General features: G+C 46.2%; 1 protein-coding gene and 1 long non-coding RNA gene across 2 annotated transcripts; one reads left to right on the forward strand and one right to left on the reverse strand.

Moving 5' to 3' along the window:
* The first annotated feature begins 7,177 nt into the window (after positions 1 to 7,177).
* Positions 7,178 to 56,300, forward strand: SMS (spermine synthase). The gene is made up of 11 exons (XM_008272445.5): positions 7,178 to 7,523; positions 29,847 to 29,967; positions 32,101 to 32,194; positions 33,049 to 33,113; positions 38,373 to 38,548; positions 39,137 to 39,291; positions 41,499 to 41,588; positions 48,191 to 48,305; positions 49,533 to 49,612; positions 54,666 to 54,781; positions 55,788 to 56,300. The coding sequence occupies exons 1-11, from the start codon at positions 7,475 to 7,477 to the stop codon at positions 55,825 to 55,827; spliced, it is 1,101 nt and encodes a 366-aa protein (XP_008270667.2). The 5' UTR covers positions 7,178 to 7,474; the 3' UTR covers positions 55,828 to 56,300.
* Positions 14,820 to 21,521, reverse strand: LOC149119543 (uncharacterized). The gene is made up of 2 exons (XR_016228254.1): positions 21,420 to 21,521; positions 14,820 to 15,061 (listed from the first exon to the last, which is right to left on the reverse strand). It is a non-coding gene; the product is annotated as an uncharacterized LOC149119543 (long non-coding RNA).
* Positions 56,301 to 70,796: the final 14,496 nt, after the last annotated feature.

Here is a 70,796-nt window from a genome sequence, read left to right on the forward strand (position 1 = left end):
AAGACAACTCACGCCCTCTTCATCATGGCTACCTACCATTTGCTGACTACTTGCCTTGGCAGACACCGCCTTCAGTGCTTGTCATGGGTTTGTTTCTTTAATCCTCACAACAACTCTCTGAGGTGTGTGCTATTATTAGCTGCGTTCTTGAGAAGGGGAAAGAGGCACAGAGAGGCTGGTGAACCTGTCAACTCTCATCTCCAGCTACAAAGCAACAGAGTAGGAATTTCACCCCGGAAACTGTTGGGTGGAGTTAAGCAAACAATTCCTGCCTCCCCTGATGGGGAAGGAGTAGCAACTGGGGGAGGCAGATTGAGTCACACAGCGGGGGTTTGAGAAGTCACCAAAAAGGGGGACACCTGGACAACTGAGCCAGGACTATCAGAGGCAGCACAGCAAGAGGGTGAAGAGCCTGACTCCCGAGCCATCTGCCTGGGTTCGAATCATGGCTTTACCACGCTCTAGCTGGCTAAGCTTTCTGTGTTGCCGTGAAATGGGGATAACCGCATGGAACCTCTCAGGGCTACTGTAAGGATGAAGCCATGTCCCATTTGAAGCTGAAGAAGCTTTCGAAGCAGACAGGTGTTAGGGGAGGCGACCCTGCAGTCCTGGGGGCATTTCATGGGCTACACTCCTCTTGGGCCCTAAAATATTTCAAACTTTGGGGACGTGCATTTAGACTAGCAGTTACATCTCTGGTTAGGACAGTTGCACGCCAAATGAGAGTACTGGTTCAACAGCCAGTTCTGGCTCCTGACTCCAGCTCCCCGCTAACGCACACCCTGGGAGGCAGTGGATGATGGCTCAGGTCTTTGGGTGGCTGACACACAGGTGAGAGACCTGGATTGTGTTCCCAGCGCCTGGCTCTTGCAGGAATCTGAGGAGTGAACCAGCAGATGGGAACTCTGTGCCTCTCTGCCTCTCAGATAAATAAATAACATCTTTAGAATTTTTTGACTTAAGAAACTTTTCTGTTAATAAGCAGGAGGATGTGAAGTCAGAGGTGGCCTTTGGGTTAAGACAGAGAAGAATATTTGTGCTTTGAGGGCTGTTTGCTTAAGGGGCTACAGGATTCCCCATTTTCTTATCTCAGGCATGAGGACAGTTTCCCAGCAGCCTTCATTTTCCTCTCTATTTTGTAAACATCTCACTTTAGCTCCCTCTCATCAGGCATTTACTGTACTTTTAAAAAATGATTTATTTATTTGAAAGTGTTACAGAGAGAGAGAGAGGGAAGAGACATCTTCCATCTGCTGGTTCAAACCCAGATGGCTTCAACAGCCAGGACTGGGCCAGAGTCAGGAGCCAAGAGCTTGTTCTGAGTCTCTGGTGTGGGTGCAGGGCCCCAAGCACTTGTGCCATCCTCTGCTGCTTTCTCAGGCACATTAGCAGGGAGCTGGATTAGAAGTGGAGCAGCTGGGACTCGAGGCAGCACCCATATGGGGTGCCAGGGCCACAGGTGATGGGTGATGTCTTTACCCACAATGCCACAGTGCTGGTCTCCATTTACTTGAAATGTGCTTGGGGTGATTTCTGTGCAGTTTTACCTTACTGACTTAGTGATGCTGTGCTGTAGTGTGGATGTGGTTTCTCCCTGTCAAAGTTCATGTTGCTGCTTGATCCCCAGTGCCACTGTTTCGAGGGCTGGTGGATTTTAAGAAGTAATTGGGGGTGGCCAGCACTGTGGCATAGTGATTTAAGCCACCCCCTGCAACATCACCATCCCATATGGGTGCTGTTCCTGTCCTGTCTGCTTCACTTCTGATCCAGTTCCCTGCTAATGTGCCTGAGAAACCAGCAGAGGATGGCCCAAGTGCTTTGTCTCCTGCCACCAATGAGAGTGACCTGGACGAAGCTCTCTCTATCTCTCTGTCGCTCTCTGTAACTCTGCCTTTCAAATAAATATTTTTCCCCCCAAAGTAATTTGGCCATGGGGGTTGCACCCTCATGAAAGACTTAACTTAGTTCCCAGGAGGGTGCATTTTTGAAAAGGGAGTTGGGATTCCTCCTCTTGCGCTCCTGCCTCCTCTCTCAACAGCCATGGGGTGTCTACTTGTTTTTCTTCTTTTCCACCAGGCATGGAGCTGCATGTGGCCATCTGGTGTCACCTGGAATGGTGAGCCAAAAGACTTCTCTTTTCCCTAAGGGAGTTTATTCTAGCAACATGAAACAGACTAAAGTAGGTTACAAGGTTCTTTTATCGTTAAAAAAAATGGAGGCAAAATCCACATAACACAGAATGATTCATTTTAGAGTGAACAATTCAGAGGCATTTAGTACATGTACAGTGTTACAACTACCACCTCTTTCTACTTCTAAGAAGTTGTTGTCATCCCCAAAGGAAACTCATGCCTGCGAGCAGTCACTCCTCTCGTTCCTCCACTTTCTATCTCTTCGGATTTACTTATTCTGGACGTTTCCTGTAAGTAGAATCATAGGATAGGTGGTTATTTAGGATTGGCTTCTTTCACTTAACATAATGTTTTCAAGTTTCATCCACACTGTAGCACAGATCAGCGCTTCATGCCTTTTCATGGCTGAATAATATTCCCTTGCATGCTTAACTACATTTGGTTTATCCATTCATCTATGGATGGACATTTGGGTTGTTTCCACCTTTTTGCAATTGTGAATACTGCTACTATCAGCATTTGTGTTTTCATTTCAATACCTATTTCCAATTCTTTTGTGTCTATACCAAAGAGTGGAATTGCTGGATCCTGAGGAGATTCTGATGAACCTTTTGAGTACCTGCTAAACTGTTTTCCACAGCAGTTGTACCATTGACATTCCCACCATCAAGTAGTGAAGGTTCCAATTTCTCCACATCCTCACTAACACTTGTTCATTTCAAGTTTTTTTCCCTTTTTTTAAAATTTATTTTATTTGAAAAGCAGAGTTACAGAGAGAGAGAGAAAGAGAGAGAGATTTTCCATTTGGTGGTTTCCTCCCCAAATGGCTGCAACGGCTGGAGGAGGGCCATGCTGAAACCAGGAGCCAGGAGCTTCTTCCGGGTCTCCTATATGAGTACAGGGGTCAAAGCGCTTGGGCCATCTTCCATTGCTTTTCCCAGGCACATTAGCAGACAGCTGGATCAGAAGTGGAGTAGGTGGGAATTGAACCGGCACCCATATGGGATGCCGGCGCTGCACACAGCAGCGCAGGCTCCTATTTGTAAGTTTTGAAAATGCATTTCTATATTTTCAGCCATCCTTGTGAAAGTGGACTGCAAGGGGTGTGTGTTGTGTTACAGACTGTCTTTTGACTTGGCAGTGGCACCCTTGCCTTTACAGTTGAAATCTCCTTGGTTTTTATTTGCTTTCTTAAAAAACAATCTCAAAGCCCAAGCTTGCGCCTGGGGCCAATTTTCTTAGATGCTCGGCCTGAGGCCCAGGCAGCAGCAGGACACACTAAAGGTCCCCAGGTGATTCCAGCGTGCAGCTGCCATTGAGAGCCCCTGTCAGAGACCCTGGCCGCTCTCAGTTACATGCTCGTTTCAATCCAAATTTTAAATCCTGTAGTGTTTCAATAGCTGGGTGAGTCCCAGATTCATCTGAAAAAATGGCGGGGGAGTGATCCAGATTTTTGTCAGCCATTCTAACCCGAAGAGCTAATGCCAAGTTTTGAAGAGAGGAAATGATTTCATCACAGCTGCACACAGGGGCAGGGGTAAGGTCTCCAAGGGCCCCAACTGGTGGAAAAGCAGAAAACAGAACGGTAACGTGCTGGCGACTAGCTTTGCGGGTCAGGGCAGCTGCTGAGGGCTGACGCAGCCCACCCCCCTCATTGAGGCCACCTTCACAAGGCGAGTTGGGGGCAGCAGTGTGGTGGGGAGCCTCCTCAGAGTTCCTGCAGCCTGTGCTTGCTTCCAAATTAGCACTCTTGCCCTCCCTCCACTCCCATCACCACCGTCACTGCCACCGCTTGCTCCTTTAGGCAGCGGCACCTTTTCTGCTTTAGACTTCCTTCTTCCCAGGTAGTAGCAACTGTCGGGGACTGCAGTTGGGTGTGGCTCATCATCTGAGTTTAGGAAACTACGTTGCTGATGTTCAAATTGGCCAAGAGAGTTTTGGATAGGAGTAACATCCAGCACTACATAGTGTTTTGCCAAATGGGTCACCCATGGCTTACCACTCTCAGCTTTGTCACTGCCTTCCCTCCACCCAGGCCCCGGAACACACCTAGAGTTCAACGAGAACGGTTTTCCCCCATGTCGTGGGGAGGGAAAATGCACACATTGGGAACCAAGGGGCAGCTCAGCGAGAGGGTGCAGGAGAAGCTGATGTGTAGAAAAGCTGACCTGGGGGCCGGCGCTGTGGCATAGTGGGTAAAGCCGCTGCCTGCAGTGCCAGCATCCCAGATGGGCGCTGGCTCAAGTTCCTGCTTCTCCGCTTCCCATCCAGCTCTCTGCTATGGTCTGGGAAGGCAGTGGAAAAGTGCTTGGGCCCCTGCACCCGCATGGGAAGACCAGGAGGAGGCTCCTGGCTCCAGGCTTCGGATTGGCGCAGCTCCGGATATTGTGGCCAACTGGGGAGTGAACCAGTGGATCGAAGACTCTCTCTCTCTCTCTTTCTCTGCCTCTCCTTCTCTCTCTGTTTAACTCTTTCAAATAAATAAACAAATCTTTAAAAGAAGAAAAAAAAAAAGAAAGAAAAGCTGATCTGGAGGCTTTACCCCTGGGTGGGTGGTGCTGGGGAGCGTTTGGGCGACGCTCTGGATCGAGTGCTGAGGGGTGGTTCCATGCTTGGGAGTCTTTTGTTTTTAAGATAAAAAAGTGATTTATTTATTTGAGAGGCAGAGTTACAGAGAGAGAGAGAGAGGGAGAGACAGAGAAAGGTCTTCCATCTGCTGGTTCACTCCCCAAATGGCCGCAACAACCAGGGCTGAGTCGGGCTGACGCCAGGAGCCAGGAGCTTCTTCCCAATCTCCCATATGGGTCCAAGGGCCTAAGAACTTGGGGCATCTTCTGCTGCTTTCCCAGGAACATCAGCAGGGAGTTGGATTGGAAGTGGAGCATCCGGGACTCAAACCAGCACCCATATAGGATGCCGGCAGCACACGGGGAGACAACCTTATAAGCCACAGCCCTGCCCTGTTGGGGGTGTTGACAAATGTTCTCTCCCCAGAACATTTTGTCTCTGCCCCAGTTTGTCCAAATTTGCCCACGATCAGCCAGGATTACGGAGAGGTCTTGTTTGTGTGTTGTGCCATCCTGGGCACAGGGTGGCCGCTCCTGATGTGGACATCCTGGGCAATTCTTTCTGTTCAACAGGGCACCCAGGCCCAGCTGTGAGTGCCCGGCCAGTTCCGGGCATGGCAGGGGGATGGGGTGGAGACAGGGTTGCTTTTCTCTTCCCTTGTGGGAAGATGAAGGCAGGCTGGAGGATGTGAATTCATGCATTTAGATGTTTGCCATTGGCAAGATTTTGTTGATCAGGAGGTTGTTTCAAGAATGGAACTTATGGGGGAAGTCTCTGCTGCGTGTTTGTTGCAGGCTGCGTTGCTGAGCCCCGTGATGTGAGTGGCTCTGTAGTAAGAGTTAAGATTCTGCAAAGAATACACTGGTTGGCTGTAACACAATCAGTGTTGACAAAGGAAGTGATCATTAGTTCTGAAACAGGCCTTCATGCCTGGAGCCTAGATTATGAAACTCGAGCAATGAGAACCAGTTCCAGATTTGCAATAGATACTCATAGCCTACTTGGAGATGTTTAAACAAGCTTCAAGCTTTTGGTTCTTGTCCATGTCCTGCCTTTAACAATGCTGCCAGGCTATGTCTCTGGGAAGCAGGACGTTCACTGGGAACATCCTTGCGATAATTGCTAACATGGTCACAACGGTTTTGGTTCCATATCGAGGCCCCTTTCTGTCTGACACTATGCTAACCTCATGCAGCATTTTTGCTAAGCTCCACTTTTGTCATGCTATCTGAGCACTCCAGGGCACAGCATCTGAAGGGTTTCCGTCTCCGTCTCCGTTTATTTTGTAGCTGGCAGGGAGCAAGGTGAGGCACAACAGCTGAGGATGGGGTTTCAAGTCGGAGCCTGAGGGAACCTGCACTGTCAGACAAATGCGAAGGAACAGACCCAGTGCAGAATGAACGCCTGGAGCCCTTTGTTCAAAAATGTGTCAGAATTTCAAGATGGCGCCAGCCGGGAATTAAACCAAGCCCAGGGCTCTTCTGAGCAGGCGGACCTGGCTACAGTTAGAAGCCTGTGAAGTCCATTGTGGTGCCGAGGTCTGTGGAGACCTACTGCCCACGAAGTGCAGTGTCGCAGGGGAAAGGAGGAGTGTATTCCAGTGCCCTGGGTCCACAGGAGGAAGACATGCAGAGAAACAAAGAGGTGGCTATGCGTAGTAAAAGATTAACGTGGGTGCTAAACAGGAACCCTGGTGTTAACAGACTGAGCGGCAGAGAGAACCCTGAGGGAGCCAGCAAAAGGGCAGGAGGAACTGCCCAGGGGAGAGACGAGTTTCCTGTGCAGGTTCTTTGTGCGTTCGTGGAGGCACATGAGTTCATTGGTGTCAGTTTTGTCTAGCCATTGCGGCAACTCCTGTGGTCTTGAGAGGCACAGAAGCCTGACGGGATGTTGGAAGCGTTTGCACAGGGATATTATCAGTGTGAGGACGGAGGGTTTAGCTCACAGACGCTTCTGCTCTCTCCTTTGCCATCACGTTATTGAGCACCCGCTATAACCTCAACGTCAAAAATAAGCCCTCCCCGGAAAGGTTCATTGCCATGAATGGAAGCACCTCCATCCAGATCCAGCCAGGGGAGCAACTCTGGAATCTACAAAATTTCCCTTTAAACTAGTGTTATCCTCTTGCTTGCTTCTCTCCTGTGGCCGTTCCGTCTGAAAATGTAGATAACTTAAAGCCCAGAGGCTTTCTATTATGTCCTCAAATGCAAAAGAGCCCCTTGATAAGAATGGTAATAATGCGAAAGGGTTTAACGGTGGCGTTAAGAAAAAGAAAAAGGCCGACAGGATTTTGAGATTACAGGGGTGGGTCCTAGCATTTTATTTTCTCGCCTTGGCCAGGAAACAAGAGGGGCCTCAGCTAGGGGGAGGTCTACGGGGAACGTGTATGGGGTGGGGCCCCCCGGAAGTCGTGCTGCGCTGTTCAAACCTAAGGTGACCTAACGGATGGCGGGAGCGCCCGCCCGAGCCTCAGCGCCGGGCGCGGCCATTGGTGACGCACGCCGGGGAGCACGGCGCCCACGTTTCCACCATTAGCGAGGCCTCACACCCGGCGCTCCAAGTTCGGGGGCTGGAGGCGTCCGCGCTTCCTCCCTCCCCGAGGCCGGCCGGCCCCGCCCCCGCGCCCTGGGTCGCTCCCGGCGGCCCCTCCCACCTCCTGCTCCTGGCCTCCCCCGGCGCAGCACACTCCCCGCCGGCCGCAGCCTGACACGCCGCGCGGCCCCCAGTCTCCCGCAGCCGCCTGCCCCAGGCATGGCACAGGGCCTCGCCTCACTATGGCAGCAGCACGGCACAGCACGCTCGACTTCATGCTCGGCGCCAAAGGTGAGGGCGCCGGCCGCCACCTGCCCGGCCCTGGCGCCACGGGTCCCACCGCCCCTCGGGCTGCGGGCTGCGGCCGGGCGGGGCGCGCGCCGCGGGCTGAACAATGCGGGCGGCCCGTGCAGCGCCGCCGTTTCCCCGGCCGCCGCGCTGAGCTCGCTGCGGGGCCGCGTGTACCGGTGACCGGGCGGAGGCCGAGCTCCTGCTTGCGCTGCGCTCCCTCCGCGGGCCACCGTGCGGGGCCTGGAGGAGCCGTGCCGCCCTTCTGGGCCCGGACTGCCCACTAAGACACGCTGCTCCCGCACCCCCGTGGGGAGAGAAATACCCTTCAGCCTGCCTGGCGCGGGTGGATTCACGCCCCCCCCCCCCCCGCCGATCCCACGGGGCGGGAGTATAGGGCCCGCGGTGGATCGAGGTGTGGACCCGCACGGCGGGCCCGGGTTGGGGGTGTGCGCCACGCGGAGCCGCCCGCGAGACCTTTTCCTGTTGGTGCAGGCGGGTAAATTTCCCTCCTGGGGGTGGGGGTTCCCCCTCGTGAGGCGTTCGGGCTGGGGAAGGACCGCGGCCGCGCTGCGCTTGCAGGATTCTTAGCTGACTGCGTAGGAGACGGATCCCCCGGAAAGCGACGGGGGACGGGAAAAGGAAGCGATTATTATTATTGGGGGTGGGGAGGGATGAAGTCTGGGCGCGGGAATTACAACTCCCCGAATCCAAGGGGCTCAGAACGCAGGGCTGGCCAGCCCAGAGAGGACGCGAGGCACCGCGGCGTGCTGGAATTTGGAAGGGGAGGGGTACTTGGCGGCATCCTTTCTTTGGACGCCTGTAACATGCGGTCGGGGAAGGTGGGAGTGCCCGTTCTTTATCGCTGATGCCGTTTAAACCTGGGACTGCTGCAGACTTGAATCCGCTTCGCCTTCGCCGCTGCTGGATGTCTCAGCCACACAGTACTTTCTCATCGTTCGCCTCCAATTAGATGGAGCATCCTTTTCTGTTACCATTTTTGAACATTGATTTTTCTCCTTCTGAACTTGTGATTAACTTTGCATTGTCTCCCCTGTATTTAAAGGATTTTCGAAGGCACAAGATTTCCTTAAAAAAGAGTGAGGAGCTGTAAAACGGGGTTTGAGTCCTGCGTTTTCTGATCGGCTCCACACGGGACCTTGGGTTTTGTCTCAACCTTTCTGAGCTGCATCTTCCATCCGTAAAATAATGGAAAGACGTTTCTTTTAGTATTAAAGGCGTAGCTATAAAACACTATAGGGCTGTTAAGCACTGGCAGTGTATTTGGGTAGTTAGAAATGACTTGGAGAAAAAGCTTATTTTAGGTTCCAGGTTTCTTAGCTGAGGGGGAGACTGCTGGGGGGAGAATCATAAGGTAAAAAAGGGTGGTGGAGCTGATGGGTGGAGCTCTGTTTTAACAGAGCTCAGGTTTTCTTGAGTAATTATCTTTCCAGTTTTAGGTCCGAATGTTTCATGAAATTTCTAGCATAGAGAGTTTGGTGGTGAGTCAGACATGAGGAAAAATAGTGCCTGAGTGTGGTTCAGGGTCACCCAGCTGATAAGGGGAATGGTTCCTGCTGTGAGCTCCCTGTGAATGCTCACTTATCTTTATTGAGCCTGGATTTTCTTCCAGACTTAGAAGGAGAGCAGTCTTCAGATAGGGCCAAATTTCTGGCACTTCCCTCAGTCTTTAAACCTCCTTAAACTTAATTCCGCTATTGCCTCCTCAAATGCTGGGTCACAATGGACTGCTTCTCTAGTTTGATTGTGAAAATGGGGGAAAAAACATTGACTTACCTGCAAAATGAAAAAGCGACTGAATTGGCTAATACTGGCTAGACAGGCAGAGAGAACCAGGGAGGCATACTTTGGAAGGGAGAAGAAGCTGGCAGGTTCTGAGTTGTGGGAGTGGCATCTAACTTTGGTGCTGCGTAGAGGAAGTAAAAGTGAGGATTCCAGGGGTATGTGTAGAGCAGAATAGAAGTCTGTTAGGAGGGAAAATGAAGTATTAGCTATTACTCTTTCAGCTGTCAATCTTCAAGATGAGGATGCTTTGATGGCAAGGAGAAGAATGTTCTAGAAAGAAAGAAGTAGAGAGATGTGCATATGTATCTTTGTATCTTTGTCAGCTCTTGGCTCCTGACAGGTGTTCTGATAGTAAGAATTCTGGGTCTTTTTTTTAAAGATTTATTTTATTTATTTGAAAGTCATAGTTACACAGAGGAGGAGAGGCAGAGAGAGAGAGAGAGAGAGAGGTCTTCCATACGATGGTTCACTCCCCAGATAACCACAACTGCCAGAGCTGTGCAGTTCCGAAGCCAGGAGCCAGGAGCTTTTTCCAGGTCTCCCACGTGGGTGCAGGGGCCCAAGGACTTGGGTCATCTTCTACTGCTTTCCGATCGGAAGTGGAGCAGCCGGGACTAGAACCAGCGCCCATATGGGATGCCAGCGCTTCAGGCCAGGGCTTTAACCTGCTGCGCCAAAGCGCTGGCCTGAAAACCCTGGGTCTTAATAACATTCTTCCCTGTCACTTCATCTGGAGTGAAGCAATGCCACCTTTGCTCTCTGTATCCTTGTTTGAAGAAAGGGGGCTGGACTGGGATCTTCTTTTAGCAAGGGGCACTTAGTGAGAAATCCACGTGTGAGGTCTCCAAAAACATTTATTTTAATGATAATGAGTCAAAAGGCATTTCTCTTGGCATAAGTGAGTATTGGATGTGACTCAACAGTGAGTCAAATGCCTGTGGAGCCAGGCTGCTGCTGCTTTTTTTCTCATTTGTCAGAATCCTTGCTAATGGTACAGTTCCATGATGTGATTTTAGTGTAATTAAACTTGAACCACGTAGTTATGTTATTTTGCCATTCCGTGTAAGTTATCTACCAAGTGCAAGCCAACTAGCATCCAGCAGCCACCAAACCATGAAGAGCAATTGTAGGTTGGGCTTGGTGGTGCCCATTTAGTGTCTGGTTGATGACGTAACCCAGGAAGTTTGTATTTTTGCTTAAAAAATTTCATCTTTGGTCATCTTGTAGGTGAAATATTGGATTCTGTTGGCTCTTGAGTCCAGAAAACATTTTGATTTTTGGCATCTGAGGCTAACAAGAGCAAACTCATCCCATGTTTAGTTGAGGCATCTCTGGGCTGGTAGCCTCATGGCTGGTTCTTAGTCTAATGTGCCAGGCAGGGTCCTAGTTACCCAGAGGTGAGTGAGGCGTCATGGCCCCTACCTGCCCTGTTGGAGCAGACAATCTAGCAGGCCAGCCAGCCCTGGAAAGGCCTAGCAATCCTTCTTTCCATGTCCATTTCTTGCGCTGGGCTGGGCATGGCTTTGAATGGAGATCTCAAAGATCTATTTCCTGGGGCCGGCGCCATGGCTCACTTGGTTAATCTTCTGCCTGTGGCACCGGAATCCCATGTGGACACCAGGTTCTAGTCCCAGTTGCTCCTCTTCCAATCAATCTTCCAATCTCTGCTAATGTGCCTGGGAAAGCATCAGGATGGCCCAGGTACTTGGGTCCCTGCTACCCATGTTAGAAGCTTCTGGCTCCTAGTTTCCTTCAGCCATTGGGGCCACTTGGGGAGTGAACCAGCAGATGGAAGAACTCTCTCTGTTTCTCCCTCTCTCTAACTCTGAGGGGCCAAAAGACAGACTTAATGACAGCAGTCATATTTACAAACTCAGGACCCATCCTCATACTTCTAAAGGGAAAGATATGCATTGCTCTCCCCTAATGGATGCGAACCAACATTCCACCATAACCATTCCATAAATTTAGTCCACTTAATCAGTATTTAACAAACATCTACCAGGTATCAGAGCAGTGTCCAGGAAATAGATCTTTTTTTTTGACAGAGTTATAGACAGCAAGAGAGAGAGAGAGAGAGAGAGGGAGGGAGAAAGGTCTTCCCTCCATTGGTTCACTCCCCAAGTGGCCCCAATGGCTGAAGGAAACTAGGAACCAGAAGCTTCTAACGTGGGTAGCAGGGACCCAAGTACCTGGGCCATCCTCTGATGCTTTCCCAGGCACATTAGCAGAGATTGGAAGATTGGATTGGAAGTGGAGCAGCTGGGACAAGAACTGGTGCCCATATGGGATGCTGGCATTGCAGGCGGTGGCTTTACCCTCTATGCCACAATGCTGGGCCCCAGCAACATGTGCTTCTTAAGTAACATGCTAACTAATAAGATGTGGCAGCAGGGCTAATAACATTTTGAAGCAGTGCTGAACAAAATGGATGTTTGAGCTGTAATGTGATATGAAAAGTTTAGTTTTATTGGTGATAATGGCCAGGAGTAGGTAATTACGTATTGTTTTTGTCCACAGACCCATCCTCACTCCTGCCCCAGGTTCATACTCAGACTGGAGAGAGAGACTGCCAGTTATTCTAATTCCTTTTTTTTTTTTTAAGATTATGTGTATTTAAAGGCAGAGTTACAGAGAAAGACAGAGAGAGAAAACTTCCATTCTCTGGTTCACTCACCAGATGGTTGCAACCGCTGGGGCTGGGCCAGGCCAAAGCCAGGAGCCAGGAGCTTCTTTTAGGTTTCCCACGCAGGTGCAGGGACCCAATACTTGGGTTATCTTCTGCTGCTTTCCCAGGCGCATTAGCAGGGAGATGGATAGGAATGTGGAGCAGCTGAGACTGAAGACTTGCACCAACACTCTTATGGGATACCAGGATTGCAGGCAGTGGCTTAACTCCTCCACGCTGACCTCCAGTACTTTTTTTTTTTTTTTAATGATTTATTTTATTTATTTGAAGACAGTTTACAGAGAGAGAGAGAGAGAGAGGTCTTCCCTCCGCTGGCTCACTCCCTAGATGGCCGCAGCGACCAGAGCTGTGCAGATCTGAAGCCAGGAGCCAGGAGCTTCTTCCGGGTCTCCCACAGGGGTGCAGGGGCCCAAGGACTTGAGCCATCTTCTACTGCTTTCCCAGGCCATAGCAGAGCTGGATCGGAAGAGGAGCTAGCTGAGACTAGAACCTGCGCCCATATGAGATGCTGGCGCTTCAGGCCAGGGCTTTAACCCACTGAGCCACAGCGCTGGCCCCTGGCCCCCAGTTCTTGAGTGGGTTTGAACCCAAGGCCAGCACTGTAGGCAGAACACAAAGGCCATCACCTAATAATTGCCTCGGGGCTAGCATTACACATTCTTTTATGTAATCTCCAAAATAATGCTCTGAGTAGGTCTGTTATCACCATTTTAGTGAGGAATAAATAGACCCACAGAGGGGTTTCACCCTTTCAGTGGTATACCTGGAATTCAGGATCATATTTGTTTGATCCCAAGAGCTGATGCTTGCACAGTTGTGCAACTTGTTAGTCTAAAGGAATGATTCTCAGGTGACTGCTCCCCGTCCGCACCGTGGGAGACGTTTGGCAGTTTCTGGAGACACTTGGTTGTCACAGCTGGGAAGGCGCTGCTGGAACCCAGTAGGCAGAGACCAGGGATCCGGCTGAACACCCCGTAATACACAGGACAGCCTCCCACAGCACTGGCTGCGGTTCAGTTCTTAGAGGGAGAAACTGGTGTAAGTTCTAAGTAGGCCATTTCGGCCACCTGGGTGATGAGTCCTCAGCCTCATCTTCCTTGTCCTTGTGGAGGTTTCCATTATGCACACACCTTGTTGGGGAGAGGGTGGTTTACACCGGCCTCAGTCTTAGGAGTGAGAGCTTGGCCTGTACTTTCTATGCAGCGGAGCCTGTGGCTTGTGATCCTTCCTCCTGGCTTTGTTCAACCAAAGGCCTCCACATGGAGCTGCCACTCCCCTGTGTGCTTGCTGAGCTCCTTTACGATGGGAGCAGATCTTTGTGTGCTTTGAATGGCTTTAACTGTCTAAGTATAAAACTTAATCCAGCTTTCTTTGCATCGAAGTGTTGTTAAGAAGTAGGAAAAGCTTGTTTCCCCTGTTCCATTCCTGCTTTATCTCCCTGTGGGAGAAGCCACACTGCTCTGCACAGGCCCTGTGGCTTTTCACAATGAAGCCTTGGGGGCTGATGACTGGGAGTGGGAAATGCCTGCTTAGGCCCTGCTCTAGGTCGCCTAAATTTGCATTTTGGGTCCTCTGCTTGCCAGTAATTCTAATGCAGATTAAACTATGACAACCACTCCACTGGGTTCCTCTTAAAAAACAAAGAACTTGCCTGGGGAGCCACTGACACACCCACCGCAGCCTTAGTCCCATCACCTAGTTCTCTTCTGCCTGCGGAACACTCAAATTCCTTGCTCTCCTGTTTTCTGGCTTCAGTTTCTTGGCCCACGGTCTCTCCGTTTGTCTTCCTTTTGGAGGCAGCTTTGGTCTTCAGGAACCCGCTGACGGTGCCACTGTCTTTTTTCCCATTTAAAAAACCTGTGCATCACCATCGCTGCATGGATAAAGTCTGAGTTCTGCATCAGCACATTCAAGATCCATTTCTACCCACGGTTCTCACCTCCCTCAGTGTGCACCTGAGCCTCACTCACGGGCCTGTGCTTCCAAGTGGCCAGAAGGCACCTACACTCAGAACTGATGAGCTTTGGGGAAGACATTTTGTGCGTTTCTCCTAGGTGTTTTCTCACACATTAATTGTGTTTGAAAATGTGTTCGAGATTGCTTGGGGGGAGTCTCTAGTCGGAGATTGCCTGCCTTTGCTATGCTCTTCGGCCTTGTTGGGATTTTTGTTTTTCTTTTTTAAGCCATCTTTCCTCCAGTACTGTGAAGGATTCTTAATTGTAGTGCCTCTCCTCCATATGACTCCACAGTGAACCATCTCACAATGCTGGGAATTGGTTTTGTTGGCTTGCCCTTCGAAAACTGTGTAAGCCATAATGCCATAATGATTCTTTTTAGAGTGCAGTTCCCAAGTGATACCCATTTCTTTAAACCTATAAAGGTAGCATATGGTAAAATGAGTTTGTACTTGGTTTTGAGAAGCCTCCTTTTAGTTCTCATTGGGCACTTCTCTGTTGTTTTAAATGCCTTGGAAGGGATGCTGACTGCTTAAGAAATTGATGCCGTAATAAAAGCATTAGGGGCGACTCCTACCCTGGCTAATAGGGGAGAAGAACTTTTTTGAGCAATCTGAAGCTCTGCGTGAGACATTAAGAACACATTTTCCACTTTAATAACTGGTAGACATTTGTCTTTTTTTTTTTTTTTTTTGAGGGGAGAGAGCTCGTTTGCTTTTTGCAGTGGGAGAGTTACGGGTTTGGAATCTTCTCAGCCCTTTGGTAGATAATTAAATCGGCTGAATTTGAACCAAAAGTTGCAGGCCTTAGCCATTTTTTCAGCAGATTAAAAACCCTGAAAGAGCTGGATTTTTTTTTTAAAGATTTACTTATTTATTTGAAAGGCAGAGTTACAGGGAGGCAGAGGCAGAGAGAGAGAGAGAGAGAGAGAGAGATCTTCCATCCGCTGGTTCACTCCCAAATGGCTGCAACGGCCGGAGCTGTGCCCATCTGAAGCCAGGAGCCAGGAGCTTCTTCTGGGTCTCCCACTTGGGTGCAGGGGCGCAAGGACTTGGGCCATCTTCCACCGCTTTCCCAGCCATAGCAGAGAGCTGAATCGGAAGTGGAGCAGCCAGGACTTGAACCTGGTACCCCATATGCCTGGCACTGCAGGCGTTGGCGTTACCCTCTGTGCCACAGCACTGGCCCTAAGAGCTGGATCTTTAACAGTTCTGGAAAGTTAGAGCTTTTGATTTTGAACTTGGTACCTAAAGTGGCCTTTGTAATTTGAATTGTGACAACTGTGGTAATCTTTCCCAGATAAGGACTGGTTATAAAGTTACTAGAATGTGATTAGGTGTTTGTAAAAAACGTGTTTAATAAAGCTGATATTTCATTTTGGGGGCTAATGCATGTTCCAGGCGTTTTAATCCACCATTTCACTGCAGACGTAACCCTAGCCTGTTGGTGTGTGCTGCAGCTCCAACCACCATTTCATGGTAGTTTAATTACAGGCTCTGTTCTTTTGAAAAGTTGGGAAACCTCTTAAATTGATTCACCAAACCAAGTATGTAAACCATGCACAAATGCGCTTTTAAACCCTTACAGCTAGGCACTTTTCCAGACCCCAGGAAAACTAACTCTGAAGCCTTAAGGTGTGGTGCGTCTGGATTTTTTTGAAACTGACACTTTTATCTGTGCTCCTGAAGAGCTGTTGAGCTAGTGGCCATACTAGTGATCAAATGTTAAGGCCCAAACTCCAAAGGAGCTGGTCAGAGCCAGTAGCATGTTTGGATTCCTGAGCTAACTTGATTCTGGTAGTTGAACATGCACCCTAATTCCTAGCTCTTCACAAAGGCGCTAATGATACTAAAAATCCCACACACTGCGTTGTTGGGTGGGATGTCCAATAAAATGTTTGGAAGCATGTCAAATGATACATAAAATACTTAACACTGCTTGTAATACTTGGGGCCTCGTACTTTGAAATGGTGCCAGTGGATAAAGATGTGCAGATAGAAAAAGGTGTGAATTTTGCTTACTGAAAAGATAAGGAAAGTTCTGGCAAGAGAAGAGGCAGAAAATAATGGGTTGGTCTGTGCTTTGAAAGTTGGTCTACTTTACTAAAAGGGTCTCCCTCAGTTACTACAACAGAATTTTTAAAGGATACTTTGATGTACCTGACTGCATTTTTCCACTAGCGTGAAAATTTCTCCAGTGAGAACAGCGAGTGATTTCTAGGATGTTGTTATTTAATACCAGATCGTCTCTTCGCAGGGACTATAGAATATCATAGTGGTAGAGCCAGACTGCAGTGTGCCGGCGGGCCTTCGGAATTTCTCTCCTGGTCTCACAGGGTAGAGGTGAATAAAAAATGTGTCCCAAATGTGTACAAGGAATACTTTTTGTAGATGGGTGTCTTGGATTAGGCTTTGGGCAATAGGAGTGGTATAGGTTTTATAGATGGCTTGACATTGAATCGTTGAACTGTTTAGTGCTTTTTTTTTTTAAATCCCTTTTGCATAGAAGAATCTGGCTTTCTTTGAAGAGGCTGCAGAAACTATTCAAATAGTAGTTTATACATTTGTCTTTTTGAATATAGTTTTTTTTTTTGAAGCAAATATATTTGTTTTTATTTTCCCTCACGTACAAATACAAGCAAATACAACCTGAGATGTAAAACTCACTAGGAACAAAGCCATCACAGTGCACAGCGAAAGCAGTTAATACTGGGACATTTATAGTCTAAGCTCTCCACAGTCCGGTTGTCCTCTTTAGATGTGCAGGTAGATTTTTTGTTATTTAAAAGCAATACTGTTCAATGGCAACAAACTTGAATCATAAGTGCTAAGAAAGATTCAAAATAAAATGGCATTTTCATTTTTCCTTACCAAGATCTGATATATTTTTTTTCTCTTATCAAAAAACTTCATGCATCACCCAGTTCCCCAGTCAGGTTGGTGTGATTTATAAAGCCATTTATTCGATCATTTACTTGCACTTGTCTTTTTTTTTTTTTTTTAAGTTGTGCACTGCTAAAAGGCTTGAAGCACTTAGTTTTCCTTTTATATTGTTAATTGTCTTTGTGGACTCATTAAGAAAACATTTTGCTTAAATGTTGCTAATTGGGAAATTAATACATATTGTCAAACAAACAGAAAAACTGTGTTTTGAAAGTCCTAAAGAATAGAAATTTGCATATTGAACAACTAAGACCAAAAAACATGCTATATTTCTCATGTCTTCTAGCTTTAAAAGTCACACAAAGACAATGGGATCAATTAAAGAGTAGCATGAATATAGTTTTAAAAGTTATTTTCTCATTTTAGACTGTGTACGGGGTAGCAAAATATAAAGGGAACTCTGTAATCCTGTTACAAGTAAATAATCACCTTGCTGTGTAGGACAAATGGCTTATTCTTGTATACGTACTCAGGAAGATGCTATAATGTTGTGGTTAAGAGCACTGGATTTTAGAGCCAAACTGCTTGGGTTTGAATCCTGGCTACACCACTTGCTGGTGTGTGACCTTAGACAAATTATTAACTGCTCTGTGCCTTCCTGAGCTAGCCACACTTCATTACTGTGTTGAACAGCAGCCGTGAGAGCAGTCATCTGGGCCTTGTTCCTGATCTGAGGGGAAAACATTTGGTCTTACCATTGAGTATTAAGTTCCCCTCTGTAATTATTTTTCTGTGTGTTTTTATTTACCTTGAATAGTTGTTGAATTTTGTCAGATTCTCTTTTTGCGTGAATTAATATGATCATCTGATTATATAGCAGATTACATTGATTTTCAAGTATTTAACCAGTCTTGTGTACTCTGGAGTAAATCCCAGTTGTTCATGGTATATAAATGTTTTTCTGTGTTGCTGAACCTTATTTGCTAAGTGTTTTGTTAAGGAGTTTTGTGTCTATATTCATGAGGCATGTTGGTCTATACGTTTCTTTATTTAGACTGTGTTCATCTGGTTTTGATATCAGATAATACTAGCTTTATAAAATTAGGAAGCTTTCCCTTCCCTTTTCTGTTTCCTGGAAGAGATTGATCTGTATCCTCAAAGAATCCTTTTTGCTTGCTGTGTTTGTTTCCCTGTAGTTTTTCTGTTACAGATTTCACGGACGTCTGTCCTCCCGATCCTTGCTGCTGGGAGCACAGATCAGTGATTAGAAACTTTGAAATGGAGACTGGTGCTCTCAGATATTCCCAGTCCTCTAGAATAAGCTTGTTTTCTCTTGGTTGCCAATGTTACTTCCATAGTATTTTTTAAAAAGCAGAAGTCCTAGTTATGTTATTGGCTGTTCTGATTTTTGCAGTATTTAGTAAGCTGCTAAATTGAATGTAAGAAGTATTCCTCAGATTATTCAGGTCTCAAATTTTGAAAAGTGCCTCCTGGAAATTCAGGTTAGAGTTACAGCTGACTGTCCTTGTTGCTTAGGGATTTAGAGCTAGGAAATACCTTAGACCAAGGACTCACAAACCAAAGCCTTTGGACCGGATCCTGTTCTGGCCTGATTTTCTATGACCTTCTAGTGGAGGTTAAGATTTATTTATTTGGAAGTCAGGTTACAGAGACGGAGAGAGAGAGAGAGAGAGGGAGAGATGTTCTTTCTGCTGGCTCACTCACCAGATGGCTACTACGGCCAGGGCTGGGCCAACTCCCAGGAGCCAGGAGCTTTATCCAGGTCTCCCATGTGGGTGGCAGGGGCCCAAGGACTTGGGCCATCTTCCAGTGCTTTTCCCAGGCCATTAGCAGGAAGCTGGATCAGAAGTGAAGCAACCTGGACTCGAACTGGTGCCCATATGGGATGCTGGTGCTGCAGGGTGGCAGCTTTACTCACTATGCCACAATGCCGACCCCTAGCTGAACAATTTTAAAGGGCTGTAAAACACACACACAGAAGAATCTGAGACTTGATTTGGTCTGCACAACCTGGCCACTTTATTATGTGGTCCTTTATAGAAAAGGTGACTTTTCACTGCCTTTTATGCCACCTAGGTCCAGTGATGGTAGTTTCCTGTCTTGGAGCCATCTGGAAAAACGTTGAAGTACAGATTCCCAGGCCCCCCACATGGCTCTGTTCTCATCTGGAATCCATCTGTAGCTCATAGCCCTCTCCATGTTTGGGTAGAGTTTTGATTGGTGGGCTTTGTCTTTCATCCCCAAACTGCTCTCTGGAAACGAGCACTTTTCTCCTGTTTCCCAGCACCGGGTAATCTCCTTGGAGGTCTCTTCTGAAGGACCCCCGGGATGTAACGTTGCTGATGCTGCCCTGACAGAGCCAGGGGGAGGCTGAGGGGCCTCCTCAGGGACAGCTCTGAGAGAAATGTGATGTAATCCAAACTTTTATCTTTCAGAAATTCATGCTATCTTTCAATTTCATTTTTGCCACAAACCTTTTTTTTTAATATATATTTTTTAATTTACTTGAAAGGGTTATAGAGAGAGGGAGAGAGATCTTCTATCTGCTGGTTCACTACCCAAATGGCTGCAATGGCCAGGGCTGGGCCAGGCTGAAGCCAGGAGCTTCTTTTGGGTCTCCCAAGTGGGTGCAGGGACCCAAGGACTTGGGCCGTCTTCTACGGCTTTCCCAGGCCACAGCAGAGAGCTGGATCAGAAGTGGAGTACCTGGGACTGGAACTTGTGCCCATATGGGATGCCAGTGTCACAGGCAGAGGCTTTATCTGCTACACCACAGCACCAGCCCCCCCCCCCCAACCTTTTGAAATATTCTTGAAACCGCACCCCCCTCCCACCACTGTGCAGGTCTGCCTGCTTTTCTTGATCCTTGCTTTGGTTCCCTTCTTGGCAGAGTTAACTCTTTTCTTTTTCTGATAATGTGTTCATTGACCTGCTGAGGCCCATGGTGCAGTTGAAAGAGTTACACAGAAAGAGAAGAGGCAGAGAGAGAAAGAGAGAGGTCTTTCATCTGCTGGTCCACTCCCCACCTGGCCGCAATGGCTGGAGCTGCACTGATCTGAAGCCATGAGCCAGGAGCTTCTTCCAGGTGCCCCACGTGGGTGCAGGGGCCCAAGGACTTGGGCCATCTTCTGCGGCTTTCCCGGCTACAGCAGAGAGCTGGGTCAGAAGCAAAGCAGCTGGGACTCGAACCGGTGCCCATATAGGATGCTGGCACTGCAGGCCGCAGCTTCACCCGCTATGCCACAGTGCCGGCCCTTCTGCACCTTATTTTCTCAATTTTGACTCACATGGGGGTGACGTCAGAGGGTGAGGACAGCCTAGTTTGGGTCACTCGGCAACCCCAGCCTTGTGCTGCTCTCTGTGGTACAAGATGGTGAATCAGGAACTGGGATTTGTCTGTCTCTTTGGAAGACTCTCCTAGTCTTGCGGGGGACAGAGGCATGCTAAGGATGAGTGAGTGCAGTGTTGGATCAGTGTTTTGATTTCCAGACCAAAAGAGGGATTAGGATTGTAGGATTGTGTGTCACGTGCATTTTTCTTAGTCCTACTTTAATCTGCAAGGAGAGTGTCTCATGGATGACAGGTTGGTGTTACTTTGGCGTGGCCAGTTCCTGCCCACTGAGGGAAAGGTGACATGAGGTGGTCCTGCATGTCCGTGAGGGAGTGCCTCTTTAAGTGCTCTCCCGTGAGGGCTCTGGAAGGCATGGCAATGCAAACAGGTAGCAGTGCAGTCACTTTATGCTGTACCTTCACATTATGCTGTAACTTAGTGTTGTAAGAAATAGTCATTGTGGGCAGTGTTCTCTAAACATTCCCATCTGGCTTTCCTTAATGCGTGTTTGCGTGGATAGAACTTGGGTGTTAACTTCTGTGTTGGTGTTGCATGGCCACTAATCTGACCTCGTGGGGGCTTGTTTTTCTCTCTCTCTAGTTACTTTTTCCTGGTTGCTTTGCTTTTTTATGAACAGCAGAAACCGTGCTCTAAAATAAGCCCTCCCAATGGTGTACACCTTTGTCCCCTTCTGCATTTTCCAGCTATTGAAGTGAGGCCCGAGGCTGTGGCTGTGTGGTTTGTGGGGTAGCAGGCACTGCTGCCTTGTGCTGCGGCCATCTCCCGTGCCCGGGCCAGCAGCCACCCTGACACTGGGGAGGCTGGGCTGGTTGGGGCAGAGCCGGCCACCCCTTCCAGCCCCTTTGTCTGGTGCATGTTGTAGCTGAGGCTGTGCCTCGTCTGAGGCTTGTGGTGGTCGGAGGAGGTGAGAAACTAAGGTCTGGGGTTTTGTCTCTGTTGCCTGTGTTACCCCAGAGTTTGAGGGACTCAAAAGCTAAGGTTGTTTGGAGGTGTTTAGGACAGCTTTGCTCATGTGAGTCCCAGGACTTACACTTCTCTTGTTTAGTGTGGGGAACCCAGTGGTTTTCAGTCTACTCAGATTTTATGACCATCACCACAATTAATTTTAAACATTTTTGTCACCTCAAAAAGAAACCCCGTTTCCTCCTGCCCCGCCTCCCGCCTCCCGTCAGTGCCCTCTGTCTCTGGATTTACCTTTTCTGGCCGTTTCCTGCCAATGGAATGATTCTGTGCCCGCTCCTGTCACTTAGCATCGGCTTCTCAAGAGCGCTCCTCCCTCCGTGTTGTGTGTGGCCTGTGTCAGTGCTTCGGGCCTTTTATGGCCTGTGGTCCGGATATGCCACATTTTGCTTAGCCATTTATAACTTGACAGGCATTTGTGTTGTTTCTCCTTTTTGGCTGCTATGAGTCACGCTGCTCTGAACGTTCCCGGTGGTGGGCTTGGGTTTTGTGTGATGAGATTAATCATCGTGCAGCTGTTGTGAAAGACTGGACTCGGGAATGTGAGACCAAGCTGTGGAAGCAAGGCATGCCCAGGGAGCACCTGCTGCACCTTCGCTTTAATCCCTGGGCATTCTTTAGGCTTCTGGGCGTCTGAGAATTCTCCTCCTGGATGGCAGACTGCTTTTGAAGGCTGACAAGTTAACTTGTAATATAACCACAGTTTTCTGACTGTGAAATACGAAGGGTTTTCCTTTGTGTCCGTTGATTTTGCTAACCTGGGCAGCAGAAGGTGCTCTTGATCTGTCAGGCAATGCCGAGGCACCCGCTTGGGTGAGAGCAGCCCACTAGAGATGCTGTGCTCTTGTGTTGCTCTTTACAGGGGAGTCAGGCCAGTGGTGTGGGCAGCTCCCGGACACATGTTTGTTTTTACGCTTGAGATATAATTTGCGCAGAATAAACTCGAGTTCTGAGCAAAGGCTGCAGTGAGCCTCAGCGGCTGCATCCAGATGAGCACACGTGCATGCAGTCTGAAAGCAGCTCTCAGGGCTTCAGACTGGATTGTGCTCCCATTTCTTTCTTCCTCTTTTGGTTGAGGATTCTGTTGAGGAAGCACAATGCTGGTTTTTGTGCAACGGGAAACTCCTCAACCTAACCTGGAGTCTTGGGTTCTTCTGACTCTGGGGTTTGGGGGAAGGATGCCCACGGCTGTGCTTTCCCTTGCAAGGAGCTGCAAATAGGCTCCAAAGACAACCAGCCTCGGGGGGCCGTCTTTGGAAAGGAATGCCTGGAAGGAGGCAGCGGCAGGGCAGGCAGTGGGAGTAGAACGGACTCTGGGGCCTTGGGACCCTGGGTGGAAAGTGATAAGCATGCCGGGAAAGACAGGGCAGATGTAAGCGAGAATAAAGTGTGAGCGAGGGCATGGGGCTATGGAACTGTCGGGATCTGTGGAGTGGCTGGGTCAGCAGTGGGTGCAGGAAGTGAGCTAGAACAGGTTTGCCATTGTGTGATGAGGAGGAATGAATGATTGACTGCTTCTTGGGGCTTAAATAGCTTCAGCACATATGGAAGAGGGACAGAGCAATAGCGGGTGGGGTCTAGATGTGGAGGTACGGAATTTCCAGCTTTAATTTAAAAATATGGTTGGCGAGAGAAGCCCCATGCTGCTTGAATGTGAGAAAGCTCAAATGAAGGTGAATGTGCAGCTTCTCCCCCTCATTTTCAAAGGGGAATCTTCACCCATCGGCTGATGGCAGTGTAGGCCAGGCCCCGGGGCGCTCTCTGCATCCCAGCACAAGGCATGCGCATCACATAGCCTTTGGAAAGCCTGCACACCCCCCAGGATGTTCTTAGCTGAAGTTTTTGAGGTTGAAAAAACTTGAAGCTGCAAGCCTAGATCACTTGTAGAGAGGGGCAGGGTTTCTTCCTGGATGGTGAGAATTGCATTATTTGTTTTGGGCAGCTGCTAATGGAATTCAGCTTTATTAAGGAGTATTTTTGGCCCTTAAGCTGAAGAAGGGCCGGGAATATAACCAAAGTGTATTTTCCTGTCTTTTTGTCAGGTTGCGTGGAGTCGTCATACGTTGTTATTCAGCACAACTTTCTGAACTAGGAAAGACGGGTACAGCTACTCTACTTAATTTTCACACACAGGGCTGTCCGACGCCAAATGGATCAGTGATTAAATAGCAGGACCTTGAGGGATGGAAGGAACTAACATTGGTTCCACTTTCTGGTTGAGGAATTTAGGTCTGTGAGAAGTATCTTGGCCAGCTGGTTGGGTTGAGGTGGAGAGGCTCTGGTGGGAGATTTATGGGAAAAGCTTGAAGAGGGGGACCTTTCAGGGGGAACTTAAGTGGGCAGTGGTATACCCATCTGTGGGAAGTCACCAGCCTGACTGATTTCCAATTTAGGATTGGAATGGTGCCAAGGATGGTTGCACTGGAGCCAGGATCCAGCTGGATGTGCAGGTTGGGGCCTCGGCCATCTGCAGCTGATGTTCAGGGTCAGAGGAATGGAGTTCTCTAAGGGAGGCCTATTCATGGATCCGTGGGGGAACATGAGGCGGGGAGATGAAACTTGGGCTTGATTCTTTTTTTCTCCTTCCTGTCATCTTTTGGCTGTGGGGTATTGAATTTGGGCCGCATGAGGTATGAGGTATGAGTTTTTGTTGAATGAACTAAGCAGACAGGGGTCTAGAAATGGGGCCACTTCGTTCTTTGGTAGACAAAGGAGACATGTTGCCCTGGAAGGGGCCAGTGTGTGGCAGAGCACTTTGGAAGGCTGTGAGTGAAATACTAGCTACAGTATGTGTCACAACATCCTTCTTGTCTGACCTCAGTGGAAATGGGTTTTCTAAGAACTTGTGCCAAACAGCATTTTGTTGGGCTAGTTTGGATTATGGTTATCTACTTAAAAGTAGTGTGGTTATAGCTCTTTTAGCATTTAGATCTGCTTTTAAATTTTCTTCTGATTTGTAGACACTTAGGATGTTGTTATCTTGTGTTCCCAGATCCGGCTGTCTTCTGCTCCCAAGCTCATTTCAGCCACACGTAGCACACATAACAGTTCTCAGACTATATTGCCCCCATTTCTGTATTTGGAGCAATAGAGATGTGAAGTCTTTGCTAACTTTACTGACACTGAGTAGTTTTGACTGGAGTTACCTGAATCGGATGAGAAAAGTGCTTACATTGCATTATAGAGCAACTGTGATTCGTTTCATCATGTTACGTGCTCCATACTGGACAGGCATGCAGGTTAAAATTTGAAATCATTGTGAAGCATTTTCTAGGGAACGTCATGGGCTACCTGTGGTTTCAGATAGTGAAGAGTTCGGACTTTGATCAGACTTGTTTTGTTGAACGTTTTCTGTGACTTTGTGATGGCTTGGGTGTAATGAGTATGAAGATTATATTATAGGGGATTTCTTTCTCTTTCTTGTTGGGAGGTTTAGACGAGCCCTTCTCAACCAAGGCTGCACATTGGAATTTCCCAGGGAGATTTTAAAAATACTGATGCCTGAGTCCCACCCCCAGGTTTTTATTTAATTGCTCTAGCATGTGGCATCAAAGTTTTTGAACTCCCCAGTTGATTATGATGTATAGCTAGGATTGAAAACCACTGATCTGTATGTTCTAGAAACCCTGCATAGAGAAGGTGCTAAGGATGATGAATTCAGCCAAATGAAATCATTTTTCATTTACCTACAAACCATTTATTAAGCACCTGCAATGAAGATGACTAAGCAAGTCACTTCTCCAAGCCTGGTGGGGCTCATAGCATTGGCTTCCAGTTTTCTCTTTCAAACCTTGGTTTCAGAAAAGACTTAAGCTCCCATTTCCAGAGTCTTCCACAAGGGCTGGGAGCAACATGGGTGATTGGGGGGAGACCCCAGATTAGGAAGAAAGTGAATAGCAAGTGAGATAGACAGTGGGCGAAGTGGTGGCCCTGTCACTCCTGTGGATAGCCTCTTAGCAGGGCTGACGTTCCCACATGGCCAACGGGACCACAGGGCCCTACTCACCAACTGGGCATGTAGGGGAATGAACAGTTGGTGCTAGAACTATGTTCAGACTTGGCCCGTTTTTACTGACCTGGGGGGTAAGCCCATAGTGCAGAAACAAGGAACACTTCAAATTGGATTTCTTTTGTATCCGTTTTTGTCTTCCTTTTAAAACCTAGCTGGAGGGCTTCCTTTAGCCTCCATGGTTCCTTTCTGGTAATTGTGCCAGTGAGGAAAGGGGGGCGGCTGCCATGCTGGGCTTGGCTGGCAGTCAAGGCCTTTGCGAGCATCAGACAAAGACGCCCCCTTTCCTTGGCCCAAGGGACTGAGTTTGGTCCAGCTCAGCCCCCAGGTCCTGGTTCACCGCGCAGCCTGGTGGGACACCTGCAGAGCGGCCCTGCCTGGGTTGTCCCCTTCACCAGCATGGGGGATTTGTGATCTGTTTTGTTATGTGCCAACACAACCCAGTCTTGAGGCAATTTACCAGGAGTGATGATTTGTTTTATACACTTTGAAAACAGAAAACATCTGGTCTAGCCAAGACGGGATTGCATAATTGCACAGTGGCTTTCTTTCCCAGGCAGGCTGAGCTCTGCGGGCTAGGCACACTCACACTTTCACCTACTGCCCCCACCGAGGTTCTGGCACTTGCTCAGTGGGCTGACCTCCAGACAAATACAAATCAAACAGCTTAGTTCATTTTGTCAAGTTTGAAATCAGAAGATTTTTTTATTTTTTAAGCTGGGTGGAATTCAGTCTGAAACGCCACAGTTCTAGGATATAATTCAGACCTTCCTTTTTAATTTCCGGAAACCAATTTTGGAACAGCAAAGCAAGCTAGATTACTTTCTGCCAAATGAACTTCTCAAAGGTACAGTTTTGTTAGAAATACATGAGAGTTTAATGATTCATTGGGGCGCTGCTGCTGTGTTGCAGTGGGCATGCAATGTGGATTCTGCTCTTATAGCCTCACTGGGCTGTTTTCCTGGAAGTAGCCTCAGTTCACTCTTTATTTCTTATTTTTGCAATTTATTTGACAGGCAGAGTTAGACAGTGAAAGAGAGAGAGACAGAGAGAAAGGTCTTCCTTCCATTGGTTCACCCCTCAAATGGCTGCTATGGCCAGAACTGCGCCGATCAGGAGCCAGGTGCTTCCTCCTGGTCTCCCATGCCGGTGCACCTGCGCCATCCTCCACTGCACTCCCGGGCCACAACAGAGAGCTGGACTGGAAGAGGAGCAACCAGAACTAGAACCCGGTGCCCATATGGGATACCAGTGCCACAGGTGGAGGAATAACCAAGTGAGCCACGGTGCCAGCCCCCAGTTCATTCACTTTGATGATGGGTAGGGCTATGCTCTCTGGGCTCTCTGGCTGTACTCAGGTCCCATTTCCTACCCCCACCACCGCATGGGTTCAGCTGCCTGCAGAGAAAAAAAAAACCCTTCCTTGGGGGCGGACACTTGATGGATTTTTACTTACTTTTAATTTAGGCTCTGTCATCTAAATATTGTCCGGGTTTTGATTCTGTCCTGACTGCTCTGTGTTTGCTAATGTGGAAGCTAACAAAAATTAGGATTCCACTGCTTTTTTTTACCACTCTGTTTTCTGTTGTGTTGAAAATAGAGTTGTGGTGGGTAGTTTGCTAGGACTGCTGTTAAAAATCCTACAATCTGGGAGGCCTAAAAAACCAGAGATGGGCCAGCATTGTGGCATGGTGGATTAAGCCACTGCCTGAAATGCCAGCATCCCATATGAGTGCTGGTTTGAGTCCCTGCTGCTCCACTTCTGATCCAGCTCTCTGCTAATGGCCTGGGAAAGCAACAAAAGGTGGCCCACGTGCTTGGGCCCCTGCACCCATGTGGGAGGCCTGGATGAAGCTTCTGGCTCCTGATTTTGACTTGGCCCAGCCCAGGTCATTGTGGCCATTTGGGGAGTGAGCCAGCAATGGAAGGTGTCTGTCTCTCTAACTCTGACTTTCAAATAAATAGATAAACTTTTTTTTAAAAATAATATAGATGTAGTTTTTCCAATTTTATAAGTCAGAAGTTTGAGATCTGGGTGTGGCAGGCCCACGCTTCCCCTGAGGGCTCTTCCTGGACAATCTTTCCTGCCTTCCCCAGCTTCTTGTGGCTCCTGGCTTGCCTTGGCTTGTGGTGCTTATCATTCCAATCCCTGCTTACCTGTCTTTCTTCATGTCACTACCCCTGCTTCTCCCTCTGCTTCTTATCTTCTGTCACTTAGAAAGACACTTGTCATTGGGTTTTGGACCTACCTGGATACTCTAGGTGTTCTCATCTTGACATCCTTAATGTAATTACATTTGCAAAGACCTTTTTCCAAATGAAGTCACCTTCTCAGGTTCTAGATGTTAGGATGTACACAAATCCTTTTTGGTGATCATCTTAGCCATGGCATTGTGAGATTGTGTGTGTGTGTGTGTGTGAGAGAGAGAGAGAGAGAGAGAGAGAGGGAGAGAGAGAAATCTTCTAATTTTTAAATAACTAATTCACATTTCTTAGAAAGTCCAAAAAATAAAAAAAGTCCATGCAGGCAGAATATAATGCATTTCCTATCCCGTTTGGCTTCTGAAACTCCCCATTTCTGGCCTTCATTCATTTTTTTTCCCCCTAAGATGATCTGTTTCCTAAAAGTATTTAATTACTTGAAGGCAGAGATACAGAATTTCTCCATCCAGTGGTTCCTTCAAATGCTCACAACAGCAGGACTGGGCCAGGCTAAAACTGGGAGCTGGGACCTCAGTCCAGGTCTCCCATCTGAGTGACTGGATGCAAGTAGTTGAGCCATCCTCACCTGCTGCCTCCCAGGGTCTGCATTAGCACAAAGCCGGATCAGAAGCAGAAGCAGGACTGTGATATGGGATGCAAGCATCCCAAGGACATCTGAATTGCTGTGCCCAATGCCCACTCCTTGTGGCTTTTAGTCTTACTGTACACTAGAAAGATCTTAGGAACACAGTTCCAAGGGAACTGGAAGTAGATTATTTATTAATTCAAAGGGCAGAAAGATCAGGGAGGGGGAGGCAGGGGGCATAGGACAGAGAGAGATAGTATAGCTTCCATCTGTAGATTTAGTCCCCAAATAGCCATAACAGCCAATTCTGCACCAGGCTGAAGCCAGGAGCCAGGAGCTCCATCCTGGTCTCCCACATGGGAGGCAGGGACCCAAGCACTTGGGCTATCTTCTGCTGGCTTCTCAGGCCCATTAGCAGAGAGCTGGATCAGAATTGGGGTTGCTGGGACTTGAACCAGCACCGGGATATGAGATACCATTGTTGGAGGCAGCAGCTTAATCTACTGTGCCATAGCAGCAGCCCCTGGAGGTTGACTCTTCATGCATAGTGAACAAAATAAATCACATCCAGGTCCAATTTCAGCCCTACTTAGTTTAGGCAAGAATTTTAATGTATTTTTCTTGAGAAATCACACCAGAGTCAGCTGTGATTCTTTCTCTGTGCGTGTGTGTGTGTGTGTGTGTGTGTGTGTTTCTTTTGCCTCTGTTCAGGTCATAGAAGTGCTTTGTTTTGATGCTTTGTGATTTTTCCCTCATGAGGAGCAGACCTGCAGAGTAATTCCAATTCCTCTTCTCACACCTTGGCTCTTCATTATGCTGTTTTGCATATGGAACTATGGAAGAACAAACTGCATTTTGCCTTTTTTCCCCTAAGTATTGTAATGTTCAATGTTCTTCAAGAAACTGGCTTCAAATGAGCCTGCAGAAGTTAATGCATTTGAACTGGGGATGCTGGGCTCCCTTTGGGGGTTGAGGTGGGAATAGGCTTCTGGATTGGGAGGGGGTGTCCCCTCAGCACAGCAGAATGGTCCATGGGATTGTTCAGTACCACCATTTAGAACTCTATTTCTGAGCATGAACATTTGATTTCTTTTTTTCTGATTTCAAAAGCAACGCTTCCACTTTGTAAAATATCTGAAAAATAAATGAAAAATTTTGAGTCTTTTTTTTTTTAAAGATTTTATTTATTTATTTGACAGGTAGAGTTATAGACAGTGAGAGAGAGACAAAGGTCTTCCTTCCGTAGGTTCACTCCCCAAATGACCGCTACTTTCGGCGCTGTGCCGATCTGAAGCCAGGAGCCAGGTGCCTCTTCCTGGTCTCCCATGCAGATGCAGGGGCCCAAGCACTTGGGCCATCCTCCACTGCTTTCCCAGGCTACAGCAGAGAGCTGGACTGGAAGAGGAGCAACCGGGACCAGAACCGGCGCCCATATGAGATGCTGGCGCCGCAGGTGGAAGATTAACCTAGTGTGCCACGGCACTGGCCCCTGGAGTCATTTATAGTACCTGTTAACAGAGAATAAGTATCCCCTTTCTAGTAATGTAAATCTTCATTAATTTAACCTAAACTGAAATACTCTTGTTGTATTTACATGTCTGGTTTTTGGTTATGCTGTCTCTAGTTAGGTTGAATGTCTCTCGTATCCTTGGTATAGCTATTTATGGTCAGTTTTGTGTCCTTTCATGTCCCCAGGTGATCTGTGTAGCCTTTCTTTGCAGTGTGGAGATTGTGTATAACTCTTGACACAGGGGCTAAGTGACACTGGTAACTCTGTTCAGATTTTCTTCGAAGATTCAGTCATCAAACGGCCTTACTGAATGTGCCTTCCTGACCATCTTGCCTTCTTTATCTTGTCTTGCAGCTAATGGCGAGACCATTCTGAAAGGCCTCCAGTCAATTTTCCAGGAGCAAGGGATGGCAGAATCGGTGCATACCTGGCAAGACCATGGGTATTTAGCCACCTACACCAACAAAAATGGCAGGTGAGACGGCCTCAAGGGCTCTTCTTCAGAAGTGGGCTCTAAGGAAGAGCAGAGGGGGAAGAGGTGTGAGGTAGTGGTGGTGTCCAGGTATTTTTTTTCTTCCTTTGACATCTTTTAGGATGGAAGCCAGAATTGAGTGCTTCTTAACCCTAGCTGTACCTCAGAATGTCCTGGGAAAGCTATTAGAAAGTACCCGCCCTGGGCATTTCTCCTAGAGATTGAGGCCACCGGTTTGGACATCTGTTTGTCCAAAGGCCCTGGTGATTCTACTGTGTGGCCTGGCAGCACCAGCAGTGTGAAATGGCAGCAGTGATCCGGAGTTGGGTGAAACACAAATTCCCCACCTACCACCCACCCAGTGTGCACTGCAGTAGGTCTGTGGCAGGGCCTCAGCCACATTTCCAGTGAGTTCCAAGCTAAAGCAATGCTGCTGGCCACCTGACCACTGTTAGGAGTGCTTGTCAGTTAATATAGACCTCAATAAAATGCACGGTGATAAAGTTTTGCAAGGAGCTTGGCAGGAAAGCTGAGATGATCCAAGGGCTCAAGGCTTTTGGGTTACAGACTATGTATATAGACTTTCTGTAGTCAGTATGTACTTAAACTAAATTTGTTCACAGAGGAGGAAAGAAATTCTAAATCAAGAAATGACAGATAAGAGAAATGCCATTCTTTGAATTCTTTGTATTTTCTTAACTATAAGTATGTGTTGTATATATAGACAGGCTTAATGTGCACAGTCATCGAGATTGTCAAATTTGTACTGTTAATTAAATAATTTTAGACTTTTATTTTTATTTATTTGAAAGTCAGAGTTACACACAGAGAGAAGGAGAGGCAGAGAAAGGGAGAGGTCTTCCATCCACTGGTTCACTTTCCATTTGGCTGCAACGGCTGGAGCTATGCTGACCCAAAGCCAGGAGCCAGGAGCTTCTTCTGGGTTTCCCATGTGGGTGCAGGGGTCCAACTTGGGCCATCTTCCACTGCTTTCCCAGGCCATAGCAGAGAGCTGGATTGGAAGAGGGGCAGCCGGGACTAGAACTGGTGCCCATACGGGATGCTGGAGCCGCAGGTGGAAGATTAACCTTCTGCGCCACGGCTCTGGCCCCCTAGTAATTTTTTGTCTTTATTTCTGGCCGCATTACTGACTTTCCCTCTGTTCGTGATAGAACCACTCTAGCGGTTCAGGGGTGGCGTTTTCTATCCTTCCTTCAGCCCTGCCCCTCCTTTTAGCTGCTGGTGTGGATGGAAAGGAAAGAGCGGCTGCTCATTCAGGTGTACAGGAGCTTGTGGTGTCTGGGCCTGAACCTGATTTTGGGGCCATTTAAGGGCACTGCCTGTCTTCCTCTGTGAACAGAATTCCTGTTCTAATTTAGTATTTTTCAAATGTTTCATTAGGCACAGTTTTGTGATAAGAAGTAATTTCATATCATAATCCTGAAAATACACATCTGTATATGCAGTATACATAAATGCATATGGTGGAAACAAGCTTCGTAAAGCACTTCTTAGTGCACGTAACACACTGAAATATTCATTTTATTCTAAAAAATGGGCTGCTTATCTATTAATTGAGGTTAAAAAAGTGTTTTTTTAGAGGTACATATGGTCTGTCACTTACTGTTTAACGTACTATTAAATGTAAACTGGTCTTAGTCTGCACATGTTCCCGAAACAAACCGTAGGGCTGGAGTTGACCCACCCCTACTGAATTAATTTCCTGCCTGCTGGCAGCAAAGCTCAACTCTCCTTTGAACTCTGAAGGGTAATTGGGAGAAGCCAGGCTGCCCTTCGCTACCCTCCTTTCCTCTTATGTCAGTGGTTAACTAGACTTAGAAGAATCACTGGAGAACCTTTTACTCAAATTCACAGAGCCGCTCCTAAGTCACTTCCTGGGTGCAAGGCCCAGTTTTGAAGCTTTAGTATTTTGTGACCCCTCTAAATCTTCCATTAAGTGATCGATAGCTTCTGCCCTCAAGAAGAAGCCCTAATAACAATGCCAAAGAGTTAGCTATGTGATTTAGGACTACGAAACAAGAGCAGTAGTCTTTTCTCTTAACTGGGGTACTATCTTTTTTCTTTTTGAGTGCTGTGATACAATTCCTAACTTTAGAATTATACTTTACTTTGCAGCTTCGCCAATTTGAGAATTTATCCACACGGATTGGTGTTGCTGGACCTTCAGAGTTACGACAGTGATGCCCAGGGCAAGGAAGAGATCGACAGTGTCAGTTTCTCATTACTTACTTACTCATGTATTTAAGGAACATCAAATCTGCTTGGCTTAATGATAAATTTGTTTTCTCTTAATTGCTGACTTCACAGTTAATTGTAAACTTTCCTCCTTCCAGATCTGTGCTTTTAGAAAAGAGATAGTTGTTTTTAGGAACATGGATGTCAGCCTCCCTGTGTTTCCCCCTATGTTTACAATACTTAGTCTTTTTTTGTCTGCTTAAAAGGCAGAGCATGAGAGAGACAGAGACAGATATACAGAGAGAGAGAGAGAGAGAGAGAGAGAGAGAGAGAGGTATATCCTCTGGTTCATCCCCCAAATGCCGGCAGTAGCCAGGAGCCCGGAACTTCATCCAGGTCTCCCGGGGTGGCGGGTGCCCAAGCACTTGGGACATCACTGGTACCTTCCCAGGTGCCTCAGCAGGAAGCTGGATAGGAAGCAGAGCAGCTGGGCCGACCAGCAGTCTGGTTTGGGCTGTGGGCACCCCAAGCAGCATCTCAGCCTGCTGTGCCACAGCACTCACCTTTCAGCTTTCCTTTTTAACTGGCTGAGTCAGGATCTTGCTTTTCCCTAGAGGGAATAGAGAAGCTCTGATTACTGTTTTACACTGGCAGTATCAGGTAGCCTTCCTCCCATTTTTTGGTTGCTAACTCATGCTAAAGTTGGATCCAGCACCATGTGTGACAGTTGGCAGGACAGTGTAGACTTGAACAAGGTTTAGAAGCTCATGTCGCGATGGAGGGGGACAGGTGTCTATGTCAGTATCACACAGCTATCAGCATGACCCGTCTTCTGGACTGTCATTTAGCTGTTCTATAAGCCCACTGATTGCTTTTCTTTAACCGTAGCTTTTGAACAAAGTAGAAGAAAGAATGAAAGAATTGAGTCAGGACAGTACTGGGCGGGTGAAGCGGTAAGTCCACTCTTGAATGTCCTTTTATATTTGTTTAATTGGTAAAGTAATCAGAATGGCAGTATTGTCCTTGGTAGTATCTGTTTAAGATGTGGAAAAGATATGTCACCGTTCGTTTCTGGCAACATGCTACACTGAGCTGCTGGGCCCCTCCCGCTGAAGCAAGACAGTGTATGGAACACACACACGCATACAGACACACAGAATTTCTGGGTAGAATGAAACAGCGGCCGTAAGGCTCTGTGCGGTGATTCCAAGGAGCTGGAATTCTACAAAGCAGAGTTAGGGCTGCTGTCTCCCGACCTCCATCCCCTCCAGGAAAGAGAAAAGAACGCTTGTTTCTGCTGAGTTCTGGGCCCCAGAGTGGAGTTGAGCAATTTTAAGACGTCTGATGTGGTGGAGTGATAAAAAAAAAATGTTGCTTCAAAGCTTTCAACTAAGAAAACTTCCCTTGAGTGGCCACCCACCTTGAGCTGCTGCTGGTAATGAGGGTAGCTCGTTAACTGAACAATGCAGTCCCCCAGTTACTTGAGGCTCATGTCAATAGCTAGAACCAGTGACTGCCTTGTGTGCCTGCACAGATAATAGGGCATTTCCATTAGAAAGTTCTATTGGACATCAGTGAAATGTTTGCCATTGGCTTTAGATTTTAGGAAAAACTCGGATAGAAGTAGCAGTCTTGCCATTTGTCACAAGGGATAGGGAGGGGCTGGTAGGTCCCAGGAATTCAGAAGTGCTTTGCATTCATAGCATGTCATCTATCTCTGAGTTTGGTTTTTGCCCTGCCTCACTGGCTCCTCCTCAGGCCTCAAGACCTCAGGAAGTTAAACTCACAGATGGGAAGACAGTCCCTAGGAGGGTTGCTGCATCAGAGAAATACAGATACAGGTTTCTCCAGTTGATGGCACCCTCCAGAAGAGGGGATCCTTACTGGCAAGAGCTAGGGTTTTTAAGTACTCGGTGACTCACTGTGCTAAGTTTGATCAGCCCATAGGAAAGCTGCAGGGCAGATGTAGGATAACAAGGTAATTATTTAACCTTGGTAGGTAGAAAGGCAAGCAGGAAACTCGGTGAAAAGAACATGATGCAGTCCACAAGTTGCCCACTTTTTTTTTGAAATCTTTCGGCGTACCCAGACTTTCTTAACCCCACTCACACTCAGTTTAGTAGTCCCTCAGCCATGTCTTTCTCCTTTCCTCATCCTTAAAAAGGTGTGCACACCCACAGAACTTTCTGTACACTTCAGCTTTTCCCGCTTTGGCCGAGTTTTCTTATCTCCATCCATTTGAATTTGTTGGAAAGTGGCCCAACTGTAAGAATGAAGGGGCCCACATCAAAGTGCAGCCTGACTTATCAGGCCTGTAACTAGGTTATGCGTTTCTGGGCTTCAGCCTTCATAAGAAATCTGGTTCTTTTTTTTTTTTTTTCTTTTTGGTAGAAGTTCTCTAAATGAGAGAGTTAAGCTTTAGATGCTCTGTTCAAAATCTACAACTTGTGTTTGCTTGTCTCAGTTTTTACATATTTTCACAAAATAAGTGTGAAAAAATTGAGAAATTGGTATTTCCTTGTTGTATTTCCCTAACAGAAAACTTAGAAACACTATCTGAAATTACTCTCCCTTGAATGAATTAAATTGGAATTTTTGACTAAGGAGCCATGGGATGTATTTGAAGGTTTGTGTTTGTATTGCATTTGTACATGAAGAGGAGGGAGAACACTACCCCACATGTTAGTTTAGAAAAACGAATTGCTGAAGTTGACACAGTGTTCTTGAGGCCTGACATGTTACTCGTGTTCTCCCCCACTTGCTATAGTCTGGTTTTGACTTGGAGCAGTAGAAGTTGAAACTAGTTCTGTAGGACTGCACAACGACCCCTAGTCCCCGTATTTGAGTATTTCATCCGCGTAATGGCTTCCACATCCTGTTAGAGATCCTTGTGGTTCTTTGCCAGTCTTTAGAAATCTTCATGTTGCAATGAAGGAAAGAACTCCTCACCTTAGCCCAGGCACTGTTGACTTAACTGAGAATAAGCGTTGTTTATTTGCAGAGTGTTTGTGCTTAGTTCATTAATTGGTGGTGGTTGGCTGTCTGTCAACCAGGGGTTGGTTTCTTCCACTGAAAGAAGGTGACTTTGACCCTGCCACCCTCATCCCATACCACGGGCGGTTCACTCCGTTTCTCGCCATCCGCCAGGGCTGTTGTAAGCTTCCTTCAGGTCCTAGGGGTTGTCCTGATTGGGACTTCACATTTTTAAAGGAAAGTTTCTTTCTTTCTTTCTGTCTTTCTGTCTTTCGACAGGCAGAGTGGACAGTGAGAGAGAGAGAGAGAGAGAAAGGTCTTCCTTTGCCGTTGGTTCACCCTCCAATGGCCGCCGCGGCCGGCGCACCGCGCTGATCCGATGGCAGGAGCCAGGTGCTTCTCCTGGTCTCCCATGGGGTGCAGGGCCCAAGCACTTGGGCCATCCTCCACTGCACTCCCTGGCCACAGCAGAGAGCTGGCCTGGAAGAGGGGCAACCAGGACAGAATCCGGCGCCCCAACCGGGACTAGAACCCGGTGTGCCGGCGCCGCTAGGCAGAAGATTAGCCTAGTGAGCCGCGGCGCCAGCCAGGAAAATTTCTGTTCCCCAACATTTTGCAAGCTGATGTTCACATGGAAGATGAAGTGATTGGATCAGGAGTTCTTAGGGTTAAGTGAAAGTGTCTGAGAAGTTGCTTTGTCAATCCCAGTGCTCTTTATAGATGTTAGTATTTCCTCATAGAAAGCCTTGTTAACTTGCACCAGGTTCAGACTGTACTCTTAGAAGAAGCAGGTGAGCAGGGAGTATAACGAGACTAAGAGTCAATCAGAGGCTTGTATCCCAGCATTTTCTGTATCTATGGCTGTACGTCACGCTGTTTTACTGCTGAGAGCACACCACTAGCATGTGGTTCTCTTAGATGTGGAATGAGCCCTCATTTCCTTTGTTTGGGTTGGCTTTGCCAAACCGCGGTTCGGGGTTTGTTTTCTTGTCATTTAGTGTCCTCTGCTGGCAGTTTCTAGTATACTCATCCTATCAAAATTACTGAGCATTTAAATGAGTGGGATGAGGAAATCCATCATTTTGTAGCCATCCCAGTAATCACTGATTCAGACAAGAATCTTTTTGCTGTAGAAGCCGTTGGTAAAGGTTTCTATTAGAGTCAGGACCTTCACCCAGTTTCAGAGGACTCCCCCATAGCCTGCCTACTAATTGCAAAGGGGGAGACCATACCTTTGCAAATGGAGAGATCCAGTGACTACCACTTTTTTTAAAAAAAAGATTTTATTTGAGAGGTAGAGTTACAGACAGAGAGAGGGAGAGACAGAAAGGTCTTCCATCCACTTATTCACTCCTGAAATGGCTGCAGTGGCTTAAACCAGGAACCAGGAGCTTCTTGCGGGTCTCCCATGCGAGTGCAGGGGCCCAAGCACTTGCACCATCTTCCACTGCTTTCCCAGGCCATAGCAGAGAGCTGAATCGGAAGTGGAGTAGCTGGGATTTGAACTGGTGCCCATATAGTATGCCAGTGCCACAGGCAGAGGCTTTACCCGCTATGCTACAGTGCCGGCTCAGTGTCTACCACTTGAACCAATGGATGCCACAAAAAGGTTAGGTGCACATCTTATGTTCCTGATGTCATGTCTGGAGGACATGAAGCGGTGACCAGGTAAACCCCCCAGAATACATAAGGTAGACTTTTCAGAAATACCAATGTCATGAAATACACCAGGGGGAAAAAAAGAATGTTTTAGGCTAAAAGAGGGCACAGAAGAAAAACAGCAAAATGCAGTGTATGAACCAATATTCAAAAGCAGAACAGTTGGGATTCTTGAAGATGCCTTCTGAACTAGAGAATGCCCACATAGGAACTTGAAGGAGTGTGATAATGGTTGTGTAGGAGGTCTTAGGAGAGAGATACCTGTGAGTAAGTATTTGCAGGAAACTGATAACTGCAGTGGCCATTTTTTCCTTTCACATTTTCATTAAGAAAAATTTAAAATGTACCAAAAGGTGTTTTTTTTTAAAGCTTTTACTTACTTATTTGAGAGCAACTTTTTTTTTTTTTTTTTTGGACAGGCAGAGTGGACAGAGAGAGAGAGAGAGAGAGAGAGAAAGGTCTTCCTTTTACCGTTGGTTCACCCTCCAATGGCTGCCGCGGCCGGCGCACTGCGCTGATGCAATGGCAGGAGCCAGGTACTTATCCTGGTCTCCCATGGGGTGCAGGGCCCAAGTACTTGGGCCATCCTCCACTGCACTCTCTGGCCACAGCAGAGAGCTGGCCTGGAAGGGGGGCAACCGGGACAGAATCCGGCGCCCTGACCGGGACTAGAATCCGGTGTGCCAGCACTGCAAGGCAGAGGATTAGCCTATTGAGCCACAGCGCCGGCTTACTTACTTATTTGAAAGACAAAGTGAGACAGAGAGAAATCGTTCATCCACTGGTTTACTCTCCACATCCTTGCAACTGGTGCAGCTGAGCCAGACCATCTCCTATGCAGGTCTGCCAGGTGGGTGGCAGAGACCCAACTACTTGAGCTGTCATCTGCTGCCTCCTAGGGTGCACATGAACAGGAAGCTGGACTTGGAAATGGAGCTGGGATCTGAACCTAAGCATTCTGGTAGAGGATGCGGGCACCCTGAGTGGTGTCTTAACTGCTGCACTGAGAAGTTTCTGAAACAGCGTACTGCTATGCACAAAGGTTGTTCACATGAGGTGTGGCCATGAGGTTATAAAACTAAAATCCCGAACTTTGAATTCATTTTGTGCTCTTAGGATTGTGCCTACAGTTAGGTATCACTCTTTCACCCCCTCTTTTCCCAGGTCCACTTGTTTTTTTTTTTTTTTTTTTTTTTTTTTTTGACAGGCAGAGTGGACAGTGAGAGAGAGAGAGAGAGAGAAAGGTCTTCCTTTGCCGTTGGTTCACCCTCCAATGGCCGCCGCGGCCGGCGCACTGCACTGATCCGAAGGCAGGAGCCAGGTGCCTCTCCTGGTCTCCCATGGGGTGCAGGGCCCAAGGACTTGGGCCATCCTCCACTGCACTCCCGGGCCACAGCAGAGAGCTGGCCTGGAAGAGGGGCAACCAGGACAGAATCTGGCGCCCCGACCGGGACTAGAACCCGGTGTGCCGGCGCCGCAAGGCAGAGGATTAGCCTAGTGAGCCACGGCGCCGGCCTCCCAGGTCCACTTGTAAGGCAGTGTTGTAGTAAGGCCTCATTCCTATTGCCCTCTTTTTCCAGATTGCCGCCCATTGTTCGAGGAGGGGCCATTGACAGATACTGGCCCACCGCTGACGGGCGCCTGGTTGAGTATGACATAGATGAAGTGGTGTATGACGAAGACTCGCCTTATCAGAACATTAAAATTCTGCACTCGAAACAGTTTGGAAACATTCTCATCCTCAGTGGGGATGTTAGTAAGTATTCCATCCCTGCCCTGATGCATCCCTGGGTGGCGGTGTGCTTTCCAGACAGGTACTTCCATTGTCCAGGTTTGTATTTGACATTGCTGTTGTTTGAGATGCACATTGTCTGGGCTTTCACGTAAACTTTGTTTTGACATAGCTTTTTCTCAGTAATAGCGTTGCAGAAGAAAGTGTCAAACCTAAGCAGACCAGCTAGCATCATAAAGAAACCAAGAACTCACCAGGGAATGTCAGCAGTTAGGTTGCTATGGTTTCACCTAAACCCCAGGCCATTTTGTCTCCCATTATTTTGAAGCAATCCTCAGATAGATTATTACATCGGTTGAGATGAAGTTGATTTTTCACCAGTCAGCATGTGAGAACATTCTGAGGACCTCATTTTCTTCCCAGGGACTGCTGTCCATTTGTATTTTGTCAGATGAGCAGTGTTGATGAAAGTTACATATCCACGCTGTAGACAGTCTTTTAAGATGGCTTGTATTTGAGGTTACAGCCCTGCACTACCTAGTGTGCTGAGAGCTCAGGGGCTTTGTGTGTGCAAGTGGAGTTGCCATCTTGGGTCTCTGTTTTTCCCTCTAGACTTGGCGGAGAGTGATTTGGCGTATACCCGGGCCATCATGGGCAGTGGCAAAGAAGATTATACTGGCAAAGATGTGCTGATCCTGGGAGGTGGAGATGGAGGCATACTATGTGAAATAGTCAAACTGAAACCAAAGATGGTCACTATGGTGGAGATATCCTTTGTTGTATAAGGCAGCAAGTTCACTGGGCTTCTTTGTGTCTTTTTACAAAACATTTTTATTGAAATACAGTGTACATGCCAAGAGCTTTTGTGTCTAAGGCTCAAATTAATGTTAGGTACACAAATATGCTATGTACACTCCCTTGAGAAAAACATTTCAAGGTGGGCACCTGGCACACCATTAACGTTCAGATCTGCCTGGGACACTCTTAGCCCATATCCAAGAACCTGGGTTTGTGTCCCGGCTCCCTGCGGCTGTGCACCCTGGGAGGCAGCGGGTGATGACTTCTGTAGTTGAGTCGCTGCTACCCAACTGGGAGATGAAGCTTGACTTCCTGCTTTCAGCCTGGCCAGGCCCTGGCTGTTGTGCACATTTGAGAAGTGAACTGGCAGATGGATGGTCTCTCTTTCCCTTTCTGTGTCTCTATATGTGTATCTACCTTTCAGAAAACTAAACATTACAAAAGAAAAGGTTTCAGTTTACTACCAGCAGCCTTTTATGTGGCCACAAAGAAATAGCCAGTCATGTCGTTGAGAATAGAAGAGCAAGTGACTTTGATATCATGTTTACTCTCAGCAGTTGCTGAAATTGCTTTCTTAAGCACCTCCCCAAATTGGGATCAGCATACAGCGTCCACCCTATATATCCTTGGACTCTGCATCCAGGGGTTCAACCCGTCATGGATTGAAAGTATCTGGAAGAACCCCTGCTGGATGGCCTAGTGATTAGGACGTCCGAGTCCCATGCCTGGAGTGCATCAGTTCAGTTCTAGCTCTGGCTCCTGATTCTGGCCTCCTGCTAATGCCAGCCTTGCGGGTAGTAGCTTAACCTGCTGTGCCACAATGCTGGGCAAGGTTTCTTCTTCTTCTTCTTCTTCTTTTTTAAGTTTATTTATTTGAAAGTCAGAGTTTCACAGAGAGAGGACAGGCAGAGAGAGAAGGAGAGGTCTTCCATCCGATGGTTCACTCCCCAAATGGCTGCAATGGCTGGAACTGCACCGATCCAAAGCCAGGAGCCAGGAACTTCTTCCTGGTCTCCCACACGGGTGCAGGGGCCCAAGGTGTTGGGCCATCCTCCACTGCTTTCCCAGGCCATAGCAGAGAGCTGGATCAAGTAGAGCAGCCGGGTCTCAAACCGGCACCCGTATGGGATGCCAGCGCTTCAGGACAGGGCGTTAACCCACTGTGCCACAGCGCCAGCCCCACGGGGACGGTTTCTAAAACAAGATACAATAAATATAAGCCATAGAGGAAACTTACTGACACAAATGACTACTTTGAAATAAACTCTGGACCAGGGCAGGCGTTTGGCAGAGTGGTTAAAACACTTGAGATGCTTATGCCCCTTATCCGAGGGCCTAGCTTTGAGTTCCAGTTTTGCTCCTGGTTCCAGCTTCCTGCTAATGCACACTCTGAGAGGCAGCAGATGACAGCTCAAGTTGTTGGGTCCTTGCTAACCCTATGGGAGACCTGCATTGAGTTCCAGGCTCCTGGTGTTGGCCTGGTCCTGTGCAGCCACTGTGAGTATTTGAAGCATGAACCAGTGGATGGAAGATCTTTCCCCATGTCTCTCTGCCTCTCAAATAAATTTTTAGTAATTAGAAAATACCCAGGCCGGCGCCGCAGCTCAATAGGCTAATCTTCTGCCTGTGGCGCCGGCACACCGGGTTCTAGTCCCGGTCGGGGCGCCAGATTCTGTCCCGGTTGCTCCTCTTCCAGGCCAGCTCTCTGCTGTGGCCAGGGAGTGCAGTGGAGGATGGCCCAAGCGCTTGGGCCCTGCACCTGGCTCCTGCCTTCGGATCAGCGTGGTGCACCGGCCGCAGTGGCCATTGGGGGGTGAACCAACGGAAAAGGAAGACCTTTCTCTCTCTCTCTCTCTCTCTCTCACTGTCCACTCTGCCTGTCAAAAAAAAAAAAAAAAAAAAAAAGAAAAGAAATACTCAAAAAATTTGCATCTTTCCATTGTGTATTCCTTAAAACAGTATAACAACTATTTGCATTTTATTAGATATTATAAATAATGTAGAGGTGATTTAAATATAAGTTGCATGGATACACTGTGCTATTTTTTATGAGATTTTGGTATCCACAAGGGATCTTGGGCAAAATGTATTATAAAACCTTTGTGTTTGTGTTAACTTTCTTTTAAAATGCTACTGTTCTTTGACATGTCCAAATTCTCCTTAACCATTTTTGTACATTGACCAAATGGTGATTGATGGATGCAAGAAATACATGAGAAAAACGTGTGGTGATGTTTTAGACAATCTTAACGGAGACTGCTATCAGGTAATTATATTTTCTGGTAACAGAGTTTTATGTCAGTTGATGATCTAATTGATATACTATTAATTGGAATTGTGCCTTCTTAAAACAGCTTTCAGTATAATGATGAAGATAAATGGCTTGTCTTTTCATGCGTGTTATAGGTATGTTTTTATTTACCATGGAGGTGTCCAGGTAATAGGGAAACTGCCAACTCCAGATTCTCTGAATTGAATAGCCTTACATTTTCTAGGAAGGATGTCATGTGCCTTCTTATGACCTGGTCCCACCATTGTGTCTGTATCCCGAGTAATCTCTTTGAGTTCTTTCAGAAGGAATTTGGATATTTAATTGGTAGGTATATATAATTAAAATGTTTGGGGTAGGAATAATTACTTCCTGCTAATGAGCAATTAGTTTCTCTCCTAAGTTCTACTGTGCCTTAAAGTTGACCAGCAATTACATTGTGTGCGGTATGCTTTGTATTGTATTTTGGGAATGTATGTGTTTGGTGCTTGTTAGAGCCAGATATGCAATGCAAGCAAATGCATGTTGTGACAGAATCATACATGTATGGGGGCACTTGAAAATGTTCATGGAAATTCAATTAAAATATTATTTTGGTTCAAAAATTATTAAGTCAATGCTTATGAGGGGTCTTAGCTCATGGAAAATGTGTATTATGAAAAATCTGCCCGGATTTTAACAATTTTTTGCACCAAAATAAGCTTACCTTGTAATTCCTTTTTTCCTTAAACTTTTTGATGTACGTTTTTAAGTGGGAATATTTGTCAATGGCTAGGAAAGCAATCTGTAGACCTGAGAGCAGAGAGCCAACCTGAAGTCAGAGCACCAAAGGCAGATGGTGACTAGGACAGTCAAGGAAAAAGGTGTGTGTGTGTGTGTGAGTGTACACGCGCGTTCTCAAGAAGTATGTATTGTAAGAATATGTGAATGAATAGTATTAAGCCAACCCATGCCATGAACCCCGTAGTACAAATCCCAGCTTGAAGCAGCCTTTGAGGAATTTGGTGCATCTTCCCCCTTCTCTCTGGAACAGCACAGCCACCAGAGGGAGCCTGGAAAATTGTTTTGAGGCTGAGAGTTCTCCCTTAGCTGTCAAGGCATGGAGTGGCTGGCTGGCTGGCTGGCTGGTTGTGTGTGTGTGTTTGTGTGTATGTAGGGGGGGAATGGTCCTTGTCTGTGGGATCAGGAGATACTGGTCTGCCTGCCCTGGGGGCATGCAAGCCCCTTAGCCATTAAAGTAGATAGCAGGTTTTTGCAACTGCTCATTATGTGATAAACAATTACTCTGCTTAACATTTTTTAGAATATTAAATATTCTGTGCCCCTCTATTTGTTTTATGATTAGAATAACCTTAGTAGAATGAAGTTAGTACACCAAGAAAACTAAAAATTTTTGTATGTACATACTTTCTAAATAAAAGTCTAGTAACTTATAAAGAATTCTGTAATATGTCTAAGTAGAATTTAGCTCAGAAATGTAAATATGTGAGTTTTAAGATATCTGGCAATATAATGTATTATATGAATGAATTGAAGGAGAAACAGAATGAGTATTTGGTATAGCAGTTAATACCTCTTGGGATACCCCCATGTCCTCCGAAATAGTTTTTTTTTTTTTTAAAGGAGAGACAGTAATAACAAAGAATTCCTTAAAAAATCTTTATTTATTTATTTGAATGTTAGAGTTATACACAGAGAGAAGGAGAGGCAGAGAGAGAGAGAGAGAGATCTTCTGTCCGCTGGTTCACTCCCCAATTGGCTGCAGCGGCTGGAGCTGCACTGATCCAAAGCCAGGAGCCAGGAGCTTCTTCTGGGTCTCCCACGCAGGTGGCAGGGGCCCAAGGACTTGGGCCATCCTCTACTGCTTTCCCAGGCCATAGCAGGGAGCTGGATAGGAAGTGGAGCAGCCAGGACTTGAACCAGCACCCATATGGGATGCTGGCACTGCAAGTGGCAGCTTTACCCCTTATGCCACAGCGCCAGCCCTCAGACAAAGAATTTAAGGATATTTAGGTTGTTATTCAATTTTTAAAATAATTTTATTTGAGAGGCAGAGTTAGATTGATCTTCTATTCACCAGTTCACTCCAAAATTGGCTACAGTAGCTGGTGCTGGGACTGGCTGAAGCCACGAGCCTGGAACTCTGCCTCGGTCTCTCACATGGGTTTCAGGGGCCTGGATACTCAGGTCATCTTCCACTGCTTTCCCAGGTGCATTAGCAGGGAGCTGAATAGGAAGTAGAGCAGCTAAGACTTGAAGCAGTGCTCATGTGGGATGCGAGTGTTACAGGCATTGGCTTGATCTGCTGCACCATAACATTGGACCTGATAGTCACTCACAAACTACCGAAATGTATTATAATAGAAATTTAATGATAAAGCTGTAGTAAGTCATAAAATACAAAATAAAGGGCAAATGCCATTTCCACTACAATTAGAAACAAGATAAAGATTCATTGCTTATTTTCACCATTGGTTTTGAGGTAGGAAAATGAAAATAGTATAAAAATTATTTATAAATGATAAAAATCTTTAGAAAATGTAAGAAAGCTTTCTAGAAAATCAGTTTACATTGTAAGCACTTGGTCAAGTGATTGGATAGGCTCAAACTTTTTACTGCTATGTTCAGTGCCAGATAGTTTGGGTGGAGGTAAGAGGTGGGCAGGAAAGCCATTCAGAGTAATGATCAAGTCTGAAATGCCTAGGAATAAACATAAGAATGGGGAAAGTGATAGGAATTATGTTGTTGTCTTATTGAAAGACACCAAATAAAGTGTGAATATGTGGAGAGGCATGTTAGGTTTCTGGCATGGAAATTATAGCACAATGTTTATTTCTTCCCAGCTGTAAGTGATTCGAATCAGAATCCCAAGCCAGTGAGTATGGGGCTTAAAGGTTTTAAAGTTCATTTGTAAAACTGTCTAAGTAGCCTAGAAAACTTTAGAAATTAATCGTAGTGAAGGGAGAGGTGTTAAATTTTGTTAATTTACTGTAAGGTTCAGTAATGAAATAGGAAATACAATGCAGGAATAGACTACTGGATAAGAAGAATGTCACAGGAGCTTGAATACATCTGAATGTGTAGTCCCACACACATACAAATAGATGGGCTAAACTGCATTTCAGTTCATCTGGGAGCAGGGTGTTGTTGATTCAGAAGCCATGTCGGCATACTTGATGACCCATCTGAGTGAGAACACAGTCGTCTAAGCGTAGAAACCTTAGAAATGGGAATTTCTGTGATTTCAGCTGTAGATACAAAAACTAATACATTGAGCAAAATTTGGAGAGTTTATTCTTGGAGTTGGGAAATGTTCTAAAGAAAGCCAAGACACTTAGACATTGTTTATGGTGTTGGGTGTCATTACCAAGCCAGAAGGCGGAGTAGACAAAAATGGTAACAAACATGACAGGGCTTTCATCCCTGGAGTAATACAAAAAGCCCTTATGACTCAAGATTTTAAAATGAGGTTAGTTCCATATAAAGAGGGATATAAAGGCTATGAAGTGATATTCTCAGGAAAGTCGGCCTGTAAGAATACCACAAGGTGCTCACCTGTTTCGGTGGCCCAGGAAGTTCATGTGAAGATAGTAGCAACAGGCTTGGCAAAATTTAGAAGGATGCTGTCCTGTGCTAGGGAGGATGAGAGGAAACAGGTGCTTGTATATACTGCTGGTTGGAGCATCAGTTGCTGCCAAAGCTCAAAACCAAAACAAACGTGACTTGCACCTTGGCAGCCACACAGAGGCATCAGTACAGGGAGATTTGTTAGAGCTATGCTTATAGAGGTCAAAGCCTGGCACTGACCAGAGTAGAACATTGTTAGTGGAATAGTATTAATTTTAAAACTATATTTTAAAAATTTGAGAGTCCGAGAGAGCTCCCATCTACTGGTTCACTCTCCAGATGTCCCCAGTGGCAGGGGCTGAGACCGAAGTCATGAACACAGTCCAGGTCATTCATGCAGGTAGCAAGGACTCGAATTAACTGAACTGTTACGCAGGAAGCTGCAATCAAGGTGGTATAAGGAATCCACCCAGGGATTCTGATAGGAGATACAGGCATCTGAATTGGAGTTGTAACTGTTAGGCCAAACACTTGCCCTCGTATAATTAAAAATAACAATATATATATATATATATTCATTACTCAGAAATGTTAGGGGAAAATGTCCACGTTCAGAATAATGTGTGATCCAAGTTTCACAAAAGAATATGCAAGTGAGCATAAGAATATATGAGAGAATGGAAAAATCAGGAGCATAGCAAATAGGATTAATACCAGATTAACATAGATTGAAGGCAGCTGCAATATTAATACTGGCTGCATGTTTGCATAATTTGGATTTCTATGATGCATTAAGTGAAGTAAGTTATAAAACAATAGGACAATTAAATTCTTGAAAAAAATTATGGCTGTGAGGCTAAGTAAAAGAACATTCATGGAAGAAAAATGCAAGATAGATTATCTTAGGGAATTGTGGCGTACTTGATTGCTGACTTGTTATGTGTGAGGTTTTTTTTTAATATGAGTGTGTTTTCTGTTAATTAGAAAAATGAAAGAATATCTCCTGCCTAGTTCAGGCTGTTGCCTAGAGTTGTACGTGTCCTCAGCAAATAGCGTTAATACTCAAAGATGAGGCTGACCCCAACTTGGTTCCTGTACAGGAGTCCTTTCTTATCTGTTCAAGATACAGTCCAAGTGGCTCCCTGGATCCTTGCACAGTGCTGAATCTTCTGTGTACTTTGCTTTTCCCTGCACTTATATATGTGTGCTAAAGTTTAATGAGACAATAAAAAATTATCAAGTTATAATCAAGTAGAATATTTATGGTTGTGTACTGTAACAAGATCACCAGCATTACTTACTACTCTTGCACTTTGGGGCTGTTATTCAGTAAAATAGTGGTTGTTTGCACATTAGCTCTGTGACTCTGACCCCATAACAGTTGATCTGATGACAGCTACTGAGTGACTTAGGGCGAGTAGTGAATGCCGCTTTGGCTACACTAGACAAAGGGTAATTCCTTTTATTGGTAGGATGCAGCAAGATTTTGGTGTGTCATTTAACACAGGATTTATTTCTTGGATTTTTAATTTTTTTAAAAAAGATCTATTTATTTAAAGGCAGAGTCACAGAGAGAGAAAGAGACACATTGATCTGTATCTACTGGTTTATCGTTTATCCCTCAAATGGCTGCAACAGCAAGGTCTGGGCCATGCCGAAGCCAGGAGCCTGGGACTCCATCTGCATCTCCCAAGTGGATGGCAGGGGCACAAGTGCTTGGGTCATCTTCCACTGCTTTTCCCAGACACCTTACTTAGCAGGGAGTTGGATTGGAAGTGGAGCAGCTGGGTCTCCAGCTGGGACCCATGGGATGCCAGCATTGCAGGCGGTAGGTTAAATCGCTGCGCTACAGTGTCAGCCCCTTTTAAAGCTTTTATTTATATATTTGAGAGGCAAACATGGAGAAAGCTCCTATCTTCTAGTTCACTCCTACATCTGGACTGTGTTGAAGCTGGGAGCCAGGATGTTGATCCAGGTCTCCCTGGAGTGTGGCAGGGATGGAACTACTTGACCCGTCTCCTGCTGCTTCCCAGGAAGCGGAAGTCAGAAATGGAACCGAAGCTGCAGCACAGGTGCTTTGATCTGGGATGCTGGTGTCCCAAGCAGTGTCTTAAGCATTAAGCTGCATGTCTGCTACTATTTCTGGAATGTTTCGTTGGTTTTGGACTGTGGTTGACTGAAGGTAATGAAGCCATGGAAAGCAGACCACAGATAGAGGCACTGCTGTATTTACTAAAGCACCTGTGTGTGAATCCCAGTCCTTAACTGCCACACTCCTCTCCTCGATGACCCCGAGATAGTGGATGCTCTTACTTTATTATCAGCAGTATATTAGAGAAAATTGAAAAAATGGAGGTTTAAAATGCTTGCAGTGCTGGCATCTCATGGAGCACCAGTCCAGGTCCCTGCTAATGCACCTGGGGAATCCCAAGTGCTTGGGCCCCTGCTATCCATATGGAAGACCCAGATGGAGTTCCTGGCTCCTGGCTTCAGCCTGGCCCAGCTCTGGCTGTTGCAGCCATCTGGGGGTTGAGCCAGCAGATGGAAGATGACTCTGTCTCTCTCTACCTTGCCCATAAATAAGAATATCTAAAAAGGTTTAGAAGGCTGAGGTGCAAAAATCAGTGAACAGCCAAGTTATTTAGTGCTTAGTATAATAGAAAGATCAGAATGGAGGTAGTAGTAGGAGAAGCAGTATAGATTAGAATTCAGAGTATGCACTTGACTCTCAGATCGTTCCTTGGTGTACTTCCTGGCTTATTTTTCTTCTTAGGTGCCTTTGGGCAAGCTGCATCTTCTCTTGTTTGTTTCTCGGGAAAATGGGGTAATACATGAAGTCAGAAGCCGAGCATCTCTTCCTTTTCAGCGTTGTGGACATGGATGAAAGTCTCTTGTTGCTCCCGTGACAGGTGCTGCGGGTCTAGGCCCCAGCTTGCATCTGCCCTTTCTCTGCTGTCTGTTAGTTGTCTGCTATTGGTTCATGACAACCGCATGTGTTTGCTTAGTTGCTGAATTCCTGTTCTCTCTGGAAGGTTCTCATAGAAGACTGCATTCCGGTACTGAAGAGGTACGCCAAAGAAGGGAGAGAGTTTGACTATGTGATTAATGACTTGACAGCTGTCCCAATCTCTACATCTCCAGAAGAAGGTAGATCCTGTTTCTGTTCTGTTGACTAAGAAACCGCACAGAAACGTTTGTCTTGGCACCGTGTGAGGGCGAAGGGGATGTTAGAGATAGGTGACTCGATGAAGTTCATCATTCTTCAAAGGGACTTAAACTGAGGCCCTGGTGGAAGGAGGCTGGATTTGGGTTTAACTGCTAGTCCGCGAGTCAATTAACTCAGTCACGTGAAACAAATATTAATGTAAAAATGGCTCACTGAGACGTTAAATTATTTTATAATTTTTTTAAAAGATTGATTTATGTATTTGAAACTCAGAGTTACACAGAGAGAGAAGGAAAGGCAGAGAGAGAGAGAAAAATCTTCCATCTGCTGATTCACTCCCCAATTGGCTGCAATGGCTGGAGCTGCACCGATCCGAAGCCAGGAGCCAGGAGCTTCTTCTGGGTCTCCCATGCAAGTGCAGGGGTCCAAGGACTTGGGCCATCTTCTACTGCTTTCCCAGGCCATAGCAGAGAGCTGGGTCGGAAGTAGAGCAGTCGGGACTCGAACTGGCGCCCATATGGGCGGCTTTACCCGCTACACCACAGCGCCGGCCCCTTAAAGCAGTTTTCTTTAGATTTCAGCCACTGCCTTTCTGTCAAATCTTTATTGATGTTGTGAAAGTAGTCCTAAGGGGACATACTTTTTTTCTGATGGACATACATTTGATTTTGACCTTGCTTTTGTGTGTGTGACTCTGCATGTGAGACATCAGGTATGTAACTGTATCTTTAAAAAAGTGTTTATTTTCTATTTTCTTCCTGTACTTGAGAGAGAGAGATTGTTCTTTCGTCTGCTGCTTCACACCCCAAATGGCCCTAACAGCCAAGGCTGAGCCAGGCCAAAGCCAGGATCCAGGAATGCCATCTGAGCCTCCCACTTGGTGGGTGGCAGGGGCCCAAGTACTTGGGCCATCATCCCCTTCCTTCTCATGTGTATGAGCAGAGGGTTGGGTTAGAAGCAGAGGAGCTGGGGCATCCCAAGCAGCTGCTCAACCCATGGCACCACTTACCCCCACCCAGACTACTTTCTTGCCACTCAGGAGCAAACTTTCGGTATTGATCTTAAGCTCCTCACTCTTGCTTCTTTCTTTCTCTTCTCCTGCACTCCCTCCCTCTCTATTGTTGAGTTTAGAGTGGATAGTTGTCTTTAGATGCTGTTGTTGCGTGCAAGCTCATATTTATGCAACCTAATGTCTTTTTACCATGCAGATTCCACATGGGAGTTTCTCAGACTGATTCTTGATCTCTCTATGAAAGTGTTGAAACAGGATGGGAAATACTTCACACAGGTATGTCACTGAACCGAGTTTCCTCAAAAATCTCAACCAGATGCTCCCAGTTTGACGTTTCCATGAAGATGATCGATATTTATGTCTGTTATAAGGACAAAATGGCAACATCGAATTAGGTTGTTTCAGTAGGTGAATTTGAGTTAATGACTTTGGACTCAAGATTTATCTTGGAGTTTAAAAGTTTCAGACACATAGAAATGGTGAAATTAGAGGAGGCAGAAATGCTCATTACCCTGATTTATTATGCACTGTATACATGCATCAAATTATAACACTCTATACATAAATATAAATAGTTTATGCTAACAAAACATACCTTACAGAACACTTCAGGGAAAGCTGGTCTTGGGCTGTAGTATGAACTGCTGCCACCAGATGGAGACAAAGACTGTGAAAAGCCCATCTATCCACATGTTAAAAACCTTTGGCTGTAGTATGAGCTCCTGCCACCAGATGGAAGCAAATTGTGTTTTTCTCAATCTGTAGAGCATTTTTAGCTGTTGTTGTGTGTGGGTTTTTTTTTTTTTTTTTTTTTTTTTTTTTTTTTTTAAGATTTATTTATTTGAAAGGTGGAATTAGCAAGAAGGAGAAAGGAGGACAGTGAGAGAGGTCTTCTGTCCGCTGGTTCGTTCTCCAAATGGCTGCCATGGCCAGAGCTATGCCAGGCCAAAGCCAGGAGCCAGGAGCTTCTTCTGGGTCTCCCACGTGGGTGCAGGGGTCCAAGCACTTAGGCCATCTTCTACAGCTTTCCCAGGCCATAGCAGAGAGCTGGATTGGAAGTGGAGCAGCCGGGACTTAAACCAGCGCTTGTATGAGATGCACTGCAGGCTGCAGCTTTACCCACTACGCCACAGCGCTGGCCCTGAGCATTCCTAGTTTTGAGAGAAAGTTTAAAGATTATATTTCTTAATGTATAAAAATATACATGTAATGTCTTACAAAATCCTCAGCAGTCCTGGCAACAAAGGCTGTGACAGTCCAGTCTTTATATTTGGTGTCCAGATTCCTCGATTCGTAAGCCAGTGGTAAGCGCTCCGGCTGTATTGCTGTCTGGTTTCTGCATGCTGCTGAGTTGACAGAAGAATTCCACTCCTGCTCTCAGTGTTGTATTTGTTTTAAATGAAGCATCACTGTATTTAATTGTCACACACCAGTAGAGTTTCTTACTTCATCCTCCCGAGGAAGAGTTTGCCAGCCGAACGTACACTGGACGTTTCGTGGAATCTGAGATTAATAATCCTGAAAACTGCATAGCAATTCTAAGGCCCTTGACTAGGCCTCCAGCCTGTCCTGGTTTTCTCCTCGCAGCTGTGGCTTGGTGAAGGAGCTCAAGTCCAGCAGCTGTGTATGAATGCATAGGTCTATCCTTAGAAACAATCTTTAAAAACGTGTGCTGGACTTGACCCTGTAACACAGGGATCTGCAAGTCCCGCCTCCTGCTTGTTTTTGTTGAATTCTCTTGGCACACAGCATGCTCAGTCATGACACTGTGCCTGTGGCTAGGTCCTCACCAGCAGTGCTGGGTACTTGCAGCGGGTGCTGTGTGTTCTGCAAAGCCAACACTCTTTCCTATCTGGCCTTGTCATAGACAGTGGGTGCAACTAGAAAGTGTAGCCATTTGCTTTTGTCCTGAATGTTTGCCTGGTAGACTGCCTCCTATGGGGACCTGTTGCCTTAGGGTGCAGGGTGATTAGTGGAAACGCTTGCTTAGAATAGCCCCACACGCTGTTCATGAACATCAGTGACTTAGGCTTTGAAAACTTGACTTTTACCAACAATAAATACGTAGATAAGCCCACGGCCATGGTCTTTTCCATGAATTGCTCCACATATGAGCGTGCCGATAGCTTTTCTATGCTCACGTTTGTAACAGAAACAGAGAAAGCAGTCTCCTAACACCCAGGAATCCCATGGTACATTTGCCCGTTAAGTGTGCGCCATGCTGACATCCATGTGGAGTAAGGCATGTCGGCCTGGCCGGGAGAGGTGGTCAGGGCAAGAAGCAGGTGGCTGGACTCAGAACATACGGATGGAGACAGCACTACCTTTTTTGTAACTGCCACTTGACACACTCAGGAGCTACTCAGGATTCTTGCCATGCCCCGCCCCCTTGCCTTAGTGAGTAGCTCAGAACTAGAGTAAGGTTAATGGTAGGGTGAAAATGTTGAGTGGTGATTCACAGTTCGCAAAAGTGAGATGTTCCCTAAGGAACTGCCTGCCTCCCAGCGGTGAGTTTGTGGCGTTAGCAGTGTCACCAGGGCCGCTGTAGGCAGCCTTGGCAGTGTGCCACGAAGCCGAGGTGTGGGTGATGGGATGCGAGCCAATTGCTGGCCCCAGTGAGCTGCAAGATTTTGAATTGGGGAGGAATTGTCTCCTTGGGATTAAGAGATAGGTCCTAGGACTTGACTTCCTCCTTTCTTTTTTAAAAGATTTATTAATTTTTTTTGAAAGGCACAGTTACAGAGAGAGAGGGAGAGACCAAGAGCCAGAGATCTTCTACCTGCTGCTTCACTCCCCAAATGGCCGCTAAAGCCAGGAGGCAGAAGCTTCTTCCGGCTCTCCCATCAGGGTGCAGGGCATTTTCTGCTGCTTTCCCACGCAGTTAGCAGGGAGCTGGATCGGAAGTGGAGCAGCCTGGATTTCAGCCGGCGCCCATATGGGATGCCACCGTTGCAGGCGGCGGCTTTACCTGCCATGCCACAGTGCCGTGACTTCCTCCTTTTCTCTCTGACATTCTCTATGAAAAAACCTGTAGGTTATCTGTTGTGTACAACAATACAGGTGTAACATACATGTAAGTTATGGTGCAAAATACCCCAAATCCCTGAGCCCCCCAACCCGACAATGGGCCATTACCAGTACCCTTGATCCATCTCTGTTCTGTTCTAATTCTGCCTGCCTTCTAGAAGTAACCCCTCCTTAGTATCATTTCTGTCTATTCATGTGCTTTCTTTATAGGTGGTTCACACAAGTGTGATTGCCTAAGTCATTATTATTTACCTTGGCCTGCCTTTGAACTTGATGAAAAACATGTCCTTACAGATGTGTTCTTCTCTTTTAGTTTTTAGTTATAAAGAAATAATATATGGCAACTAACTTAGATTTAAAAGATGCAACCAAATAAAGATAGTAAAGTTAAACAAGGACATCTACCTACACGTCATGGGTGCGTAGAACTTTCTAGAGCTGAAGCTACTGAATTGGGGTTTAGCCCCTGCGTGTGTCCCACTCCTTGTTGTGTCCTTTCCTCTCATCCTTCATGGGTGCTGAATTCTTTGCTGTTAGATTTTTCTCTCGCATCCCCATGACTGTTCTGAAAATGAAAAGAAATATTGTCATTCTATTTAAATACTATCGCATTCCTGTTTGTTTTTTTTTTTTAGTAGCTCTCTATTTCTGGTGAGTTTTTTTTTCTTTTTTCATACTGCTTATTGACAGTGTTGGGAAAGAACAGATTGAAACTTTTACCACAGTCTGTGACGAGGTCCTCCTATGTACTCTATATAGAAAGACAAAGCGTGGTGTCAATTTTAAGATGGTAAGGAAAACATTTAACTGTGCACCTTGGTGGCATTTGCAATCTATAGCTTCCCCAGTGGTGATGTGTTCCAAAAACAACCAGGCAATGTTTTCTATTTGCGAAGCTTAAATTACACGTGTGGTGTTTATATGCTCTCATGATGAACTTGATGTTGAAACCAAATTATATGCTGGCCAAGGGCACTTTGGCCAGATCCCATTGCAGGACCCTAGATGATGGGTTACTAAACAGGCTGGCATTGAACGACGACAACGACGTCATGCTGAGAAGTTAAAACTAGTCCAAGGCCAGCTTGCAATAGTTCTTAACCTCTTGCCCGAGGCTGGCTGGCTGGCTGGTTGGTTTTGAAATGCCATTCTTAGGAGTTCTTACATCACAGCCTGCCTTTATTTGTAAATATTCTTGCTTTGTACCTGGCTGATTGGAAGCAGATTAATAGGAAAGTTCTTAAGACATAGTGGAATCAGCTCGCAGGTTCAGTAGTCTATTGTTAAGAGCGGCAGAGGTTAAAAGGCAATAGGTAGTAGTAAGTGTCCATTTTGTTTTCTGACTCCATGATGAAAGCACTTGGGGGTGGGATTGCATTATAGTGATGTTACACTCTACTCCGATCCTGCCTGAATCCAAATCTGCATTTTAACAAGATCTCTGTGACTCAGGGGCTCATTAAAGGTTGAGAGGTGCTGCTCTGCTATATGTCTTGGCCAGCACCTCTGGTTCTTTTCTCCTTGTTTTCCTTATGGCCACAGAATGGCTGCTGCAGCCCCAGATGTTACATCCAGTTTATAGGCTGCGGAGAAGTTGAAGGGTGGAACACTGTCTATCTTCATTGTTCAGTATGAAAAGCTTCCCAGAAGCCCCCAGCAGACTTCTGCTGTATCTTACTGACCACCCCTAGCTGCTCAGGAGACTGAAAAAGTGACTGGGAAAGAAGAAAAGTTTAAAAACAACGAAGTCAAGAAAAAGTTTTTGATAGGGAGTGCAAGGTGGTGGATACCCTTGGCATATGTGTTCCGAGTCAACTTGGATTCGTTTATGCTTTGACCAGAGACTTGGGACAGCATGGAGAGTGCGTACAGTTCTGTGGCAACATTTCAGATTCCTAGGATTGCCGTTTAAACCGTTCTGGAAATCAAGAGCATTATCTTTTTGACACTTGATTTTCTACACAATGGTGACCATTACTGAGGAAATTCACCGAATGGGCTATGTGTATGAATCCTTGCTGAATTGCATGGTGTTGATACAATGAACTGTGTCGCTAATGAGAAATTGGTCTCACTGCCTTCTATCACTTCCTACTCTAATCGTTTGAAATGGCTTGGCAAATGAGGTAGAAAGATAATGACCTAATGGGTCTGTAAATAGAAAGCAGTGCGACTCGTGACAGTACAGAAGCCGTATCTCATTTTCGAGGTGAACTTAAATCCAAGCTCCGGTTGTTCCTGTGAGGGCCCTCCTCGGTGGGACTCCAGCCTCCCATTGCTTGCTCCTCTCTCTCCGATTTAGGGCAACTGTGTCAATTTGACGGAAGCACTGTCACTCTACGAAGAACAGCTCGGGCGCCTGTACTGTCCTGTGGAATTCTCAAAGGAGACGGTCTGCGTCCCTTCGTACTTGGAGTTGTATCCTTTCACTGTGACCTTGTGTTGCCAGTAAATCCTACTCCAGGTTAACATTGAAATGCCAGTAATAAGTGGCAGCAGCTGTGCAGCACATAAACGACAACCTCAAACCCGACACCGCCAAAGAAAAGAAAAACCGCCTGATTCTTTAGTCCTGCTCTCAGGTTCTAGGGTGTGGCCCGCCCCAGCTTCCCAGGTGCTTTTAATGACCCAGCACCAGCAGTCAGAAGGCGGTCTCCTGGCCTGTGCTGGGAACTAGCTAGGCAGCCAGGCGCACAGCTTCTCAAGCTGCACCTTGACCTGCAGCCCAATCAGAAATGCCGGGGGCGGGGCCTGTTCTCCCTGTCTTCCTGGGGCTGTATGTGCATACGAAAGGCTTGGGAAATCCTAGTCTAAGAATACTGCCCCACCTGTGGCTGGGCAAAGTTCTGAAGACACGCATTCTGCTCTGATGTTAAAATGACCTGGCTTGCCAGGTGCAGTGGGAATCAAGACAAAAGTAAGGCTGGGGCCTGCCAGGTTCCCAGTAGTGATCGCCGCTGGTTCCACTCAGTGAAGTTAGTCCAGAGAAATCCAGAACGCGGGGCAAAGCTGACACGAGGGCCTTGCTGCAAGTCTGTACTGCATTTCCTTCCCAGAGGCAGACCGCAGCCTGTGGGTCACACCTGCCTCTTCCGCAGCCTGTGTCCGCTTCTCCTTGCTTGCTGTGCACTGGGACACAGCCGGCACCCTGCAGGCAGCAAGAGACAAGAGCCCTCCGTCGTCTTTCTCTTCCCTGCCTCCTCCTCTTCCGCTCCAGTACCGGCCTGCCTCCCCTGCCCCTCGCGTCCTTCCCTAAATCTTTTGAGACTTAGGAAGCCATAGTGTTACCTGAGAGAATCCTTGCCTGCCCTTGGCCTTTTGTCTGCTGAGAACCCCCACCTTGGGGCATCCCAGGCTGCAAAGAGGCCAGCAAGCAAATGTGTTGTTTGAATTTCCTGCTGTGAATCCTTGACTCCCTCACCAGGTGGGTATTTTATACTGTTTGGAAGAAAGCGAAACCTTGAAGACAAATAGTATCCTCTACTCATGTGTGCCGCAACTTGCGTTCCTGACCGCCACACGCTGTACATGCCATCGGAACGAGTCAGGCAATTGATTGTGAATTCCTGCAAGTTTTCTTTTTTTTAATTATTTTTAATTTAAAAACAATGGAAAATGTATATTTTGATGAGCTAGGGTGTTATTTTTTGAAAGTCAGCCGAAGGATGATGAGACAGCACAGCGAAGACTATGAAATGCACTGACCCCTAGAATGTGATTTTTGTTACTTTTTATTTCTGTGTGGGCTTTTTTTTTTTCCCTTGGTTTTGCTAGACCTTCCATGTTTAGAGGAATGAGCATCATTGTTTCGTTTCGGAGGGAAGTTCTTGATGGTGTTTCTTTCCCCCAAAATTGACTTAGATGTTAAAATTTGGTGCTTATAAGAGAGAGTTAAAAAATGAATAGCAATGCTTCAATTAAAATTACAAAACAGACATTTCATGTGTTCTGTTGTTTTATTTCAGCCCAGTCCCCTCTTCTGATCTCAAGGAACAAAGGTATCTCCTGGTCTGTTTTTCCTTCTGTCCCTCTGTGTCATTTATCTCTCTGTAATGGCATGGCCTTGAGCAGTAGTGATGACTTCATTTCCACTGTAAATGATACACAGCCTATTACATTTCTCACCTCGTCGTTATGAAGTTGACCTGAGGAAAGCAAAAAAGGTTGCTTGACTGTAAACTTGCAAGTCCGAAGCATTCTTCTGTTCCCACTCTGTAGTGTGTTAGATGGGGGAATAAAGATGATTTGGGCTAGCTTCCATGAAACTTTGTAGAAGATTCTTGGATACACAGTCTGTGGAATGGCCCGTGGTAGAAGAACAACTTAAATTCTCTAAGAAACTGGATAACAGCTTGGTAATGTATCTGTGGGAGCATTCTGAATCAAAGGTGAGCTTATATTCACTAGAATTATAGAAGAGAGATCTCCTGGTTCGTTATTCTGTTGCTTTTCTGAAAGGCTTCTACTTCATCAGGGAAATGAGTTCATTTATGGTGAGTTTGCAATAAACAAAACATTAAAAATTAAATACACAGTGTCCATCTCGAGGTACAATTCGTGTCAACATATACATTCTTCCTGCAAGGTAGGAACAAGCGGTATGAAACCAATGTTCTTTAATATGCTTGATTTTATTTTCCTTTTGGATTGGCATGTAAGAAAATCAGTAAGTAAGGTAGAATAAAAGGAGTTACAGTCGTGTTGGGACTCGATAATCCTAACAAATATTTCTCTTGGGTATCTAGGTTAAAAGCAGCGTTAATAGACATAATAGACATGAATTCTCCTCATCCTCTCAAACTGTTTAGTGGTGCTTTGCAAAGGCTCTTGTGTCTGGTGTTAAACATAAAATGATGGCCCCATTATTGTTAGAACACTATTTTAGGTCAGTAGAATTAGATTTTTCCCATTTCAGAAAAGAGACCTAGTATAGCACCTGCTGCCTGAACCTGGTATTATTATTTTTTAAAGAGTTATTTGTTTATTTGAAAGTCAGAGTTACACAGAAAGAGGAGAGGCAGAGAGAGAGAGAGAGAGAGAGGTCTTCCATCCGCTCCCCAATTGGCCGCAATGGCCAGAGCTGAGCCGATGCGAAGCCAGGAGCCAGGAGGGTCTCCCACATGGGTGCAGGGGCCCAGGGGCTTGGGCCATCTTCTGCTGCTTTCCCAGGCCTTAGGAGAGAGCTGGATGGGAAGTAGAGCAGCCGGGTCTCGAACCGGCGCCCATATGGGATGCCAGCACTTCAGGCCAGGGCGTTAACCCACTGCGCAACTGCGCCGGCCCCTGAACCTGGTGTTATTAATATATGGGCATGACTTTACACTTGGAAAACTAGCTTGAGGCCAAGGTAGCAGACCCACTGACAAGTGTGGTGATACAAGGCCTGCTAACAGAGGACAAGAAGTGAAGCGGGTCAGGTAGTGCTGGGCCATGGGAGGTACATTCAGGAGTGACAAAAGGATGTGGGAGGGGTAGGGGAGGTTTGGAAAGAAGTACATTTTTAAATTTTGGGTGATGATAGTGAATTCTTTGAAATAAGTAAATCTTTAAAAGGCAGGTGAATTGCAGAGAGAGAGAGAAAGATAGAAAGATCTTCCACTCACTGGTTCACTCCCCCCAAATGGCCAAAACTGCCAGGGCTGGGCCAGGCCAAAGCCAGGAGCCAGCAACTGCGTCTCTTGCATGTGTGGCATGGGCCCAAGCACTTGTGCCCTTTTCCACTGCCTTCCTATGTACATTAGCAGTGAGCTGGATCAGAAGTGGAGAAGCCAGGACTTGAGCCAGCCCTCACATAGGATGCTGGCTTGTAGACAAGTGTTCAACCTGTTGTGCCACATTGCTGGTACCAATCTGAGTTCGGAGTCCGCTCATTTCTTTGTGTCGGAGAAAGGATAATGTCTGGGCATTTTGAACATTTTTGTCACAAAAACATACAAACTGTACATCAATAATTAAAAGCTACCTCTTGGGACTTGCGTTGTGGCGTAGCAGGTAAAGCTGCCGTCTGTAGTACCGGCATCCCATATGGGCACCAGTTCTAGTCCTGGCTGCAATGCTTTCAGTCTAGCTCCTTGCTAGTGGCCTGGGAAAGCAGTGGAAGATGATCCAAGTGCTTGGGCCCCTGCACCTATGTGGGAGACCCCAATGGAGCTCCTGGCTCCTGGCTCCTGGCTTAGGCCTGGCTCAAGCCCAGCCCTTGTGTCCACTTGGGAAGTGAACCAGTGGATGGAAGACCTCTCTCTGTTTCTTTTCTTCTCTCTCCTTCTCTCTTTGTAATTCTGTCTTTCAGATAAACAAATGAATCTTTTAAAAACAAAGCAAAACAAACAAAAGCCAAAACTACCTCTCCTTTGACTGCCTTTTAAAGAAATGATAGATCTGGCATTGTTGTTTTACTTTAATGTTTGTAGTGTTACAGTCCCCTTCATAATTTAAAATGGAGTATCCTGTAGCTGCTTTTAAAGATAAGACAAATATGGCGGTAGTTTAAATTCTGTTCAGCACATTAGTGGATACCAAGAATTGATTAATTAAAAAATAAAATGCTATATGCTCTTGGAAATGTGGTTGAATATTTGAAAAACCTGATTAGTGGTGATTCCGCTGAGCTGGGGGAAGGCTGAGGTGACTGTTTTTAACAGGCTAGAGCAGTGCCGATGTCAGAAATGTGCTGTAACTTGCATTGCCGTTTGAGTCGTCACGTCCTTGCTTGCATTAATTGTTGCTGAATCAGGAGCTTGCATTTCACTGTTGCTCTATATGATCAGTTTCATTTGTTCCATGACTCTTGGGAAAGGGTGGGGAATTGTGTCTCTGGAGTTCTAGGTCATTGGTCTCCATTTGAGGCTCAAGAGCAGTGATCTTCAAAGTTTTGTCTGTCAACCAGCTCTTTGTTTTCTAAATTCTTTTTTTCAGCTGACCTTTTCTTATGGCGAGACTTTCTCATTGAGAGAAGTGGTGGTATGCTGGCTTTCTTTGTGGTACAAGCTCCTTACCGTATCTTGGGACAGCATTTTGAGCAGCATTATTCCCGAGGCTAGTTGGGCAGTATTATTTGTTAGTTATTAGGTACATGCTGCTATGTGACCTTGAAGAAACACTTCACCTCCTTCCATCAACCTGTTGCCAAATGCCTTTGTACCAGATAGTCTTTAACATACCTGCGCTGTGCTTAATAAACCACTATCATTTATGTTATCTTCACCAGTCTTTTTTTTTTTAAAAAAAGATATATTTATTTATTTGAAAGAGTTACACAGAGAGAGGAGAGGCAGGGAGAGAGAGGTCTTCCATCTGGTGGTTCACTCCCCAGTTGGCCACAACAGCCAGAACTGCTCCGATCTGAAGCCAGGAGCCAGGTGCTTCTTCCTGGTCTCCCATACGGGTGCAGGGGCCCAAGGACCTGGGCCATCTTCTACTGCTCTCCCAGGTCATAGCAGAGAGCTGGATTGGAAGTGGAGCAGCTGGGACTAGAACCGGTGTCCATATGGGATGCAGGCAGAGGATTAACCTACTGCGCCATGGCGCCGGCCCTAAGCACAGTCTTTATTAAAAAATTTATTTAATATTATTTATTTGAAAGGCAGAGTTGCCTAGAGGCAGAGGCAAATAGAGAGAGAGAGAGAGAGAGAGAGAGAGAGAGAGAGGTCTCCCATCTGCTGGTTCACTACCCAGATGGCCACAACAGCCAGAGCTGCACCAGTCTGAAGCCAGGAGCCAGGAGCTTCTTCCAGGTCTCCCACGCGGGTGCAGGGGCCCAAGGACTTGGGCCATCTTCTACTGCTCTTCCAGGCCATAGCAGAGAGCTAGATCCGAAGAGGAGCAGCCGGGACTCAAATTGGTACCCATATGGGATGCTGGCACTGTAGGCAGCAGCTTTACCCCCCTATTCCACAGTGCCGGCCCCCTTGCACAGTCTTAAAAATACAGCTTTTTGTTACTGTCCCTGGGTAATCCTTGACAGTCACAATTTGAATCTAGGTTCCAGCATTGTCAGATTTTTAATCTAGAAGCTTCTGTCACGGGGTTCTTAACCTTTTCTGTGCTTTGAACTCCTTGGGGAACTATGGCAAAATTCTGTGACCCCATTTTTGGATGATTTTTAATTCATGAGATAGGATTACAAGGAAACAAGTTATATTTTTTCCAAAGTCTTACCTTTTAATATTTGTTCTTATTTATTAGCTTGTTACATGCTGTAGAAGATTACAAGGAAACAAGTTATTTTTCCAAAGTCTTACCATTTAATATTTGTACTTCTTTGTTATTTTATTACATGCTGGAATGAATGGTGGGCTGAATACCATAATTCCAAAGTAACAAGAAGCACAAATATTTATAGATCTGTAGCAACTGAAATGTGCTAAGACACTGGATTTCTCTTGTTGCCAGAGTCATAGGACCTGTTAAGATTAACATGGTTTGTCACCTACATTAGTGTTTAAAGGGAACATTAAATTTCAGGGAGAAGTGAATGAAGATAAAGGTGGACATTTTCCCCATCCAGTTTATGGATGCACAGATCCCAGGGTAAGAACCCTGGCATGGGGTTTTGGCTTAACATTGTTTCATTGTAATCGGGCAGTAGGGAAGGTAGGTGGGTGCCTTTGCCCTTCTGTCAGTCCCACAAACCAGTACTGGCAGGGCAGTTCTCCTCGGCCAGAACCGTTTAAAATCTCAATTACCTGGTGCAGTCATTCCAGTGATTTCTGCTTTACTCATTATTTCAAGAAATGAAAAATAGAACATGAGCAAGAAATAGCCCCGTGCTTTTGGAGAGCTGTTTGAATACTCTGGGATATGATTTCCCTGGGAAGTCAGATGATGAATGTGACTGGACAGGTATACTTATCCCCCGTATCTGGGGGTCCTGGGGATGCCCAGGCCAGCTTATTAATGTGGACAGCTGTGCTGTGTAACAACCAACCAGGTGGTGAGCAGTTCCTTAAGGGTGAAGCATTCGGGAAAAGGCCCTTCTCTCCAGCTTTGGGCAGGAATGTGGCAGATGAAATGAATTGGGCTCTCCTGAGTAGAGACAGGCAGAAGCAGCTAGGTAGGTTTCGACGTGAGACCTCCAGTGTCCAGAGGACAAGCGTTGAGGGCTTGCACTACCCCACTTCCAGAGGTGGAAAGCTGCTCATAATGAACATTGGCAGGTGGTATGCCTCAGAAGACCTTGACTTTGGCTTTAGAGCTATGTTATTAGGTGTCATTCCCATTTCATCCATTCGGAAGTCCTTTTTTGTTGACTTTGTTCTAAAATAGTTCTACATCTTGGTTAGTGATTGTGGTGGTAGTTTAGGTTCTCAGTAAGTGATTCTGACTCTTTTTCTCCATTCATTGCTGAGGAACAGAGACACCCCTTGGACTTGGTCCTGTGCACAGCTCTGCACTAAATTCGATGTCCTTTACTGCCTGCTTTCAGTTACATTTGCAACCTGGGGGCAGGTGTTTTGGTGCAGTCGGTTAAGGCGCTGGATGCAACACAGGCACCCCACATCAGGCACCGATTTGTGTCCTGGCTCCTCCACTGCTGATCCAGCTCCCTGCTCATGCTCCTGGAAAAGCAGCAGCAGACGATGGCTCTAGTGCTTGGGGCCCTGCCGTCCACATGGGAGACCCCGATGCAGCTCCTAGCTCTTTGCTTTGGCCTGCCTGTTGTGGCCATCCGGGAGGTGAACTAGTGGATGGAAGATCTATCTCTTTCCCTTTCTCTCTCTCCCTCCCTCTCTCCCTCCCTCTCTCATTTTGCTTTTCAAATAAATAAATGTTAAAGAAAAATATTAAAAATTTGAACTTGAAATTTTTTTCACTCCACCCCCCTCCCCCCAGAGTTAAGGAGCACTGCCATCAACATATCCTGCAGTTCCTTCACACTTAAGGTTTGTTTTTCTCCGTGGTCTAATAAAGTCTTCATCCCCGATCCACTGTCCATGTATGTTTAAGTGGCGAATGTCTGAAGAGACTGTTAGTCATGGTGGGCAAGAATGTAGACTCCTCCTGGGTTTAACTTTTTTTTAAAAAAAGAAAAAGATCTATGTATTTGAGAGACAGAGAAAGACCTTCCATCAGCTGATTGACTTCCCTGATGGCTGCAACAGCCAGGTGTGGTCCAGGGCAAAGCGTGGAACACTATCTGGGTCTGCTGCGTAGGCCCAAGTACTTGAGCTATCATCTGCTGCCTTCCCAGGCTCATGAATTAGCAGGAAGCCGGATGAGAAGCAGAGCAGCTGGGACTGGGAACGAGCACTCTGCTGTGAGACCCAAGTGTCACAAGCTGCGCCGTACAGAGCTCTGACTCTGCCACTAGGAGTTGCAGGCTGTTAACAGAAATGTGGAGGGAGCAGGAGAAGCCAGAGCTACAGCTCAAGGCCAGTTGGCATCAGCCGAATGTGAGCTCTGAAAGCAGGCACCCTTTGTCTGTTCCGTGCAGGCAGTGTTTAGAAAGTATTTCCCAGTTCAGAAACTGATGTGCACTGTAAAAGGGGATTCTTAGAAGGCCACATATTACAATTTTTTTTATTAATATAAAGAGAACAGATTTCATATATTTCATAGGTACAATTCTAAGACGATAGCCAGGCTTCTCCTCTCTCCCTCATCAATCCCCTTCCTTCAATCCTTTCTTTTTTTTTTTCTTTAATTCTTGCAAAGAGCTACTTTTTAAAAATTTTATATAAGGTGAACATATTTCATGTATACAGATTTAGGGGCATAGTGATACTTCCCACCCTACCTTCTTCCCTGTCCATGCTCCTACCTCCCACCTCCGTCCTCCGTCTTCCATCCTCCTTCCTTCCTTATACTTTCTTTTAACTTTTACAATGACATACTTGCAATTTAATCATAAGATTAACCCTCCACTAAGTAAAGAATTCAGCAAATAGTAGGAAGAAAAAAAGCACTGTTCCTCAACAGTAGAGAGAAGGACTGTAAACAATTTTCAAAATGTCAGTTTCACTAATATACATTACATTATTTTGTACTCTATGAGTTACCACAGATCAGTGAAAACATGAAATCTGTGTTTTGGGGACTGGCTTAGTATTTCACTAAGTATAATGCTTTCCAGTTGCATCCATATTGTTGTGAAAGATAGGATTTCGTTCTGTTTTTTTTTTTTTTTTTAATGGCTGAGAAGTTTTCTGTAGTGTATATATACCACATTTTTATTATCTAGTCATTGTTTGATGGACATCTGGGTTGATTCCATATCTTAGCTATTGTGAATTCAGCTGCAATGAACGTGGGAATACAGATAACTCTTTCATATGCTGATTTCATTTCCCTTGGGTAAATTCCCAGGAGTGGGCTGGCTGGGTCCTATGGTAGGTCTATATTCAGATTTCTGAGGAATCTCCAAACTGTCTTCCACAGTGGCTGCACCACCTTACGTTCCCACCAACAGTGGATTAGGATACTTTTTTCTCCACATCCCTGCCAGCATTTATTGTTTGTTGATTTCTGTATGAGAGCCACTCTTAACAAGGATGAGGTGAAACCTCACTGTGGTTTTGGTTTGCATTTCCCTGATGGCTCGTGATCCTGAGTGTATTTTCCCATGTCTGTTGAACATTTGAATTTCATACAAAGACATCCTTGCAGTCCACCGTGTAATCCCAGGCGTTCTAAGCAGAGCATGGAGGAAGCAGGTTGCCCTGAAGAAACGATCCTCGGGTTGGGCGTGTTCAAGAAGAGCATCTATTGATGGAGAAGACCCTGCACTGTCTGGCACTGGAGGAGCAGGAATGTCTCCAGTACTAATGAAAGCACTGTGTCGGTGAAGAGGGACCGGAGCCCAGCGCTTGCCTCTCGGGTTCCTTCCTGCTGTCCCCAGGGGATGAACAGGAGCAGAAACATGGGAAGGTGCACAGCGCTCAGACTGAAACCTGGAAGACGTATGCTTGATAGCTATTTCTGCACCTGAGTCTTTTTTCTTTCCTCTTTGCCTTTCCCTCACCTTGCCCTTCAATCGCTCCGTTCTCCCCCATTTGGAGTGCAGTTTTTGGGCCAGGCTACCACTTAGGTCTAGTCAAAGACTGTCTTTGGCTCAGGTTCTGACACCACTCCATGGAGACCAGGCTGGGAGGCCCTGAACGCGACTCTGATCCTGGCTGCTTGTCATTTGAGTCTGGTCTCTGGCTTCTACTTAATGAATCTAGAAGAGTTGTGCACCAAAACAATTAAGCATAGTAACTAAGCATAGTTACAAGTTGTTCAAAAAATTGGAATTTGGCACATCAGATTAAGGTGCTACCTACAATGCTGGCATCCCATATGAGCTCTGGTTCAAGTCCTACCTGTTCCGCTTCCAATCCAGTTCCCTGCTAATGCACCTGGGAAGGCAACAGGTGATCGCTCAAGTACTTTGGCCCCTGCCACCCACATGGGAGACCTGGATAGAGTCCCTGGCTCCTGGTTTTGGCCTGGCCCAGTGCTGGCTGTTGCAGCCATTTGGGGAGTAAACCAGTGAATGAAAGGTGTCTTTCCCTCTGTCTCTCCCTTTTTGAAAAAGTTGGAAGTCATGAGTGTGTGTGTGTATGAAATACAAATGAGTGGGAGGATACAAATATTGAAATAGACAAGGCCCTTGACACTTGGCACTATATGGTAAGCGGGTGGTTAGGTGGAGGGGGTGGTGGAGTTGAAAATTAAGATTTTGTAAGCAGTGAACAGTGAGTCAGGCAAGAATCATCCAATGAGTTATATATTAATTTTCTACTACCCCTTAACAAATTACCTAAAACTTGGTTCCCGAAAATAATACAAACATATCATCTTTAAGTGCTGTGGGTCAGCAATCTGAAATGAGTCTTACAGAGCTAAAGTCAAGGGGCTGGTAGGACTGATTCCTTCTGCGTACTGCACGAGAGAATCTGCCTGCTCTAGCTCCTAGAAGCCACCTACATTCTTTGACTCTTGGTTCCTTCCTCTGTTCTCATAGCTAGTATTGTAGCAGCTTCAAATCTCTGCTTGGGGGGTCATGTTGCCTCATTTTTTTGTAGATTTATTTTATTTATTTGAAAGGCAGAGTTACAGAGAGAGAGAGATCTTCCATCTGCTGGTTCACTCCCCAGATGGCCACAACAGCTGGGGCTGGGCCAGGCCAAATCCAGGAGTCAAGAACCTCTCCCTGGTCTCCCACATGGGTGCAGGGGCTCAAGTATTGAGGCCACCCTCCACTGCTATCCCAGGAGTATTAGCAGGGAGCTCAGCTAACTAGCAGTGGGGCAGCAGGAACTCAGGTGCCCATATGGGATGCTGGCATTGCAGGTGGTGGCTTAACCCATTTTGCCACAGCGTCAGCCCCTTGTTGCCTTTTCTTTCTGACTCTTGTGTCCTATTAGGGCCATATGATTTCAATTCATGTAAGCTAACATACAAAGTTCTGGGGCTGCACATATGGGTATCCTTGGGGATCTGTTTACTCATTCTGCCACATATTATAAGTCACAGTGCAGAAATTGGACAGCATGTTGGCAAGGTGATCAAAATCAGTGCTGACTTTGGGCAGGTGGACATCCTGTGCCTCCAGAAGTGACACTTTGAGAAAGGTCTGTGAATTTTGTACAGTGTTAGGCTTAGAATGCATGACCTCTATCTAACCATGATGCAACTTAGGCCTGACCCCTCCTTTAGAAGTATTAATGTGTAAAAAGATAAAGGCTGTGAAAAGGAGCTAGGTAGAAGGAAGCTAAAGAGACAAGGCAACTAGACATGGTGTTGACCTTGTCCTGGATCCTTCATTGAAGGGGAAAATGCTATAAAGGACATTGTCAATTGATAACATTTTGGTACAAGTATTGGTATTGTATTTACTGTAGTTCTTACTGCAACTCAAGTTTGGAGCTATTTCTGAGTCAAACATGAAACTTTTTTTTTAATTGGTGTAGTTGGTCTCATTTGCCTGATGGACATGCTAGCAAGATTTTTGGATGTGATCCAGTAGCTACTAAGAATAAGGCTCAAGGGCCCTGTGTCTTCCCCTGAAGAAGCAGGCTGGTGTTTTTAAGATCTAGCCTAGGATACTGCGTCATAGTTGTTCCTGAGGCTGCGGAAGTCCTCGTGGCTAAGTGAGAAGAATCCACGACAGCCAGGGCTTCCGCCGGAGATCACAGAGGCCAGAGGAACGGGGCTCGGCTGCTGACATCTGCCGTGAGAATTAAAAAAGGAGAAACCAGCAAGAATACAAGAGAGGCTGATGCAGCAGCTGCTGTACCTCTGTGCTCAGGCACTTGGGGTCCTGCCGGCTTAGAGACCCAAGGCCTTAGGGGAAAGAAGTTGCTTCAAAGACTTCTGTTTTTTTACAGTTGAATGTTTGTGCCTGAGCCTGAGGCGCTGCTAAGACACTGTAGAGCATGTAGGGTTTTTTTTTTTTTTTTCCTTTCCCTGATGTATGTGGCAGAAGGGAGGGATGGAGAGTGACAACGACTCAAAGCATTAGGCAGAAAGCCCTATGGTGTGGTATTTCAGATTTGGAAATCAGATCCTGCTGAAGGGCTATTCAGTTAGGTTTCTACATTTTTTTACTTTTATGTTATTTGCAAGGGACACAGAAATCTCCAATCTTTTGGTTCACTCCCCAAATGCCCACAGTGCCTAGGGGTAGTCCAGGCTGAAGCCAGCCATCACTGCTGGCTCTGAGGGCACACATCAGCAAGAAGCTGCAATTGGAAGTGGAGCCTACACACAAACCTCGAGTGTGAACCCATGTATCCTGATATTAACTGTGAGTATCCCAAGTGGCATCTCAACTACTGTGCTGGACGCCATCTCCTATTCATTTAGTTTTACGAGAAGAGTGGCTGAAGACTTCGGGAGGATTTGCTAGGATGGTAATTGTCCTGCTATCTGGAAATAGGGAGAGAAAACTAGGGCAGTGCTCTTCAGACTTGAGTGCACATGAGAATTGCTTGAGGAGCTTGTTAAAATGTCGAGTCTGACTCAGTAGATCCCAGCAGGGCCCGAGAGCCTGCAGTTGTCCCAGCTCATCGCGGAGGTTGATGCCATGCCTGTTAGCCACGGTTAGAACAGTAGTCAGTCCTCTGTATCTGTGGGTTCTGCTGCTGAGGATTCAACCAAAGTATCTGGAAAAAGAATGCATCTACACTGAGCATGTCCTGGCTTTTTCTTGTCATTACATTTACATCAAATTCATATTGTACTAGGTGTTATAGATAATATAGAGACGGTTATGGGAGAATGTGTGTAGTAGGTTATGTGCACATACATCATTTTAAGAGATTTAAGCATCCTTTTTTTTTTTTTTTTTTTTTTTTTTAGATTTATTTGAAAGGCAGAGTTACAGAGAGTCAGTGGCAGAGAGAGAGAGGTCTTCCATTGCTGGTTCACTCTCCAAATGGCTGCAACGGCTGGAGCTGTGCCCATCTGAAGCCAGGAGCCAGGAGCTTCTTCCCAGTCTCTCACGTGGGTGCAGGGGCCCAAGGACTTGGGCCCTCTTCTAATGCTTAAGGACTTGGGCCCTCTTCTAATGCTTTCCCAGGCCATTGCAGAGAACTGGATCAGAAGTGGAGCAGCAGGGACTCGAACTGGTGGCCATATGGGATGCCAGTGCTGCAGGCAGCAGCTTTACCTACTATGCCAGAGTGCTGGCCCCAGCACTGCTGAATTTAGATATTAACTTATTGTCATTAGCAACCTTGAGTGCAATAGCAGTTGCCATAGTAATTGCTAAAAATGAGTTCCTTGATTTCTACCGGTTAGAAATGATCTCGTGGCTATTATTAAAAGGCAATTTTGACGAACGACTGATCTGCGGCTCAATTTTAAGCTCCCACTGCTCCTTAAAAGGCATCGATACTCCCAGTGTTTGAAAAACTCAAAACAGTGGTGGTGAATAAGAGACACCTTACTGGAAACTTTGAAGCAATGAGCAGTGTAGAAATGTTCAAGTCTTCCCTGCACTTCTGAAAGGATATGGAGACCCCGTTCAGTATGCAGACATGGCCCTGACAGCTAGAAGGTTCTAAACACAGGATAAATGATTATACTCTTTATTCAAGTAAGCCTGCAATTTACTGAAGCCTGGATTGTGCTTTGATTTCATGGGTTTAGGTAAGTTTGTTTATTTCTGTGGAAAGTAAAACCGGAACAAATTTCAATTCGTGCCTGGGTCTTTGGCAGGTTGGTTGAAAATACAGAGAATAATAAGAGGAAAGATTAGAGGTTACGTGATGCCATCCTGACATTGTACTCGGACAGCTTTCAGGAGCACTTAGAGAGCACTTTGGCCGCGGCCTCTGTGTAGGGGTCAGCGGGGACAAGGTCGAGGATATATTCAGGGCGGTGTGTAGAGGAGAGCATGTGTGGGCAGCCTCTGTGCCGGCAAAGGCTTACAGGGCTGCTGGGAATGGAAGCATGAAGGGAGGTGGTAGGCTTATTACTAAGGTGAAGCCAGTGAAGAAAGCACAGGTTTTAGTTTAAGGCTCGGCAGGAATGGATGGGATTTGCTACAAGTGCTTTAGAAGACACTGGCCATTTAGAGAACATAGTGAAACCTAATACAGTTTAGCCCTGCTACGGCTATATAGAAAGATAAACTAGACTTCTCATTAAATAAAAGCCATCGGACCCTTCCAGTCTTATTCCCCCACCACTGCATGTCCCGCCCCCCAGCTACAAATACATCTGGAATGAGGTTATGGGTTGAATTATATTCCCCCAAAGATGCTCAAGTTCTAATGGCCAGTGCCTATCAGTGTGACCTTATGTGGAAATGGGGGTCTTTGCTGATGATCAAATAAGGTCCTTTGGGTAGCCCCTTAGGCAGTGTCCTACAGAGGGACCGTTTGCACACAGAGGTGTGAACTGAGAGAAGATGATGTGAGGACACAGAATGCCGTCTACATGAACATCTGGTTGCTGGAAACTGGGAGAGAGGCGTGAACACTGACCACTCTCAGAAGAAACTAACCTTGCCAACACCTTGATTTCTACCTTGCAGCCTCTAGGACCGAGACACAACTTTTTGTCATTTAAGCCATCTAGTTTATGGCACTTTGTCACAGAATCAGGCAACAAATATAGATGGTCTTCAAAGTAATTACACAGCAACTGGAGGGGGGGCTTACTTATTGGTCTGCAGCTATTACTGCAGTAATACTGCATAATAAGGCAAATTGGAGTCTCAACAGCTTATAGCAGCAAGTGTCGATTTTTCTCTGACCTCTGTGTGCACTGGTTGTTGGTTTCAGCTGATTTATGCTGGGCTCTGCTTGCTGCTGCTCCAAGGTGTGTGTGTTGAGTCTGTGTCTGCACCTCCTAGGGCCAGTGGCTACCTGACACACAAGTGGGAGTGCAAGAGGGGGCAAACAGTGACGCAAGCACATGTAAAAGCACTGTTAGGCCATGTCTGTCAATACTCCACTGGCCAGGCCCGAGACCAGGAGACAGTGAAGTATGCTCTGCCAATCACGGGGCCATGCCAAGGAGGTGGATGATAGGGTAGTGAAGACCTGGAAAAGAGTTCCATCTACCACATTTAACTTCAGAATTTAACACCAAATCCAAGCTGTGCTTACTGCTGCCAATTCAGAATTAATGGTGTTTAAGGGAGTAGGACAATTCATTTCTCAGTGATAGTAGCAGTCTAGCTCATCTGTGACAAACGTGAAAGCTGAATCTTGTAGCCTTGTTTCAACACTTTATGCACAGCATTCAACAGATGACCTCTCATTAGCAAACTTGTTAAAATCTTTGAAGGAGGGGCCAGCGCTGTGGCTTAGCGGGTAAAGCCGCCACCTGCAGTGCCAGCATCCCATATGGGTGCTGGTTTGAGTCCCGGCTGCTCCACTTCCGATCCAGCTCTCTGCTATGGCCTGGGAAAGCAGTAGAAGATGGCCCAAGTCCTTGGGCCCCTGTACCCATGTGGGAGACCCAGAAGAAACTCCTGGCTCCTGGCATCGGATTGGCACAGCTCTGGCCAATTGGGGAGTGAACCATCGGATGGAAGACCTCTCTCTCTCTCTCTCTCTCTGCCTCTTCTCTCTGTGTAACTCTGACTTTCAAATAAATAATAAATCTTTATAAAAAAAACCTTTGAAGGAAATAACCAAAAGCACTGCCAGGCACCTCATATGCATATGTAAAATAGTATCATGAAATATGCAGACATGCTTCATTGGCACGAGATACCCAAGGTTGTTCTGGAAACTCTGGAAAGGTGCCATTTGGCCAACATATTCTCTTGGTAATTAGGGAACCTGACACATAAGACTCATTTATAGTCCACCCTTGGACATGGGGTCCCTAAGCAACACTGTTCCTTCTCTCCTTGTTTTAGTAGTAGGATCAGACAGGCTGAGAATTCATACGAAATTTCCAGGCGGGAAAGTCAGTAGTCCTCTTAACATAGTTAGCAATGCTCCTGTGTATTTGTCACACCCATGACAAGCAATGGCGACTTCTACAAAGA

The sequence above is a fragment of the Oryctolagus cuniculus genome, chromosome X, assembly GCF_051225735.1.
Source record: "Oryctolagus cuniculus isolate XC-2025 breed Fujian yellow rabbit chromosome X, ASM5122573v1, whole genome shotgun sequence".
Classification (NCBI taxonomy): Eukaryota; Metazoa; Chordata; class Mammalia; order Lagomorpha; family Leporidae; genus Oryctolagus; species Oryctolagus cuniculus.

Excerpts from the sequence above, each read along its gene's own strand:
- SMS (XM_008272445.5), top strand. The coding sequence starts at position 7,475 with ATGGCAGCAGCACGGCACAGCACGCTCGACTTCATGCTCGGCGCCAAA. Across the intron at positions 7,524-29,846 it reads CTTCATGCTCGGCGCCAAAG|CTAATGGCGAGACCATTCTG; the intron begins GTGAGGGCGCCG and ends CTTGTCTTGCAG. Across the intron at positions 39,292-41,498 it reads AGATGGTCACTATGGTGGAG|ATTGACCAAATGGTGATTGA; the intron begins ATATCCTTTGTT and ends CCATTTTTGTAC.